Source organism: Piliocolobus tephrosceles, chromosome 21 (genome assembly GCF_002776525.5).
Source record: "Piliocolobus tephrosceles isolate RC106 chromosome 21, ASM277652v3, whole genome shotgun sequence".
NCBI lineage: Eukaryota > Metazoa > Chordata > Mammalia > Primates > Cercopithecidae > Piliocolobus > Piliocolobus tephrosceles.
Window position 1 is genome coordinate 14,048,048 of NC_045454.1, and position 60,754 is coordinate 14,108,801.

Here is a 60,754-nt window from a genome sequence, read left to right on the forward strand (position 1 = left end):
GGGAGGAGGGGCTGAGGGTCAGGACTCCTGGGTCTGAGGGAGGAGGGACTGGGGGTCTGGACTCCTGGGTCTCAGGGAGGAGGGGCTGAGGGTCAAGACTCCTAGGTCTGAGGGAGGAGGGACTGGGGGTCAGGACTCCTGGATCTGAGGGAGGAGGGACTGGGGGTCAGGACTCCTGGATCTGAGGGAGGAAGGCTTGGGGGCCTAGACTCTTGGGTCTGAGAGAGGATGGGCTTTGGCTGGGACTCCTGGGTGCTCCCAGGAGAGACTTAGTTGTTGGGGACCTCTGCAAAAGGAAGGGAATATTTGTTTCAGTGTGTCAGTCTTTGAAGATGTTGCCATTAGACGGCCGGAGGTCCAGGACCCCTGGAGGCCAGAGGGTGGCTGATCAGACACTCAAGTCCCCCAAGAGCCAATAAGGGGAGAAGTAGCCCCAGGTTTGGTGAAGGGAGGGTGGAGGAAAGACAAAGTTCTTCCAGTAGGCGGCAGCTCTTTGGTCCTTATCTAACCTCTAATGTTTACCCAGTGCCTTAGATGCGAAGGACGGAAAAAACTGCCTGGGGGTGGGGATGGGAAATGGGAAACGAAACGAACTTCTCCCCGACCTGCCTCCCCCATCCCACCCCCAACCCAGTCTCCGTTGTTAACAAGCGCGATTTCTCCCCAAATCTGCATATGCTAATTAGTCCGGGAAATAGTGGCAAGGTAGGCTCACAGTGGCCTGGACTCTTAGGTACCAGGGAAGGAGGGGGCTGGGTCCTGGATTCCTGAGTCTTAAGGAGAAGGGGTGTTTGAATGTCTTTGGGGAAGAGGGGCTGAGGCTGAAGATCGTGGTGAGTAGGGAGGAAAGGGGAAAGCGGGGTCAGGACAGGTCTCAGCAGGCTGCCGTCACATTCCAGCCCTGGTCAGGCCAGTGATGGGCCACATGAAGGACAAGGGTTGGAATAAGTGGCTTGAGGGGAGAACAGACTTACTCAACAGGAAAGGAGGGGCTGGAGACCTCTCTGGCGGAAGGGTTGTGGAACTGGGCTGGTAGAGCCAGGAGCGGACACTGATTTGAAGTTTGGGTAGATTCCTGAGGGTCTGATGTTCCGACTCGGATCTGGAGGGGGTGGTGGGCAGCTCTGAAGTGACCAGGAGTCACATGGAGGGTCAGACAGGCAGCTTCCTCTGGCCGGCGGCGGGCACTGAGGGGGTGGGGCCGCCGAAGTCCATGCCAACAGGAAGCATGGCTGGGGCCTGCCCGCCGCTCCCACGCCGAAGCACCGCACCCAGCAGCCAAGGTGGGAACACAGTGGCCCTGGCAGATGGGAAGAGTCGGGGTCCATCCTACCCCACTTCCCCCCTCTGCTTTCTCACCCCTCATTTCTTCCTTCCCTCCACCATGGCCAGGTCACCGCCTCTATCAGTAGGACCTTGGGGCAGCTGTTCCAACCCTCCGGACCTCAATTTCCCCATCTGTAAATTAGGGTGAGGGTTAAAACACATGACCCTAAGGGTCACCCTTCACCCTTTTTAATTTATTTTTTGTAGAGATGGGATCTTGCTTTGTTGCCCAGGCTGGTCTTGAACTCCTGGACTCAAGCAATCCCCCTCCCTCAAAGTGCTGGGATTACAGGCCTGAGCCATAGCTCCTCAGTCCCCTTTTGAGGTCTCTCTTAATAACATCCATGGCCCCTCACCACCTCCATCTCAATCTAATGAGCTCATTTCTGCAAAGGACCCAGACACCTGCTCCCCAAGGGGAGGGGCTGGCAGAGAGGCAGGTGCCAAACCCTAGGGAGTCCAAGGGAACCAGATAGAGATATCCAAAAGCACCAGGTGGGGAGGAGGAGGAAGGATGGCGAGAGGTACAGCGAGAGAGACACAGAGATACATGGAGAGAAAGAGATAAGAGAGATGGAGACAAAGATGCAGAAAGATAGAGCGGTGCAGCTAAACAGAAAGACAAATAGGGTTAACAAGCTACTGAGAAATCCACCAATAAGAGATACACACATGGTGTTAGAAAAGACAATAGAAACAGAGACCCTCAAAACACATAGAGAGACAGAAACAACCATCCCTGGAGACAGGGAAATTCAGAGAACAGAGCACAGGCCCAAGTGCAGACAGGTCTGGGATTTGGGGGAAAAGGAACTGGAAAAGTAGAATTGCAGTGTGAGGAGGGGGCTTGTTGTCTAGCGGTGTGGGGGGTTGAGACAGACTGAAGGAGGCAGGGAACCAGGGAGCCATAGAAGCTGGGGGAGGGCTGGTGACAACAGCACTATTGTTCTGGTAGGGGGTTGGGGAGCAGGCCCCTGGGGCAGGAAACTGGCCCTCTTCCCCTGCTCAGAGGCGTGGTGCTGGCCCGGCCAGGGGAGCTGGCAGCCCTCTTAGGAGAAACAGGTGCAATGGTTTGTAAGGATGCCCACATGGACCCCTCCCCCTGCAAATACCCGCCAGGCAGGGACCAACCCCTCTTAGGAAATCCAACAGTCCCAGTCCCCTCTAAATCCCTCTCTCCAGAATTCTAGATTCCTCCAAGGTTGTGCCACACAAAGAGAGGAAAAAAAAAAAAAAAAAAGCAACAACTGCTCCGTGGTTTCTGGAGGCCCTGTGCTTCCGGCCAGATCTGCCCTGGGCTTAGAGCCAGAAGAGAGGGGCGGGGGTGGGAGTGGGGAGCTGCAGGGAGGCAGAACTGAGGGGGCTGTCTCAGAGCTGAGGCTGGGGTCTCAGGGACTCAGCCCTCTGGATGAGAGCAGGGAAGGGTGTGATTCAGTCTTTGAGGACTGAATGATAGTTTCTACATTCTTCCAGATTTGGGGTTGGGGATGGTTGAAGTTGGTTTCTAGGGCAACACCAGCTGGGTAGGAAGGGAAGGGGAGGGGGCACTCTCCAGAAGCTAGATGTCTTTTTCTAGACACCACACACACACACACACACACACACACACACACACACACCCCTGCAGAACTATTTTTGATGGGAAACAGGACAGGAATAAGAAGGAATGTGAGTTTCAAGGTCCCCCTTCATGGATATGGGTCTTGGGAGAAGTGCTGAGGAAGAGGGTAGACACCAGCATCTGAACAGGGTTGTCCTGTTGGAGAGAAATAGAGCATTCCTGGGGACCAGATGACGGTGTTTTTTTGTTTATTTGCTTGCTTGCTTGCTTGTTTCAAGACGGAGACTCACTCTGTTGCCCAGGCTGGAGTGCAGTGGCGCGATCTCTCAGCTCACTGCAACTTCCACCTCCTGGGTTCAAGAGATTCTGGTTCCTCAGCCTCCCAAGTAGCTGGGATTACACATCTAGCTAATTTTTGTATTTTTAGTAGAGACTGGGTTTCACCTTGTTGGCCAGGGGGTCTCAAACTCCCGACCTCTGGTGATCCGCCTGCCTTGGCCTCCCAGAGTGTTGGGATTATAGGTGTGAGCCACCACCCTGGGCCCAGATGATGGTTTTGAGACTTCCCCAGAACCAATACATCAAGAGAGACTGGTTTGTGGGGGAAGGAGGCTAGGAAAATTGGGAATCGAAAAAAAAAAAAATGGTGGTTTTGAAGGAAAGGTGGAGGGCCAGGTGGAGGGAGACCTGGGATCTCACATTCCTTTTTCTGTCCCTCCTGACAGTGGGCGCTCTACCTGTTCCTGGTTAAATGCATGATCAGCATTTCCACCTTCTTACTCCTCTGCCTCATCGTGGCCTTTCACGCCAAAGAGGTCCAGGTAGGGCAGGCCCTGCCCCTAAGCCTTGCTCCCCACAACCCCCTCAGTGCCCTGTCAGCTCATACTTTCCACCCTCCTCCTCCTCCTGATCTGAGTAATGAAGTTCCTCTGCCCCAGATGCTGCGTCCACACCCTCACCCACCCAGATGGGATGAACCACGAGCAGACAGGCAGAGCCTCCCCAGCCAGCCCTGCTCTTCCCCTGTAGCCCCTGGTCCCCCCTTGCACACTCACAGATGCTGAGAGCGAACCTGCAGCCCTGCTTCTGCTCCCAGACCTCTGTCCATTCTGCTCCCAGGCAACCTCAGCCTCCCAGATCTCTGTGCTCCAACATCGCATCCCCAATCCAGTCCCCATGCAATCTAAGGTCCCAGAGGTGCCCACTCCTTTCCTTTTTTTTTGGCCTGTTGCCCAGGCTGGAGTGGAGTGGCACGATCTCTGCTCACTGCAACCTCCACCTCCTGGGTTCAAGCAATTCTCATGCCTCAGCCTCCCAAGTAGCTGCGACTACAGGCAGATGCCACCACGCCCAGCTAATTTTTTTGTATTTTAGTAGAAATGGGGTTTCACTATGTTGCCTAGGCTGGCCTCCAACAAATGAGCTCTAGCAATCTGCCTACCTTGTCCTCCCAAAGTGCTAGGATTATGGGCTTGAGCCACTGCACCTGGCCCGGTCCTAGGGGTGCCCACTCCTAATCACCCTATCTCTGTGCCAATAACCTCCCTCTTGCCCCAGACCCAGGAATTCTCCCCATCCATACTCCACCTTGGGTCTCACTCAAACACATCCCATCCCCCACTGCCCCATTGTCCCAGATGCTGTTGCTCCATTCCCTTTCCCCTCTTCCGCCTCTCCTATCATAACTTTGCATGTAAAATGGGGATTATCAGTCATGTGTGGCAATTCTCTAAGCAGTGCCTGGCACACAAGAGGTGCTCAGTAAACGGTGCACATTATCATCTTATCATAGAGTAGTCAAATGGCCTGTAGCCCAGTGCGCCATTGCCCATGGGAGGGACCTGGACCTCAGTTTCCATATCTATAAAATGGGGGCAATAACAATATCAATCTCACTGGGCTGTGAGCATTTACTAAGTCACAACATGTAAATGGGATAGAGAGTGCCTGGCGTATCCACAGTGCCCAGTACATGCTGATTTTGCTATTGTTATTGTTTTGTTTTGTTTTTGTTTATTTTGAGATGGAATCTCACCCTGTCACCCAGGCTGGAGTGCAGTGGCGTGATCTCGGCTCACTGCAACCCCTGCCTCCCGGGTTCAAGTGATTCTCCTACCTCACACTCCCCAGAAGCTGGGACTATAGGTGTGCGCCACCATGCCCTGCTTATTTTTGTATTTTTCAGTAGAGATGGGGTTTCATCATGTTGGCCAGGCTTATCTCGAACTCCTGACCTCAAGTGTTCCATCCACCTCAGCCTCCCAAAGTGCTGAGATTACAGGCGTAAGCCATCTCGCCCAGCCCAAGGCTTTGTTATTGCTGATATTATTATTACAGTTATTATGCGTGTCAACCGAAACAGAAGTAGGAGCGAGCTCCAGGCACGTGGAATGCAAGCGCTAGGGAGGCAGGGGGGGTCTGTTTGGTTCACTGTGTATCCTTAGCACATAGAACAATGCCAGGCACACAGTCGGCGCTCAGTCAGTGTTCAAAGGCTGGAAGTGGGCTGAAACTAGTGGGGTGGACGGTGGGGAAGGAGGAGAAAGTGGAGAGATGTCTTCCACAAGTCCTGTCCCGCTCCCTCCCTATTCCTCTCCAGCCCTGCGCTATCTCCCTCCCTCCTGGCCAGGCGGGCACACCCTACTTATCTCAGGGCGCAGGCAGGCGCGGGCCGCCGCCTGACCTGCGCCTGACCCCTCCCTTCTTGGCCCCTTCCCGGCAGCTGTTCATGACCGACAACGGGCTGCGGGACTGGCGCGTGGCGCTGACCGGGCGGCAGGCGGCGCAGATCGTGCTGGAGCTGGTGGTGTGCGGGCTGCACCCGGCGCCCATGCGGGGCCCGCCGTGCGCGCAGGATTTAGGGGCGCCGCTGACCTCCCCGCAGCCCTGGCCGGGATTCCTGGGCCAAGGGGAAGCGCTGCTGTCCCTGGCCATGCTGCTGCGTCTCTACCTGGTGCCCCGCGCCGTGCTCCTGCGCAGCGGCGTCCTGCTCAACGCTTCCTACCGCAGCATCGGCGCTCTCAACCAAGTCCGCTTCCGCCACTGGTTCGTGGCCAAGCTTTACATGAACACGCACCCCGGCCGCCTGCTGCTCGGCCTCACGCTTGGCCTCTGGCTGACCACCGCCTGGGTGCTGTCCGTGGCCGAGAGGTGAGGGTGTTGGAGGCATAAATGTGCAGGGGAGGGAACCCCGGACAGCCGCATTGGCCGTCTTGTGCCGCGGTGCAGGTTTGAGGCCCCCTAGAACCAAGCAGAGGACAAAGTTCACACTTTGACCCCTTCTCCTCTTGCTGGCTGCAATTTGCCGACACTCCCATCAACTGGGGTGAGAGGAACCAACAGACAAGCCCCCAGCCAATCCTCCATGTGCAGCCTTCAGTCTCCCCAAACGCACACACAGACCCTAAAAAGCCCTTCCCTTCCGGCTCCTGGACTTTTACTGCCTCAGGTTTCCAGGCCATCTGTTCGGTCTCCAAACCTGTCTCTGGGACCTGCCTAAAGGGTTGCCTCTGCCTTGGAGGAAGGGGACATATTTTCCAAATTAGCACAGAATGCACTGTAGGTGGGTGCTTTCTGTGACCCTAAGAAGGGGATGATTTGGAGCTTCTCTGGAAAATAATTCCATGCAGGGAATTGGAACTAGATGCTGGTTGCCCCCTGGATACTGTGTAACCCAGTGCCGCGCCTCAATTTCTATCCCTCACAGAGAAAGAGGTTGGGAGTGATCTCAGCCAGTGGTTCTCAAAGTGTAGTTTCAGGACCAGCAGCATTATCTGGGAACTTGCAAATGAAAACTCTCAGGTCCCTTCCAGACCTACTGAATCCTGGAGGGTAGGGCCAGCAATCCGCTTTAGTAAGCCCTCCAGGTGATTATATGGCCCAACCAAGGTTGAGAACCTCTGGTCTAGTGTATGTGGCAAAGATCCTTGAGGGCAGGAGGAGAATGAGAAGATCTGGCTTTAGATCTCTCCTCTCTGAGCCTCAGTTTCCTCATCTGAAAAATGGGTGTCACATTCCACCATCGTAGTCTCCCTGGCAGTTCTTTTTTTTTGAGATGCAGTCTCAGTTATCCAGGCGCCCGCCACCATGCCCGGCTAATTTTTTGTAGTTTTAGTAGAGACAGGATTTCACTGTGTTAGCCAAGATGGTCTTGATCTCCTGACCTCATGATCTGCCCGCCTCAGCCTCCGAAAGTGCTGGGATTACAGGCGTGAGCCACTGCACCCGGCCCTCTGTCATGATTTTAAACTCCTTCACCTCCCAGGATCTTAGTTTTTCCAACTGGGAAATTGGTCAGAATCAGGATTAATGAATGATCCCCCCACCATGTTTCTCATCTGAATGATGGGAGAATGGGGAGGCAGTCAAAGTTCCAAATTCCAAGGCAGAAGTCCTGAAACTAGAATGTACTTGGGAATGAGGGGAGTGGGGTTTGTAAACAGTGCAGATTCCGCCTTTGCTCCTAGAAACTCTAACCTGGTGGGTCTGGGGTGTCTGGGGCCCTCATGAATGAAGTTTTCCCTGCTTATCTTGCAGCAAGGGGCCTGTGGACAGTTAGACAAATCTCAATGCTTCAACCCCTTCCATGGCTGGACTTAAATGTCTCCTTCTGGCTGGGCACGGTGGCTCAAGCCTGTAGTCCCAGCACTTTGGGAGGCCGAGACGGGCGGCTCACGAGGTCAGGAGATCGAGACTATCCTGGCTAACATGGTGAAACCCCGTCTGTACTAAAAAATATAAAAAACTAGCCGGTCGTGGTGGCGGGCGCCTGCAGTCCCAGCTACTTGGGAGGCTGAGGCAGGAGAATGCTGTAAACCTGGGAAGCGGAGCTTGCAGTGGGCTGAGCTCTGACCACTGCACTCCAGCCTGGGCGACACAGCGAGACTCCGTCTCAAAAAAAACCAAAAATCTCCTTCTGTGAAGTGAGGGGAAAGGAAGGCAGAGTCCCACCAAGCCTTTTTAGAGTCCTTTTTGATCCTGATAGGGCCACTTCTGGGCCACACAGCATCTTTGTGGAAATTAGAAAAATATACCCCTTCCTCTGGTGGATGCAGCCACCAGTCAGGGTCTGACTGGGTTTCGGCCCCTCTCAACTCTCCACCCTCAACCACATGCTCTGAATGCCACAGCAGCCCAGGTAGCCTAGCTGAGACCATACCTGCATTGGCATTGTCCAGATCCAGTCTCAGATCCCAGAGTGGCTAAGCAACTTGCCCAGGTCACACAGCAGAGAGGAGGCCATGCAGGCTTTCCAAAGCTCAGAACTTAATGGCTTTTTGTCCAGGTGATTCTTAGGACTATGGGTGTATACTGGGAGGGGAGGGGAGGGGAGTTGGGGGAAGCGGAGGGGAGGGTATAGAGGGAAGGGGACGGAATATCATGGAAATCTCCATGGTGGGGTTTTAGAACTAACCCACCCTTCCCCATAGGCAGGCTGTGAATGCCACCGGGCACCTTTCAGACACACTTTGGCTGATCCCCATCACATTCCTGACCATCGGCTATGGTGACGTGGTGCCAGGCACCATGTGGGGCAAGATCGTCTGCCTGTGCACTGGAGTCATGGTGAGTACAGCCCCCTTGGGGACCTGATCCCTATCCCAAACTGGTCATCCTCTGGCCCCAGGAAGCCATGGAGGCAACACAGGCTCTCAGGGACAGCTCCTGAGAAACTTGAGTGTCTGGGGCGCCCGCAGCCCCATTCTCCCTTCAAGACCAAGATACTCACCGGTAATCCCAGTATTTTGGGAGGCCAAATATAATGGGAGGGTCACTTGAGCCTGAGTTGAACGCTCCAGTGAGCTCTGATCACACCACCGCACTCCAGCCTGGGTGACGGAGTGAGACCCTATGTCTTAAAAAAATAAAATAAAAAAATCAGACCTAGGAATCCAGTCCCTAAGGCCTCGCTCACTCTAGAACCTAGGGCCCCAGCCCTTATCCTCCTCAGGGATCCAGGCTCCTGACTTCCCAGCCCCATTTTCTTTCAGAACCCAGAAATTATCTCCCAGCCTCCACCAAGGGTGTAGAGTCCAGTTATCAAGTGCATTCCTGTGGGGCCAGGCTACCTGGGTCCAAATCCTGCGGCTGCCACTTCCTGGGCTGGGGAGCTCAGGCGAGCCACATGATCTCTCTGGGCCTCACTTTCCTCCTCTATAAAATGGGGATGCTGATGCGAGCATGCTCCTCATGGGCTTGCTGAGATGATTAAATGGGTTCAACTATGGAAAGCGCTTCCAACAGTACCCAGCCCACAGGAGGTGCTCGGTAAGCAGGTCTGGGGGCGCCCAGGCATCCAGCCACCTCCCGACCAGCTCCTGTGCCCTCGAGGATGAGGCAGAGTCTCTGCAGTCCGAGTCAACCTTTTCGTGAACCCTGACATCCACCTCCTTCCCTCCATAGACCCAGTCACTCAGGTCCTCCCACCCAGCCCTGGCCCCATCTAGAGACAAGCACCTAATGCCTTGGCTTTCACCTCCCTACAAGATCGGGTTTCCTTCACCCTCGGGGATCTAAGCCACCAGCACTCAGCCCACATGTGGACCCGGGAAAGACATATTCATCCCCCCAATCCCTGGGTGCACAGGTGAAGGATGTGGTGACCTTCACTCCCCCAGTGGTGAGTCTTTAGAGCAAGGGAAGAGGGGCAGAGAGTCAGTTAGGGAACTGCAGTGCCGCTCAGGACATCCTCCTTCACTTGACAAAAGGAGAAACCGAAACCTAGAGAGGTAGGGCGATGCGCACTTGAGCTTACAGCCTGCTCCTGGCAGAAAGGTTCCATGGCACAGTTGAGCCGTAATAGCTTACTTTGTTTTTGAGACGGAGTCTCGCTCTGTCACCCTGGCTGGAGTGCAGTGGCGCCATCTCGGCTCACTCTCAGCTCGGCCTCCCAGGTTCATGCCATTCTCCTGCCTCAGCCTCCTGAGTAGCTGGGATTACAGGCGCCCGCCACCACACCCGGCTAATTTTTTGTATTTTTAGTAGAGACGGGGTTTCACCATGTTAGCCAGGATGGTCTCAATCTCTTGACCTTGTGATCCGCCCGCCTGGGCCTCCCAAAGTGCTGGGATTACAGGCATGAGCCACCACGCCCGGCCCATAATAGCTTACTTTTACTGAACACATACTCTGTGCCAGTCTCTGCCCTAAACACTTGCCAGGGGTAACTCATGAAATCCACCGAGTAACCCTGTTGAGGCCATGCCCATTTCACAGAGGAGACACTGAAATACTGAGAGATTAAATAATTGGCTCAGAACTGGGATTGGAACCCAGGCAGTCCCCTGGAGCCAGTATTTGTGACTGGAAGTTGTTCTGGGTGATCAAAAGCTGAAACTACAGGGTGGGGGATGCTTCCTAGGATGATTCATTCTAACTAGGGGACAGGTGAGCAGGTGCCACAAGCAGCCAGGAATCGGCAAGGCCATGAAGGGCCAGGAGCATTGGGAGAAGGAAGGGAGGAGAATGAGTGTTTGGAGGAAGGTGCTCAGGGAGGGCAGGCAGAATGGAGCCAGGGCTGAGTTGTCTGGGTGAGAGGCGTAGACCTTGGAAGGCCTTGGTAGCCAGGCTGAGAAATTCAGGGCAGTGGAAGCCTAGGAGATTAGAGGGGGCCAAAGGGGTTAGGGGAGGATGAGTGGGAGGCTGGAGATGGTCCAGGAGAGAGAGGACAGGGCTGGAGTTAGGAAGAGGCTGTGGAGGTGGGAGAAGGAGGGACACCCTCCACAATACAGTGGCCGACCATGTCAGCAGTGAGGACCCAGAGGCCTGCCCCTGGCTCAGAACCCAGCCTTCCTCTCGCTCTTCCAATCATACCCCTAATGCAAGAGGCCATCCCGCGAGGGTGAATACGACACATTAAAGTTGGGCTCGTACGTAGGCGATTTATGATTCTAGCTCCCCCATTCTGAGCTGGGACCTTGGCTTTCCTCTCTGAGCCTGTTCGCTTGTCTGTCAACTGGGGATATTGTGCTTGCCTTCTGTGGCTGCTGGGAGGGTTCAAGGAGGGAGTCGGTGGCACAGCCTCATGCCACAGTACCTGTTGTGCCCACAGGGGGTCTGCTGCACAGCCCTGCTGGTGGCCGTGGTGGCCCGGAAGCTGGAGTTTAACAAGGCAGAAAAGCACGTGCACAATTTCATGATGGATATCCAGTATACCAAAGAGGTGAGGATGGGCTTATGGCCCCCATGGCACACCCCTCTTTCAAGAGGCAGGAGTCCAAGTCCCCCCGCTTCCCCTAGGACCCAAGAGTCCCAGCCCGAGCCCTGCCTTCCCAGAACCGTAAGGGTCTATCTCCATGGACACTGTGCCACCCACCCCCAGATGAAGGAGTCCGCTGCCCGAGTGCTACAAGAAGCCTGGATGTTCTACAAACATACTCGCAGGAAGGAGTCTCGAGCTGCCCGCAGGCATCAGCGCAGGCTGCTGGCTGCCATCAACGCGTGAGGGCGCTTTGTATGCACACGTGTCCATGTGCACCCATGTCCAAGTCACCTCTCTGCACGGCTTGTGTGTGTGCGTGTCCATGCCCGTCCAGGTCAGGACACCCAGGTGTGGTCTCACTCAACAGCTTGTCTGCCTGGATCTGACCATGCATGACTCTATGTGTCTGTGCTGGTTTGTCTTTGCATATCTTGGCGTGTCTGTGGACCTGGGTACCTGGGTTTCTACTGGGGATGGGGGCCCATCGGGATGTGCGGTGCAGTCATCCCCTCCCACTCTTTCAGCTCTTTGACAACGTTTTGTCTTTGTTTTGTTTCTTCATGTGCCGCTCTTCCCTTCATTCCACCCCTGAGCTACAGCCACGTTCAGGGACCAGGCTTGTAAAACTGACTCCCCACTTCTTCCCACAGGTTCCGCCAGGTGCGGCTAAAACACCGGAAGCTCCGGGAACAAGTGAACTCCATGGTGGACATCTCCAAGGTACTAGGATCCCATGGGAGGAGGTCTCGAAGAAGGGGGAGGTTAGGGCCACAGGGAGGGAAATCTGGCTCTGGAACAGGGAACTTTGGCAGGAGCCTGGCACACACAGGCTGTCAGTAAAGGTCTGTGGTTGAATGAAAGAAGGAAGGAAGGAAGGAATGATGCAACACAGAGCTTCTTACATTCATGCAAGGAACAGATCCCTTACAAACTGAAAAAAAAAAAAAAAAAAAAATTGCACAAAGAACCCCAGTGTTTGGTTTCAAATTATTTTTGTTGTTAAGTTACTTACATGTGGACGGATATAAAATTCCTTCCAACTACAACTCATACAATAAAACCAAAGCAAATTTACAAACCAAACCCATAGATGGCAAAACCAATACAGTTAAAATGAACAACACCGACAAGGACACAGGTGACACTGTTTCCGTAAAACTCAATCTCTGCTGCTCTTGTGGAGGGGTGCTCGGGGCCACAGGGACTTCCATGCAAGTTTGCCTGGCCAAGGTGTGACTCAGTTACCCGCCCCCTTCTGCTGAGACCACTTGATTTTGCCGGTGCTCAGGGACAGTGATGTCACAACACCCCCTTGGCCTGGCTCACAGCATCTTCTGCTTATCCGGTGGCGTTTGCTTTTTCTCGTTAGCCCATGACAGTTCAAACAGTGGCCCCTGGCACCAATGCCATGGTAAGCACGGTCACAGATGCAGGCCCCAAAACTGCATGGCAGGTCTCAGTGAGGAGGCGGTGTCCCAGATCTGCAGGAATTGGCAGGCGGTAATTTCTGAAGGTTATCAAGCCAAAAACACAGAATTCAAGAATTTCCACAGAAAATCCACAAACCCTCAGGGATCAAGCTGTGAGTCCTAGCCAGAGAGTGTAGTAAAAGACTATGTGGATTTGGAAGTCAGGCATCATCCATGCTACAAATATTTAATGAGCACCTACTATGTTCTAGGTCTTATTTCAGGAGTTGCTTTGGGCATGTCATTTAACGGTTCCATGCTTGTTTCCTCAGCTATAAGATGGGAACAGGATTCCCACTCCCTGTGGCTTTTAGGAGGATTTTAAACCATACAGGGAAACACCTGGGCAGGTAGCTGGGAAGTGGTACATGGTAACAGTTATTATTGAGGATAATCCTCAGAGGACCACAAGGATATAGTCAATATTGGTTCCACTGCCTTACGCTATGGAGCAGGCAGGGGTCGACCCCACCCCTCTGACACCTCTGATCCTCTCCTCCCGCCCAGATGCACATGATCCTGTATGACCTGCAGCAGAATCTGAGCAGCTCACACCGGGCCCTAGAGAAGCAGATTGACACGCTGGCGGGGAAGCTGGACGCCCTGACCGAGCTGCTTAGCACTGCCCTGGGGCCGAGGCAGCTTCCAGAACCCAGCCAGCAGTCCATGTAGCTGGTGAGGGGCTGGGACTTGGGCAGGAAGCCATCCTGGAGGAAGGGTTCCTGTGGCCAGCACCCTCTGTGGCCAAGGGGGCGGGGGATGGCTGGGAGACACGGCCACCTTTTCCCGTCAGCTCTGGCACTGTCTGGAGGAAAGGACTCGGTTCGGGGCTGGATTGGCAGTGAAGGAAGATGGTGTTCCCTCCCCTTCACTGACCCTTGATGCCCTTCTCCCTCTTTGCTTATCTCTCTCTCTCTCTCTCTCTCTCTCTCTCTCTCTCTGCCCTGGGCATATTCTCTGGCTCTGTCTATCCAATGTCTCTGTCTAAATGCCCTCCTGCACCCTGGCCTCGGGGCCTGGGAACACCCACCCCCTGCCTCCCGCCTCTGCCCAGCAGGTTCTGTCTGCACCTCCGTGTGTCCCACTCTCTCTCCCTCCCCCTCTTCCTGACCTGCCTCTCCATCAGTCTCTCCGTCTCTCCAGGACCCACGGAGGAACCAGGCTACTTTCCCCAGGACTGAGGTGATGCACATCGTCTCTGCCACTCCTGCCTCGGCTCTGAACAAAGCACCTCAAGTGCACGGACCAAAGGGGGCCCTGGCTTGGAGTGGGTTGGCTTGCTGACGGCTGCTGGAGAGGACGCTGGCTAAAGTGGGAAGGCCTTGGCCCACCTGAGGCCCCAGGTGGGAACATGGTCACCCCCACTCTGCATACCCTCATCAAAAACACTCTCACTATGCTGCTATGGACGACCTCCAGCTCTCAGTTACAAGTGGAGGCGCCTGGAGGCCGGACTCCTGGGTCCCTGGGGAAGAGGGTACTAGGGGCCCGGATCCAGGATTCTCGGAGGCTTCAGTTACCGCTGGCCGAGCTGAAGAACTGGGTATGAGGCTGGGGCGGGTAGGAGGTGGCGCCCCCTGGCGGGACAACAAAGAGGACACCATTTTTCCAGAGCTGCAGAGAGCACTTGGTGGGGAGGAAGAAGTGTAACTCACCAGCCTCTGCTCTGATCTTTGTAATAAATGTTAAAGCCAGAAGTTGCCATTTCTCTCTAAACATATCTGCACTCCTAACTGGCAGACCATCCAGTGGAAGACTGCTGCCCTGTTTGAGCCTGTCTCAGAGGCCTCCTCCTCTAAATGCCCTCTCAGGTCTGTAGGCTGGGCAGTCCTCAGCACACCCCTGCCTAGATCTGAGGCAAAGAGCAATGGCTTTGAGCTCAGATCAGGTTCCAAATCCTGGTTCTGCCATCCACTGGCTCTGTGACCTCGGGTAAGTGGCTTCACCTCTGAACAGTTTACCTCACCTGTAAAATGGGACTGTCTCCCCATGGGACTGCTGTGAAGATTAAAACATGGAGTAGCCCAGAGGCATTTAGTAGGAACCAAATATGTGAGAAAGAATCTTTTTTTTTTGAGATGGAGTCTCGCTCTGTCACCCAGGCTGGAGTGCAGTGGCACAATCTCGGTTCACTTCAACCTCCGCCTCCTGAGTTCAAGCGATTCTCCTGCCTTACCCCTAAGTAGCTGGGATTACAGGCACCTGCCACCACGCCTGGCTAATTTTTGTATTTTTAGTAGAGATGGGGTTTCACTATGTTGCAGAGGCTCCTGGGCTTGAACTCCTGGGCTCAAGCAATCTGCCCACCTCGGCCTCCGAAAATGCTGGGATTATAAGCATGAGCCACTGACCCCGGGCAAGAATCATTTTTATTATTGTTTTTGATTTTCACACACAATGCGTGGCTGCCCTTTTTCTGATTTTTTGTTGTTTTTCTCCCTCTATTCATGCCTTACCAGAATCTAGATGACAACTCACCCATCAAGAGACTAACAGAAGCCCCAAACTTCCCCAAACCACCCACATACCCATTTCACATCCGCTGAAGAGAGGATGTGAAATGGAAGGGGGCAAAGGAGGGGGCTGGCACTTCCAGAGGCCCTACTGTGTGCCCTGCTCTGTGTGTAAGTCACCATAACCATTCTGACCCTCCTTAGGGTCCATTCTGACCCACCATAATCTATTCTGACCCACTGCATAGATACAGAACCTGAGGTTTCAAGAGGAGCCAGGCCTCCCCTCAGGCCCCCAGCCGGAAGCTAGGAATCCGGGCTGCAGAGCCCAGATTTACACCCATCCCGCCCCACTGCCAAGGTGAGTCAGAGGCAGAGTGGCCTTGGGCCACAAACCCAGGACTGACTTCCCGCCGCAACTTCATTCCAGCTTGAGGGGCTGATTCATTCTTGCTTCCCTCCTCTTGAGGGGAAGATCAGGCTGCGAGTCATCCTTTTCTGCTGAGCTATCTTTGGATTTCCCTTAAAGTCCACAGCCAGCCTCGCCCCTTCATCCCTGAGAGCTAAATTGGAGCCTCCGCCATGAACTGCCCTTCCTCTGGAGGCCAGCCCGCCTGGGGAGTAAAGGCAGGGACTCGAGAAAGGAACTGGATGAGACCTCCAGATATTGCTGACACCCTTCCCCTGCAAGAAGCCCTCCTGGCAGTGTTGCCAAAGCCCCTGCCAACTCATTCTTCTGGGACCTCTCTTTCCTTGCCTCCACTCCCTTTTAGCTGGCAAACTCCTTCCTATGCCTCCTTTAGGCCTCAGCTAATATGTCCCCTCCTCAGGAGGCCTGGTCTGACACTCCTATAGCCTCATAAACCTATCCCTATCACAATAATAACACTGGGTCTGGCCAGGCACGGTGGCTCATGCCTTTAATTACAGCACTTTGGTAGGCTGAGGTGGGTAGATCACCTGAGGCCAGGAGTTGGAGACCAGCCTGGCCAAAATGGTGCAACCCTGTCTATACTGAAAATACAAAAATTAGCTGGGCGTGGTGGTGCGTGACTGTAATCCCAGCTACTCGGGAGTCTGAGGCAGGAGAATTCACTTGAACCCAGGAGGCGGTGTTTGCTGTGAGCCGCGCTCGTGCCGCTGCACTCCAGTCTGGGTAACAGAGCAAGACTCCATCTCAAACAACAACAAGAACAACAACAAATTAGCCAGGTGTGGGGGCACACACCTGTGGTCCCAGCTACTTGGGAGGGTAAGTTGGGAGGATCACTTGAGGAGGCTGGGAAGTCGAGGCTGCAGTGAGCTGTGATCGTGCCACTGCACTCCAGTCTGGGTGACAAAGTGAGACCCTGTCTCAAGTAATAATAATAATAGTAATAATAATAATAATGGGTCAAGCACCACGCTAAGCCCTTTTAATAAGTGATCTCACAAAAGGAGGAAGGTAGGCACTGTTGGTCCCATTTTGCAGATGAGGTAACTGCCCAAAGCCACAGCAAAGCAGTTTGGAGCCAGGATATGACCCAGGCAGCCTGGCCCCAGAGCCCCAGCACTTAGCCACCTGGCCCATTCAGACACTCAGGAGATCACCACATTCTGTTTTCATTTTTGTTCACGATGTCTTCAACACCAAGGGCCTGGCGTAGACAGGGCCTCAGTGAATGTCATTAAACGAACCCTCTGAATGCCTGGGATGGCCTGAAGTCATCCTATATTGGTTTCAGCTGAGGCAAGGTCAGAACCAGTGAGAAGGAGTTTTTGACTAAGAACCCAGGAGAACATACACGAGATCCTGTGTTCTGAATTATCTCGGATCTGCCCTGGGCCACCTGCCCTCATTCTCCACTGTGGGGATCAGGCCTGGATGCCCCCACCTGTAGCAGGTTTTGCCCCCCCCCCCCCCCCCCAAATCAACACTTCCTGAAGGCCCTGAGCCAGGAGCTGGGCTGCAAACATGAATCAGAGGGCTCTGTCCTCCAGAGGCTCAGTCTCATGGTGATTTTGGCTCCTTCCCTCTCCTATTTCTGTTCTGCCTGCACTCCTGTGAGGACTGGGTGGGGGAAAGGAGGTCCAGAGAGGGGCAAGGGCTTTCCCAGGGTCATACAGCCAGCCAATGAAGGCTTAGGAAGGCCTTTCCCCTTCATAAATCCCCCAACTGCCCCTGAGGACCTTTCTAACACCCACACCCTTCCCATTCCTCCCACTGCCCTCCTGTCAAAGTCTAGCTCTGAGTCCAGCTGCTTTTTTTGTTTTTAAGAGACAGAGTCTTGCTCTGTCACCCAGGCTGGAGTACAGTGGTACAACTGTAGCTCACTGCAGCCTCGAATTCCTGCACTCAAGTGATCCTCCCGCCTCAGCCTCCCAAGCAGCTGGGACTACAGGTATGTGCCACCATGCTTGGCCTTCTTTTTTTCTTTAACTGACATACATTTTAACATACAGTAAAGTACGGAAGTTGTAAATGTAATCTCAATATGTTTTTTTTAAATACATTCACCTGAGTAGCCATCACTCAGATCAAGCTAGAAGTGTCTAGCCCCCTAAAGCTCTCATTTCCCTCCCAGCCAACAGCCGCCTTCATCCCAGGAACCACCATCCTGACCTATCTTGATTCCTTTCATTCCACTTTGAACTTTGGAAGGAACCCTGCTGCACGCCCTGGTGTGTATCTGTGTCTTGGGCTCTGCAGGATGGTGGTGAGATTCAGCCACGCTGCTCATCTTTTTCATGACACAGTAGTATTCCATTGTGTCAGTATGCCCACGAGCCTCACCCGGGGGGCTCTGCAAGCTCAACTCTGCAAGACTCTCTGGTCTTCTGGTCTCTTCTCTTCTGGTCTCTTCTGGCCTTCTCTTCCCTGCCCTGCCTGCTCAGGCCACTAGGCTCCTCTTCCTTCCCAAACTGCCTGCTGCTCTTCCCCTCCTTCTTGCCCCATCTACTTAGAATAAAAATAAGTATCACTAACATGTTTTCAGTTCCTTTTGTAGAGATGGGGGTCTCATTATGTTGCCCAGGGTGGTCTTGCACTCCTGGGCTCAAGTGATCTTCCCGCCTCGGCCTCCCAAAGTGCTGGGATTACAGGCAGGAGCCACCACGCCCAGCCCAGTTATTTATTACGGTCCATAAAGGAAGCTGTATCATCATCATCAACACCAGACTGGCAGTCCAAAGGCATGCTTTAAGCTTTTATGTTGTGTGGAATAGCTGCTAACATATACAAACCAGGAGAGTGCTTTTTATAATTTGGAGGGGGTGTCAAATGATAAAACTTTCCTTTATTTTTCCAGGATGAGCTGGCCCTTCTTCAAGTCAAGTCCAACCCCCTCTCCACTTGTACCCTGTCCACACCTCCTCAAAAAACTCAGCTCCAAAGTCTCCTTGTCTCTTTTCCCTCTATCATTCCCATCTGCACATAAACATGCTATAATTTCTCCCATCTTATAAACATCCCACTGGAACTTTCAGAAGCATTTTAGATTCTCCATTTTCCTTAAAGTTCTCTGTTCACCAAACTGCAAAATATCTGTCACTCTGTCACCCAGGCTGGAGTGCAGTGGCGTGATCTCGGCTCACTGCAACCTCTGCCTCTCAGCTTCAGGCAATTCTCATGCCTCGGCCTCCCGAGTGTAGCTGGGATTACAGGTGTGCACCTCCACCACGCCCAGCTAATTTTTTGTATTTTTAGTAGAGATGGGGTTCCATTATGTTGGCCAGGATGGTCTCGAACTCCTAGCCGCACGTGCTCTGCCTGCCTCTGCCTCCCAAAGTGCTGGGATTACAGATGTGAGCCACTAAGCCGGGCCATAAAGTTGCTTCTTATACAACAAACTCCTGCTACATAGAATGACATAAAAGAATTTCCCAGACATAAAGAGCTAAAGATGCCAGACACACAGAAGACATGCTGTTAGATTTCATTCGCATGAAGTTCAAAAACAGACACAAAGAATCTCTGTGCCTGTTTTTGAAAGGCATTAGATGGGTGGTTGCTTCTGGAGCGGGGGAATTGACAGGGAAAGAGCACAAGAAAGATGTCTGGGTGCTGGCAATGTTCTCTGATTAGCAGTTACATGGATGCATACATTTGTCAAAATTCATTGCCCGGTACACTTAAGATCTGTGCCCTTTATATACTTTACCACACTTAAGTTATAGTTCACACACACAAAAAGAGATAAAGAAAAATAAGTACTTATATGTTTTTCCTTATAGATACTGAGAAGGTTCCATAACATAGTTAGCTGGGGGATCAAAAGCCATGTCTTTTCCATGGTGGACCCCACATCCGCTTCCAGCTGCTGCCCCGTGTCTCTGCTCCTTAGTCCATTATCTTCTCTTTGGAACCCTTTGCTCCCATGGCGCCAGGTCATCCCTTCTCCTGACACTCCTGGCTCCATCTCGGCCCCTCTCCAGGATCCTGGCTCCTACATGAGGGAGGCTCAGGCCTAGTCCCTGCTGTCTTCAACCTCTCAGCCTAGATGATCTCAGCAAATCACAGCTTCAAATATCATCTATACATAGGCAGCTCCAAAATTCAGCATACTTGTATAGTTATTAACACAATGACAGGTTATCTGTGATTTTCTTAAAACAAAACTCCAGGGGGGTGGCGGGAAGTGTGCTTATATGTGGGAGGGAAAAATAGAAGCCATAAGACAAGAAAAATGCAGATGACTGTCAATATTGGGCAATGGGTACGTGGGAGTCTCTTTGTGTGTGTTTTTAAAATTCTGTAGTGACTGTAATCCCAGCCTTTGGGAGGCTGAGGGGGGTGGATTGCTTGAGCCCAGGAGTTCGAGGCCAGCCTAGGCAGCATAGCGAACCCTCGTCTCTAAAAAATTAGCCAGGTATGCTAGAGCACGTGTGGTCCCAGCTGCTTGAGAGGCTGAGGCAGGAGGATTGCTTGAGCTTGGGAGGTGGAGGTTGCAGGGAGCCAAGACCGTGCCACCGCATTCCAGCCTGGGTGACAGAACAAGACTTTGTCTCAAAATAAATTAATTAATTAAACTAAATTCTGTAATGAAAAGTCAGAAAAAATCTTTATCTCCAAATCCCGTCTTTTTCCTCTAACTCTGACCACTTATTTGATGACCAACGTGCATCTCAAAGTTAAGAATTTCAAAGCTTGCTGATTTCCCATCAAAAGTACTCTTCCTCATCCCAGTAAAAAGCCTCAGTCTTAGGCCGGGCGTGGTGGCTCACGTCTGTAATCCCAGCACTTTGGGAGGCCAACGTGGGTGGATCACGAGGTGAGGAGATCGAGACCATCCTGGCTAACATGGTGAAACCCCAACTCTACTAAAAATACAAAAAAATTAGCCAGGCATGGTGGTGGGTACCTGTAGTCCCAGCTACTCGGGAGGCTGAGGCAGGAGAATAGCATGAACTTGGGAGGTGGAGTTTGCAGTGAGCCGAGACCACACCACTGCACTCAAGCCTGGGCGACAGAGTCCCGTCTCAAAAAAAAAAAAAAAAAAAAAAATAGCCTCAGTTGACCAGGCCCAAAACCTCTAAAACTTTTTTTAATACTGCAAATAATATGATGTTTTAATATACGTACACATTGTGGAATGGCTAAATCAAGCTAATTTACACATGCATTATTTCATGTACTTATTTTTTTGTGGTGTGAGAACACTTAAAATACATTCTTTTAGTAAGTTTCAAGTATATAACACATTGTTATGAATTAGAGTCACCCTGTTGTACAACATATCTCTAGGATGACTTTTAAGTCATCCCTGATTCATGCTTCCTCTCACACCCCACTTTTAATTCCTTGGCGCTACCTTCAAAACATATCCCAGTTCCTGACCCTTCTCAACTCGTCTATCAGCACCACCCTCTTCCTGAACCACTATCCTCCGTCACCCAGGCAAGGACACCAGCTCTCTCATCTCCTGCTTCCGCCCCTGCAGGCCATTCTCCTCACAGCAACCAGCACTGTTTTCATTGAACATTTTTGTGCAAAGCTAATAATTATGTGGTTAAAAAAAACAACAATGCTTTTTAAACCCCATAGCCCTGACCCACATCTGTCTATAACCCTTATCCCTACAGGCAATCACCTTTAATTTTTGTTGTTCACTGGAGAAGTCTTTGTAAACATTCATTGGAGCAAGCCAGTGCTTGTTTGCAGCCCTTCAATGGCTTTGTTACATTTGGAAGTAAATTCCAAATGCTTACCATGGCCTGTAAGACTTTATGTAAACTGGTCCTACCTAGAGCTCCATCTCTAAACAATCCTGCCCTTCTTTCCCTCCCTTGCTCTGTTTCAGTCACTCTGGCCACCTTAACCATCCTTGGACAGCCAGGCCCACTCCCACCTTGGGGTCTTTTATTGGTCGTTCTTCAGCATCTTTAGATGGCTCATTTCCTGACCTTCCTTAACTGCACTCAGGCCTCTGATCAAATGTCACCCCCTCAAAGCAGCCTTCCTGGCCACTTGTTAGTCTCTAAGACCTCTATCACTCTCAATTCCTGTAAGCTGACTTTTTTTTTGAGACGGAGTCTCGCTCTGTTGCCCAGGCTGGAGTACAGTGGCATGATCTTGGCTCACTGCAAGCTCTGCCTCCCAGGTTCATGCCATTCTCCTACCTCAGCTTCCCGAGTAGCTGGGACTACAGGCGCCCGCCACCACCCCCGGCTAATTTTTTGTATTTTTAGTAGAGATGGCTTTTCACCATGTTAGCCAGGATGGTCTCGATCTCCTGACCTCATGATCCGCCCACCTCGGCCTCCCAAAGTGCTGGGATTACAGGCGTGAGCCACCATGCCTGGCACGTGACTTTATTTTTAATTGAAAAATAAAAATTGTATACATTTATGGTGTACATGTTTTGTATATGTATACATTGTACAATGGCTAAATCAAGCTAATTAATGTATGCATTATTTCACATATTTATCATTTTTGTGGTGAGGACATTGAAAATTTATCCTCTTAGCAATTTTCAAGTATACATTGTTACCAACTATACTTACCATGTTGTGGACGGGACTTCTTGAATTTATTCCTCCTGTCTAAATGAAATTTTGTATCCTTTGCAATGTCTTTACAATTCTCACCCCCAATTTCCTTTTCTTCCAAGCATCCTTTATCTGATGTCATCTGCCCCACAGAATATCTGCTCCCAAAGGGTAGGTGCTCTTCCTATTCACTACAGGATCTCCAGCCTACAGCTGTGCCTGTAAGATGACTAGAGTTCCATAATTCATTCAACATATAACTGAAAGAAATGAACAGAGAAGTGAAAAAGAGATGAACAGGGCCAGGCGTAGTGGCTCACACCTGTAGTCCCAGCACTTTGGAAAGCTGAGGTAGAAGGATTGCTTGAGCCCAGCCTAGGCAACATGGAAACTCCGTCTCTACAAGAAATACAAAAATTAGCCGGGCATGTTGGTGTACGCCTGTAGTCCCCGCTACTCGGGAGGCTGAGATGGGAGAATTGCTTGAGCCTGGGAAGCTGAGGCTGCAGTGAGCTGTGATCATGCCACTGTACTCCAGCCTGGGTGACAGAGGGAGACCCTGTCTCAAAAACAAAAAATAAAGATGTGAACAGATCATTTGGCAATGGCTCTCAAAATTCCCAATGCACATACCCTTTGACCCAGCAATTCTAGCTGCACTTCAAATGAGATAGTCTACTGACAATACAAACATATATATGCAGTCACGTGTATAAGGATATTAACTGTAGCATAATCTCAGCACTTTGGGAGGCTGAGGCAGGAGGATTGCTTGAGCCAGGAATTTGAGACAGCCCGGGCAACATAGTGAAAACCCGTCTCTACAAAAAATAAAAAAGTAGCTGGGTGTGGTAGGACATGCCTGTGGTCCCAGCTACTCCGCAGGCTGAGGTGGGAGGATTGCTTAAGCCCAGGAGGTTGAGGCTGCAGTGAGCCACAACTGTATCACAGGACTCCAGCCTGGGCGAGACAGCAAAACCATGTCTGAAAAAGAAAAAATTAGAAAATAAAAACATACACACAAACCCCCGCAGTAAATGTTTGTAACAGCAGAAGTTTAGCAACAGTCTAAATGCTCATCAATAGAGAAAGTGTTAAAGTATGATATATCTCCAGAACAGCACGCCACGCCACTAATACAAAAGGCAGCTCACTGGGTGCCTGACTGTACTGCTGACTCATCACCAGGCTGGCTCCCTGGTGCCAGGGAAAAAGTGTAGGCTTGCTCTAGAGTGAGACAGGCTTGGGTTTGAATCCAGGCCCTGCTGCTTCCTGGCTATGGGGACTTCGGTAAGGCCCTTCTCTTTTCCAGGCTCATTTGTCTACATCTGTTTTCTTTCTGAGATGGAGTCTCACTCTGTCACCCAGGCTAGAGCGTGGTGGTGCGATCTCAGCTCACTGCAACCTCCACCTCCCGGGTTCAAGTGATTCTCGTGCCTTAGCCTCCCAAGCAGCTGGCATTACAGGTGCATGCCACCATGCCTGGCTAATTTTTGTATTTTTAGTAGAGATGGGGTTTCGCTATGTTGGCCAGGCTGGTCTTGAACTCCTGACCTCAGGTGATCTGCCTGCATTGGCCTCCCAAAGTGCTGGGATTACAAGCATGAGTCACTGCATGGGTCAATATCTGTTAAACAAATTAGGGGAGAAGATTATAGTGATGTATATAAAGCAGAGAACACACAACCTGGCACACAGTGGGTCCAAGGTCAATGCCAAGGCCTCTTCTTTTAAGAAAATTCTACCTCTGAGAGTTGCCCTGATGTGAAACTGGTAATCGTGGGTGATCTGGGGTTGAGAAATTCAGATATGGCCTGAGCCAAAGAAGTAAAATTGGACACCAATAGACATAATACAGAGATGGCCTGTCACGTGTATCTTTGTCAAACACCCAGAATCTCTCCCCAGAGTCCATCAACAGTGGACTCAAGTCAGTCTGGGTGACTGGTGTTTCTACCTGTGGCAGCCTGGAGAGGTGGCTCCACCTGGTACTGGTACTGGGACAATGACAGTAGGGATGAGGCCTGGAGAGGAGATGGCTGCTCAGAATCTACAACTATCATCATGGTAGATCACAAAATAAGACACAGTGACAACACACAGTGCTATTAGGCAACAGGCACTGTTCTACGCACTCTCACCCATTTAATGCTGGTGGCAATGCTGTAAGGTTATACCACACCCAATTCACAAAAAGGGACGTAGAAGTAGAGAGCATTAAGTCATTTGGTCAAGGTCAGCAGCTATGTATATGAACTGAACACATGCTCTTAACTCCAATGCTTTATTATAACAGCAGCTCCAGAAGAAACCAGGAACCAGTGCTTTAGAAAAGGAAAATGGGAACCAGAGGTGGAGACTTACTTTTATTGTATACAGCCAGAGAGGCTTGAATTGTGTATGTACATGTTAATACCCGTTCAAATACAATTTTATAAAACATTTTTTAGGTCAGTCACGTTGGCTCACGCCTGTCATCCTAGCACTCTGGGAGGCTGAGGCGGACAGTCTGGAGTTCGAGACCAACCTGGCCAACATGGCAAAACCCCGTCTCTACTAAAAATACAAAAAAATTAGCCAGGCATGGTGGCAGGCGCCTGTAATCCCAGCTACTTGGGAGGCTGAGGCAGGAGAATCGCTTGAATTTCGGGAGGTGGAGGTTGCAGTGATCCGAGATCGTGCCACTGCACTCCAGCCTGGGTGACAGGGCGAGACTCCGTCTCTAAATAAACAAATAAAATAAAAATAAAGAAATTCAAATAAGAAGCTAGAACTTTCCCATTCACGCACTCTACCCACTAGAGAACCGCCGACCCTTTCGACTGCGCATGCGCTCCCAGGCCGCGCCCCTCGCCCAATGCTCCTCTTCGGCGCGCGCAAGACTCCGCCCACGGGTGTTTAAATTTTCGAACGTGGAGCAGATTCTCTCCTCCAACGCAGCCTTCGAGGGTTTTAAACATGGTTCTCTCTCAGACTATTCTGCATCTCCCAGGCCTTAAGGATAAAACTGACACAGGAGACCCTTCAGGGTCTGATCTGCCCACTCTGCTGCCTCACCTCCCACCCTGGAGTACCCTGAATCCAAGCGAGTCTGGACCTCTCCCCCCGGGGTCTTCGCCGCCTTTGCTTAGCTGTCCCCTGGAGTGCCCTCGCCTGTCTGTCCTTCAAGGTCCAACCGGACCCGCGCCCTTTCCTAAGTGATTTGAGGCCCTGGCAGTCTCTCCACAGGCTGGGGTGTCTTCCAGGACGCACGCCAAGTCTGATTCATTCATGTGTTCTTGGCACTGAGCCCAGAACAGTGAAATTCCTCCCTGTCGCCCCACCCCACCGCATCCCGCCAACATCACCGAAGAGGCACAACTCGAACCCCAGGTTCCCCTCCCGCTCCTCGGCGTATCCATTTCCCTACTCATCCCCCCACCCTCAAGCCCCAATCGCGCGCACGCGCATTGAGTCAGAGCCGCGGCGTCCTCCCACCTCCCCCTCCGGAACCCGCATGCGTGCTGAAGTCGACTGCCTCCATCCACGCATGCTCCGTCCGGCGCGCGCTTTCGGTTCTCGCGCTTCCAGCCCTCAGCGCATGCGCAGGACCAGCAGCCTGAGGGACCTGATCTCAGCTTGGCGCCGCATTACCTCCTCCTCCTCTTCCTCCTTCGGGCCAGCTTTCCTTAGGGGCCCGGACGCTGAGGCCAGTTTCGGAGTGGGGGGTGCCCACTTTCTCTCTTTCGCACGTTCCTGGCCCCCAGACGCCATTTACAGGCTGGTGGCTGGGGTCAGACTCGCCGCCCCCACGCGGCTCCCGTCACGGGAGAGCCCACGCCGCGCCCCGAGAACCAATCAGCAGCCGCCTTAGGTAAGGGGGCCGCGAGTCCGCGCGAGGCTCGCGCACCGGCAGGGGGCGGGGCGCGCCGGCAGGCCCCGCCCTCGCGTTGGCTATTAAAAGGTCGCTGGGCTGTCCGGCAGGGGTGCGGCACTGAGTAGGGGTCCGGGGCCCGTCATTTCGATACTGGGTTGGCAGGAATGGGGGCGGGGGACGGAAATAACGTGTAAATAAGAAACTAATGCTCTGCGAGATCCAAGTAGAGCCTGCAAATTGCCCGTCAAGTACTGGGGAGGCCGCCCCAATAACGCGTAACGAGAAACTTGAGTTGGGTTCCCTGAGGGAAGCTTTGTAAATCAATGCCTAAATCCGGGGTGGCCCCCCCTCTAGAACCGCGTAGAGAGAAGTTTAAATCCTAGGGAGTCCTTAGGAAAATGTGCAAATCGACTACAGTTCTGGGGTGGGGAGTGTCCCACGAAGTGGGCTTACATACTCAGGAATCGGGAGAGTCTCCCCAAATATTTGCGAATAGTCACTGAGGTTCTGGGAGATTCCCGAAGGGAGTGTGTGAAGCGATGCCTAAGCACTGAGGAGACACTCATCAAAAATATGTAAATTCGATTGTTTTCGGGAAGTCACCCTAGAAGTCCATCAGTAGACACTTAAATAGACCGGCTTTCCTAAGTTTGGGGAGAATCCCCCAAAGGAGCCCGGAAACAGCATTGGAAGTCCCCAGCTTGCATGTGGGGTGGGCCTTTTTTTTTTTTTTTTTTTTTTTTTTTTGAGACAGAGTCTCGCTCTGTCGCCCAGGCTGGAGTGCAATGGCACGATCTCGGCTCCCTGTAACCTCCACACCTGGCTTAGGTGGGCTCTTAAGTTCCAAGGAACTCCCCACATTCAGATACTGTGGAAGCTCCCAGAATAGAGGGCACAGGGAGGCCAGGCCCTGTGGCTCAGGCGGGGAATCCCATCCCTTTGGGAGGTAGAGGCCGGCGAATCACTTAAGGCCAGGAGTTCGAGACCAGCCTGGCTAACATGACGAAACTCCGTCTCTACTGAAAATGCAAAACTTAGCCGGGTCTGGTGGTACGTACGCGCCTGTAATCCCAGCTACTCGGGAGGCTGAGGCAGGAGAATTGCCTGAACCCCGGAGGCAGAGGCTGTAGTGAGCTGAGATCGCGCTGCCTGGGCAAAAGAGCAAGACTCTGTCTCAAAAAAAAAAAAAAGAAAAGCACACACATAGGAGCGCTTACTTTGCATAGGAAAGGGCATCCTCATAGGCGGGTAAACAGAAACTTTAGGGCTGGGCGGAATCCCAATTGAGACATGAAGACAGGTACTTAAGCACTGGGTAGATTTCGGAATAATGTGTAAAGACACTTAATTGCAAGGGAGGGAGGAGTCTCAGATTCTGGGGAGAATCTCCATCCGAGACTGTAAGCAGTTATTTCGGTATTGAATGAGTCATTTTCCCTAAGCATCTGTAAACAGGCCCTTGTCCTCCTCTGTCTAGGAAAGCAGTCTTCAACCTGGCTTGTGGCTGGGGGAGAGGTCATGTAGCACAGTAAGAGAGGAGCTAGACAAGCCACTTGTCTGGCTAGCAAAATTATGACTCTCTCTTGTAAACAGACCCTTCAGTTCTGGAGAGTCTCAGAGGGACCTGTTTATGTCATTATGAGGTTGGGCTGGGTAGGATTCATGGAGGGATTTAACAGATACTTCCAAGCTAAGCAAGGGTCAGCAAACTTTTTTTTTTGAGACAAGGTTCTGCTTTTTTTTTTTGTCTGAGACAGGGTCTTGCTTCGTTTCCCAGGCTAGAGTGCAGTGGTGCAGCATGATCATGGCAGCCTTGACCTCCCAGGCTCGAGCAATCCCACCACCTCAGCTTCCCAGGTAGCCAGGACTACAGGTGCATGCCACCATGCCCAGCTATTTTTTTCTTTTTAAAATGTTTTATAGAGACAGGATTTTGCTTTGTTGCCCAAGCTGGTCTCGAACTCCTGGGCTCAAGCAGTCCTCCTGTCTTGGCCTTCCAAAGGTGTGAACCACCATACTCGGCCATTCAGTAAAACTTTCTGTTAAGGCCAGAGAGTAATTATTTTAGGCCCTGCAGACTGTATTGTCTGTCTCAACTACTCAGCTTTGCCATTGCATCAAGAAGGCAGCCATAGACAATTTGTAAATTGATGGATGTGGCCATGTTCCAATAAAACTTTCTATTTACAAAAACAGAAGGCAGACCAGATTGGGCCCCTAGGCCACACACTTTGTCAGCCTGACCTCTGAGCTTCAGCAGATAGCCCCATTGAGTTCTACAAACAGTTAAGTAGCAAAGGCTACCCTAGAATGATGTGTGAACAGCTGGAAAACTCTCTAAGGACCTGTAAACAGATACTAAAACGGTGGAGAGTGGGTTGCATAGATAGCCAGACATTATATAACATGTCAAATAGAATAAACACGGGGGATACCTTGAAATGAAATTCATTGGGAGGGAAGGCAGACCGTCAGGAACGGAAGACAGACAGACACTGAAATGTAGTGGGATACCAGGTGAAAACGGGCCCTTGAGTGCTGGAGCCCCACCATGACATACACTAGTAATGGATAATCAAGAGTAGCTGTTGGACTGAGGATCACATTGCTGGTTTGTAAGCAAATGCCTTGCTGCATTTTGTTAAGGAGAATATCCTATTTTTACGTGAACTTGCCCCGGTGAGTTTATTTATGTTGGAACATTTTAATAGTCAGGAATAGTTTTGGCTGCAAGTAAGAGATAGGTATGTATCTGTTTTTCACTGCCTCTTGAAGTAGGCAATTCAGGGTTAACGTGGAACCCCCCAACCTTGTATCTTGTTTTATTGTACCTTCCATTAAGTTGCCTTACAGCCCAGGATAGCTGCTTGAGCTCCAACCTCCACACTCACATTCCTGTCACTGGGAGGAAGGGGCAAAAGGCATGTGCCACAGTCTGTGAAGGGAAGTTTCTGGAAGCTGCCAAGCCACACTTCTAGTGTCATACCATAGCCAGAAAGTACTTACTCACATGGCCACACCTAACTGCAAACAAGGATGAGAAATTTGTTCTGGATAGCCATGTACCTAGCTCAGAACTGAGGGTTTTACTTTTTTGGAAGAAGTCGAGAGTGGATGTTAGGAGCTAGCTTGCAGTTGCTACCACAGGCCCAGAGCTCTGTTGAAAGGAAGGGCCTTGGCTGGGCATGGTGGTTCACACCTGTAATTCCAGCCCTTTGGGAGGCTGAGGTGGGTGGATTGCCTGAGGTCAGGAGTTCGAGACCAGCTGGCCAACATAGTGAAACCCCATCTCTACTAAAAATACAAAAAAATTAGTCGGGTGCGGTGGCAGGCACCTGTAATCCCAGCTACTCAGGAGACTGAGGCAGGAGAATTGCTTGAATCTGTGAGGTGGAGGCTCAGTGAGCCAAGACTGCACCATTGCACACCAGCCTGGGCAACAAGAGCGAAACTCCGTCTCAAAAAAAAAGAAGAAGAAAGGAGGAGCCTTGGTTGGGCACCGTGGCTCACGTCTGTAATCCCAGCACTTTGGGAGGCCAAGGTAGGTGCATCACCTGAGGTCAGGAGTTCGAGTCCAGCCTGGCCAACATGGTGAAACTCTGTCTCTACTAAAAATACAAAAATTAGCCAGGCATGGTGGTGGGTGCCTGTAATTCCAGCTACTTGGGGAGGCTGAGACAGAAGAATCACTTGAACCCGGGAGGCAGAGGTTGCAGTAAACCAAGATCAGGCCACTGTACTCTAGCCTGAGCGACAGACTCCATCTCCGAAGAAAAGGAAGGAAGGGACTTCGTATAGTCTAGGGTATGCCAAGTAGAGTAGGAAGAGACTCTTTCATCCTGAAATCCCCTCATTCCCTCCATAGGTGACCATGTCTGAGTCTGGACACAGTCAGCCTGGACTCTATGGGCTAGAGCGGCGGCGACGGTGGAAGGAGCCTGGCTCTGGTGGCCCCCAGAATCTCTCTGGGCCTGGTGGTCGGGAGAGGGACTACATTGCACCATGGGAAAGAGAGAGACGGGTGAGTGTCTGGACCCAGGAGCAGCATTCATGTATCTATTTGGTTCCACAAATGATTATTGAGCACCTGCCATGTGCCAGGCACTAATCCAGATGCTGGGGATATATCTGTAAAGAAAACCTACCGCCCTCATGGATAAAGAAGGTGGAGAGTGATAAAGGAGACTGTTTTAGATAACATGGTCAGAAAAGGTCTCTCTGAAGAGGTGACTTTTTAGCAGAGGCTTTAAGGACATGAGGGAATAAGCCATGCCAACATCTGAGATGAAGAGCATTCTAGACAGAACAGCAAGCGCAAAGGCCCTGAGGTGGCCCATATCTGGCGTGTTCAAGGAGTAGCCAGAGGAGGCCAGGATGGCTGCAATGGGTGAGGAAGGAGGGAGAGAGGAGATGAAGTCAGTTAACTGGGGCCAGATCATGTTGGACTTGGTAGGCCTTGGAAAGAACTTTGTATTTCACTGAGTGAAATTGGCATTGGAGAGTTTGAGCTGAGAGGTTTCATAGCTCATGTTTTAAAGAGTCATGTCATAATAACAACAACTGTTTCTGTTTCTTTTTACTGAGCAGCCTACACTGGGCTTGCAGTGTGCAAAGTCCTTCACATCCTTTGGGTCTTCCTGAACCCTTACAGCTACCCCATGAAGTAGATTCTATGATAGATCTGATTTTCACTAATGAGGAAAATGAGCCCCAGAGGTGAAGGGACTTTGCCAAAATCAGAGTCAATAAACTTTGGGTCCAGGACTCAGATCCAGGTCCAGCTTAGTCTCACGTATAGCATCACTCTGCCTGCTGTAGAGAGTGCCCTCGGCTGGGAATCAGGAGGGATTGGCTTGTGCCCAGGCCCTGCCTCACTCCCCTCCTGTACTTAGGTGACTCACTGCCCGAACCTGCCCCCTGGGCTTTTTTCTCTAGGGCCTTGTCCACCTCAGACATGTCTGGTAGGGTGGAAGTAGGTAACAATTGAGGCCAGCTTCTGAGCTATCAGACTGTACAAACATGAAGAATAGTTTATTCACAGTGAGCTGGGCTCTTACTTGCTCCTTCTCTTGGGCCACAGCATAAATGAGAACGCGTAGTCTCTCTTCCTTCCACATAATGCCCTCCTGGGGAATGTTACCCCACCACACCTTCAGGTTTAATTCCTGAACAAGCCACTCCTCAATCTCATCTTTGTCTCTAAATGTGCTTCTGAGCCCTGGCAGCCTCCTGTCACACCCATGGGCTTCTCATCCTCTGTGTCCCCTGCTGACCTCAGCATCTTTCTGCCATTTTTCCTCTTCCCATTTTTTTCTCCCATATCAGTGACAGCCCATTGGGCCTCATCCTGAATGCCTCCCTCACCTCTCCCCTGCTTCCTCTGTGCTAGTCAGGCGCCAGTGCTTTACATTCTGCCACGTGGGTATATCTGTGTGTCTTCTCTCCACCCTCACAGTGCTCATCCCAGGCACAGATTGAATATCTGAAGTGCTCCAAAATTCAAAACGTTTTGAGCACCAACATGACATTTAAGGGAAATGTTTATTGGAGCCTTGCAGTGGATGGATTTGGGGTGCTCAACCAGTAAATATGCAAATATTCCAAAGTTCAAAAAATCCCAAATCCAGAGCACTTCTGGTCCCAGGCATCTCAGATAAGGGATACTCAGCCTGTATCATCTCCCCCTTCCTAGCCTCCTGGAAGTCCACAGCCTCTCCTCCTGTAGTTTTTCCCTTGAAACTTCTTTTCGAAGCACTTTCACATCATCTTTTTGTTTGTTCTTCACCATAAGCCAGGGAAGTGAGCAGGATTTAAGTAAGTGTCCTCAGTATGTTGGTGAAGAAACAGAAGCAGTGAGGGGTCAGGACTCTCCTGAGGTTCCTCAAGGAACCAGAGAAAGAACGGGACTGAGACTCAGATTTCTCCCCTCTTCAGCAGACTGAGGGTGAGTCGGGGAGGCACGAAGAGGTCAAGGCGTGGGATCAGCCTGCCAGCTTTGCTAGAGCAGCAGCGGGGCTGAGGGCAGAGGCGATCAGGATAGCAAGTGCCACCAGCAGCTCTCACATATGAGCACTTCCCATGTGTCAGGTGCCACGTTAGGCACTTGAGGAGTTCTCTCTCCTTTCATCCTCCTCATAATCCTGTGAGGAAGGAATTCCCGTACCCACTCACAGATGGGAAAATGAAGCATAAGTGAAGGTGGTGAGACTGGCTTCTTATTCAAGTTCACACAGCCAACACGAGGCAGGACCAGACCTGTCTAGCTCCTAGTTCCTTTCCACCTGGGCTTGTTGCCTCGCAGAGGCAGCTGAGCAGAATGCTTGAGGATTTGGTTTTGCAGCCAGGCTGCCTGGGCTTTGTGACTTTGGGCAATCTGCTTAACCTTTCTGGGCTTCGTTTTCTTCATCTGTAAAGTGGGGGTAATAATAGTAACTATCTCACAGGGCTGTTGGTAGGATCAAGGTGGTTAATGTATTTCAGCATTTAGAATAGGTCATGGCACATAAAGATCTGAAATGTCCAGGAGAGCCAGTGAGCCATTCCTGAGTAACTGCCCTCCCTCACCACAGGATGCCAGCGAAGAGACAAGCACTTCCGTCATGCAGAAAACCCCCATCATCCTCTCAAAACCTCCAGCAGAGCGGGTGAGCAGAGAAGGAGGGAGGAGGGGAGCCATTAGGGAAGGGATTGCCCCCATTGACGGAAACTTTTTTACCTCTGTAGTCAAAGCAGCCACCACCTCCAACAGCCCCTGCTGCCCCGCCTGCTCCAGCCCCTCTGGAGAAGCCCATCGTCCTCATGAAGCCACGGGAGGAGGGGAAGGGGCCTGTGGCCGTGACAGGTGCCTCTACCCCTGAGGGCACCGCCCCACCACCCCCTGCAGCCCCTGCGCCACCCAAGGGGGAGAAGGAGGGGCAGAGACCCACACAGCCTGTGTACCAGATCCAGAACCGGGGCATGGGGACTGCCGCCCCAGCAGCCATGGACCGTGAGTTGGGGCTGGGCAGGACCGGGTTGGGAACTGGCATCTCCTCACAGACCCTCACTGCATTCTCTGTCTCCTGCTTTCTCCAATCTCCAGCTGTGGTGGGCCAGGCCAAACTGCTGCCCCCAGAGCGCATGAAGCACAGCATCAAGTTGGTGGATGACCAGATGAATTGGTGTGATAGTGCCATTGAGGTACTGACGGGCCCCTCCCTGCCTGAGCTTCCACACGTCCTGCATCCTCTGATCCTCCACCCCTTCCTCCACCTCTGGGTAGGCAACACCAGACTGGAGAGCTTTCAGGCAACTTACAGCAGTGAGACGGGGTAGAATCAGAACATTCTCACCTCACCAGAACTGAATTTTTCAGCTAGCTCAGCTGTGCTTGCTAGTTGGTAAAATACCGAACTACTTTGGTACTGATTAGTAAAGAGGTACTGTCCCTACCACCCCAGGACCCCTGGGATCTCCTGTGCCATCCGCAGCAGGGGAATCTCTTTGATCCTGCCCCAGTACCCTTCTTATTTGGTTGCAACCCTTGCTGTGGCTCATGCCTGTAATCCCAGCCCTTTGGGAGGCCAAGGTGGGAGAATGGCCTGAGCCTAGGAGTTCAAGACCAGCCTGGGCAATATAGGAATACTCCATTTCTACCAAAAATATAAAAATTAGCCAGGCATGGTGGCAGGCATCCAGGCCACTCAGGAGGCTGAGGTAAGAGGATCACTTGAGTCCAGGAGGTCAAGGCTGCAGAGAGCTGTGATCATGAAATTGCACTTCAACCTTGACAACAGGAGTGAGACTCTGTTTAAAAAAAAAAAAGTAAATAAAAGAACAAGAAACCCATGCTGTCTCAGTTTTACCGTTTTGAATGTCACCCCCCCGAAGTGCCCCCCATCCATCCCAGCACCCCCTGCTCAAGTTCAGACCTCACATTCTTAGATCATCATACATACCTCCAGTCTCCCAGACTTTGTATCCCCTCTTCTGCTTTTTCTCCCCTAGACCTGTCACACACCTGCTCAGATTCTCCCAGAGGTGTCACCTCTGCTACCCAGCAGCCTGGACTTATTAGCAGAGCCTCAAGTCCATTTATTGCCTTGCCCCTGCCACTTCTATGTCCACTCTCACATTGGAATTAACTGGGGAGCTTTCAAAAAACAAAAAGCAAAACAAAGAGCCAAGCCCTACCCTTCAGCGCTATTAAGGAAAACTTTCTGGAGTGATGAAGATCATATATATTTGAACTATCCGTGCGGCATGGTAGCCACTATTTCCAGATGTGGCTTTAGAGCACTTGAAATGTAGCTAGTACAACCAAACAATTTTTAATGTTGTTTAATCTTATTTAAATAGCCATGTATGATGAATGCCTACTGATTGAACAGGGCATCCCTAGATATTCAGCTTTAATGTGTTAAAGCACATTAAATTCTGATTGGGCCCAGGGTTTGCTTTATTTATTTAGGAGACGGTCTCGCTCTGTTGCCTAGGCGGGAGTGCAGTGGCACCATCTCGGCTCGCTGCAACCTCCACCTCCCAGGTTCAAGCAGTTCTCCAGCCTCAGCCTCCCAGGTAGCTGGGACCACAAGTGTGCGACACCACACACACATAGTTGTTTTTTTTTTTTGTTTTTTTGAGACAGAATTTCACTCTTGTTGCCCAGGCTGCAGTGCAGTGGTACGATCTCAGCTCACTGCATCCTGTGCCTCCCGGGTTCAAGCAATTCTCCTGCCTCAGCCTCCCAAGTAGCTGGAATTACAGGCATGTACCATCACATCCAACTAGTTTTGTATTTTTAGTAGAGATGGGTGTTCTCCATATTGGTCAGGATGGTCTCGAACTCACAACCTCAGGTGATCCGCCTGCCTTGGCCTCCCAAAGTCCTGGGATTACAGGTGTGAGCCACTGCACCCAGCCAGTTTTTGTATTTTTGGTAGAGACGGGGTTTCACCATGTCGGCCAGGCTGGTCTTGAACTCCTGGCCTCAAGCAATCCTCCTGCCTTGGCCTCCTAAAGTGCTGGGATTATAGGCATGGGCCACCACACCTGGCCTGTAGGATTCGCTTTTGAAAAACAAAACAATTTTAAGGTAATTCTAAGGAGCAGCAGCCACAGTTCAGGAGGTAGCTTTTTCCTTGAGGAGTGTCTCTTACACCCCCTGGTGGTGAAAGTCAGCAGCTGGTGGCCCAGGGTTGGTCTCAGTAATTTCCAGAGGGGCTCTTAAATCCCACAGACAACAGCATATGAATGTAAAACAAAACAAAAAAACACACAGACGAGAGCCTGGGTGGCTCCTGTTTGCACACCACTCCCTTTCATGTGCTTTCCCAGGTTTCCCAGGAATCTGTGCCAGTAGCCCTCAGTCGCCGAGTCCTATCTTCTCCAACCTGCCCTTCTGCTCCTGTGACTCACTTTCACTTCTCCAAGATCAGATTTCCCTTTTTCCCACTGTGTCCAGCCACGCTGACTTCCTTTTAGCTTCTTGACCATGCTAGACTCTTTTCTACTTCAGAGTTCTCACAGACACTGTTCTTGGTGTCTAGAACATTTGACATAATGCTACCATGACACGGAACAGACTCCCTATGTCTAGTTGAAGGGGTTGCGACCATAGGAGTTTCTCTTCCTATGTGATAAGGCAGATGGGGGAGCCACAAGGGTCTCTGGAGTCCCCCCTCTGATTCCAGCTCCAGCAACTGACAGACTTGTCAGAGTCTTATTTCTGTATTTTCCCACAGTACCTGTTGGATCAGACTGATGTGTTGGTGGTTGGTGTCCTGGGGCTCCAAGGGACAGGCAAGTCCATGGTGATGTCGTTGTTGTCAGCCAACACTCCAGAGGAGGACCAGAGGTGAGGGGCTATCAGTAGGGTACAGGAGGGAGGTGGGCACCCACCAGGGGTAGGGGCAAGGTGGGCTCGGGTGTTGTAAGTGGTGTTACCAAAGGACTTTGGAAAGTTGCTTTTCTTCCCTAGGCCTCAGTGTCTTCATGAGATGAGGATGATAATGGGCTGGACTAAATCTATGTAGCTCCAAGGCATCCAATCCTGTTCCTCCCTCCCGCCCTCCCTCCCTTCTTACCTGGCCCCAGAAAATGGTACAGGCCATAGACAGGAAGTGGGATGATGTAGTTGTTAAAGTTTTGGATTTGGGCCCACCTCAGGCTCAGCCCTGCTCCATAACTGGTTAACCTTGGGCAGGTCACTTCATTTCCAGTATCCCTTGTCCAAGTAGATTTTTGGAGGATAAAGTAAGATCAAGAAGGCAAAAGTTAATGAATACCTGGCACAGAGCAAGTACTCACAGGATGGTAGCTGATACGAGCTGAGAAATAGGGTGGGGAAAGAGATCTGGAGACAGAGAGTGATTTCTGTACCAGCCTCAGTCCTACTGCGTCACCGTGGCAAAATGGCTCTGCTTCTCTAGGCTGGGGAGGATCACACATGAGGATTCTCTGGCCTGAACAACATTCTTGAGTGAGGATGGAATGTGATTATGAAGATAAAGCATAAGGGCACAGGAGCAGGTACTGGGGAAGGGAGAGCTTAAGAACCAGGTCCCAAAACTGGGGGCAGAGAAGGAAAAGGAAAAAGGTAGGAATTTGGGAATGGGGGAGACAAACATCTCATTAAGGAAGAATCAAAATGGGGAATGAGAATGGATGGTAGCCACTGGGGTGATAAAGAACAGAGACACATTGAAGTTACCTAAAAATACAGGGATCTGTTTTTTGTAAAGCAGGCGATACTACCCTGGCCTCCATGGATGAGCGTTGAGTCCATTAACCCCTTAACAGGATATGCAGAATTTCATTTATTTATTTTTGAGACATGGTCCTGTTCTTTCACCCAGGCTCAAGTGCAATGGCATGATCATAGCTCACTGCATCCTCTACCTCCCAGGCTCAAGTGATCTTCCCACCTCAGCCTCCCAAGTAGCTGGGACTACAGAGGCATGCCACCACACCAGCTAGGTTTTAACTTTTTTGGTAGAGATGGCATCTTCCTGTGTTGCCCAGACTGGTCTCAAACTCTTGGAGTCAAGCAGTCCTCTCGCTTTGTCCTCTCAAAGTGCTGGGGTTACAGGTGTGAGCCACCACCCCTAGCCATATGCAGAATTTTACACACATTTGCAGTCAGGCTTTTCTTCTAGGGAAAAGGTCCCTAGTTTGCACCAGATCTCAGAGTGGGCTGATGGAGGTCTAGAAAAGGTGAAGACCACTGTTGTGTGAATACACATCCCATAGAGCTGGAGCTGTGAGTTTCCTCTGCCTCTCTCCTTGCTGTTCTCTGCTCACTCATGACTCAGTTTGGCTCCACTTTGGAACAGCTCGAGGTCTTAGATAACATTCTTTCCGTTTCAGCTTTTCACCCCAACTAGCAGATTTTCCCCATGGCTCTCAGTTCAGATTCCTGAGGTAGAGAGAATCCTGTCGCCCAGCTTGTCTTTTTGAGCCACGTCAGCCTGTGGTGTGGTAGACTTTAGTATCAACTCTTTTCATCGGGTCTAGGTTTGGCCTCCTAATTCTCTCTCTCTCTCTCTCTTCTTTTTTTTTGAAGACAGTCTCGCTCTGTCGCCCAGGGTGGAGCACAGTGGCACAATTTCGTCTTAACACAATCTCCATCTCCTGGGTTCAACCGATTCTTGTGCCTCAGCCTCCTGAGTAGCTGCGACTACCATGCCCGGCTAATTTTTATGTTCTTAATAGAGATGGGGTTTTGCCATGTTTACCAGGCTGGTCTCGAACTCCTGACAGGTGATCTGCCCACCTCGGCCTCCCAAAGTGTTGGGATTACAGGTGTGAGCCACCGCGCCTGGCCTTCCTCCTAATTCTCTTTCTAATTCATCTGTTTCTTCCCTCCTTCACTCCCACCTCCTTAGTCCAAGCCATTAATATCTTACATGGAGGATGCCAAGAGTTTTCTATCTGGTCTGCGTGATTTAACTCAGTTTGACAAGTACTGTATTAATTGCTTACTCTGTGCCAGGCACTGTTCCAGGTGCTGGGGATACAACGGTATACAAAACTGGAAAAAATCTGCCCTCATGGGGCTTATGTTTTAATAGGGGAGATAGTAAACAAAATAAACACACCATTTGGCACATTAGAATGTAACAGAATGGGAAAGGGTTATAGGGAGGTGATGTTGGGCCTAGGTTACAGGTTTTAAAAATTATTACTATTTTTTAAGAGATGAGGGTCTTGCTCTGTCACCCAGGCTGGAGTGTAGTGGCGTGATCATGGCTTCACTGCAGCCTTGAACTCCTGGGCCCAAGCAATCCTCCCACCTCGACCATATGAGTAGCTGGGACCACAGGTATGCACCACCATGCCCAACTAATTTTTTAATTTTTTGTAGAGACAGGATCTCACTGTGTTGCCCAGACTGGGCTCACGTGATCCTTTCACGTCAGCCTTCTGAGTAGCTGGGACTACATTTGTGTACCACCATGCCTGGCTAATTTATATATTTTTTATTTTTGAGACAAGTGTTGCTCTGTCACCCAGGCTGGAGTGCAGTGGCTCAATCTCGGCCCACTAAAACCTCCATCTCCCAGGTTCAAGCAGTTCTCCTGCCTCAGCCTCCCGCGTAGCTGGGATTACAGGCATGCACTACCGCATCCAGCTAATTTTTGTGTTTTTAATAGAGACAGAGTTTCACCATGTTGGCCAGGCTGGTCTTGAACTCCTGACCTCAAGTGATCCTCCTGCCTTGGCCTCCCAAAGCGCTGGGATTGCAGACATGAGCCACCACGCCATTAATAATTTTTTTTATTTTTTGTAGAGATGAGGTGTTGCTGTGTTGCCCAGACTAGTTTGTAGTTTTAAATACGATGGTGAGGGAAGGCCTTCCTAAGGGGAACGTTTGAGAAGAAGCATGCTTGGAGGAACATTCCAATGAGGGGGACTGGCACAATCAATGCCTCTAAAGTGGGAGCTTGCCCAGAGTGTGTGCAGAAGAGCATGGCAGCCTTGGAAGGGGAGGGGTAGGAGATAAGGCCAGAGAGGCAGAGGGAGGCACTATGGCACTGGGCCTTGTAAGCCTGTCTCCACTTTTTCCACCCTACGGTCCTCGCCACATAGCAGCAAGGGGGACCTTTCCAACCACAATTGGATCCTGTCACTGCTCTACTTAGATCTCTCCAGCAGCTTCTCCAGGCTCATAGGCCAAAGCCTTACCACGCCCCACAAGGGTCTGTAGCCTCTTGCTCCCTCCCCTCCCACACACACCATCTTTCTGCTCTTGCCATGCTGGTCTTTGAGTGCTGGTACAACAAACCACCTACCTTCTGCCGACACAGCCTTCCTCTGCGTCCATCCCCCACCCAGCGCCAATTAACTCCCTCTTTCTCTCTCAGCCTCAGCATTGTCATTTCCCTCTCCAGGGCAGCCCTTCCTGGCTCCAGCAACTAAGTGATCTGCACTTGGAGCACTGCACGCCTCTTCTTTCTAACACCCACAGTTACTGATTTCTGGTAATTTGTAAACTAGACCAGAAGCTCCACTGAAGCCAACTTAGTCGTTTTTGTTCACTGCTATATTCTGGTATCTGGCAAATAAGAGGTTTTCCGTAAAGTGTTTGTAAAGTGGAAGGATGCCTGCTGTGTGTCAGACAACAGATTATGTATCTTGGGGGGAGATAGAAATTACCCTTTGAGAGGTAGGTACTATTACCCTGATTTTACAGATTTCAAAAGATAAAATCGCTTTGCCCAAGTGACAGAGTCACCAAGTTGAACTTAGTGGTTTAGGGCAAGGCCCAGCTCTGCCTCTGCCTTTTTTTTTTTTTTTTTTTTTTGAGACGGAGTCTTGCTCTGTCGCCCAGGCTGGAGTGCAGTGGCGCGATCTCGGCTCGCTGCAAGTTCCACCTCCCGGGTTCACGCCATTCTTCTGCCTCAGCCTCCCGAGTAGCTGGGACTACAGATGCCTGCCACCATGCCCGGCTAATTTTTTGTGTTTTTAGTAGAGACAGGGTTTCACCATGTTAGCCAAGTATGGTCTCAATCTCCTAACCTTGTGATCTGCCCGCCTTGGCCTCCCAAAGTGCCGGGATTACAGGTGTGAGCCACCGCGCCCGGCCCCAGCTCTTCCTTCTTTGCCCTCATATTCCCAGCACCCAGCACACGTAGAAGTGAGGGAGACTCACCTGACGGGGAAGATGCTGGGAGCAAGACCAGAACTCCCTCACTGTAGGAGTGGAGGACACTCAATGCTCTCTCTCCAGTGCCTGGGATCTAGCAGGTTTATTTGGTAATTAATAGCTGAAAGTATATATCACTATGTATCAGGCACCATTCTAAGGGCTTTACACATACCGACCTCACAGTAATACACAGAGTTTTGATCATGTGGTTATCCCCATTTACAGATGAGGAAACGAATGGAAAAAGGTTAAGGAATGTACCTAAAGCCACATAGCCAGGAAGAGGGAGAGCTGGGATCTGAATCCTGGCAGACTGGCAGAGTCTCTGCCCTTCAACACCTCAGTGTACTGGCTTCATCAGTTGAACTAATGGATCTCATTATGGGTAGGAGTGAAGTGTGCTTCAAAACATGCACTGCCCCTGCCTCCCACCCCCTGACATGGGTGGAAAGCTTAGGGAACAGGCAGATGGAAAGCTTAGGGAACAGGCAGGGTACCACGGCTCACATGCTCAGCTCACAGGGTTACACTTCGGATGCCTCCAAGGCTGAGAACCAGAGCTCTCACGTACCCCTGCCTGCTCCTCTCCACAGGGCTTATGTTTTCCGGGCCCAGAGCGCTGAAATGAAGGAACGAGGGGGCAACCAGACCAGTGGCATCGACTTCTTTATTACCCAAGAACGGATTGTTTTCCTGGACACCCAGGTGCCAGCCCCACCTGCCTTTGCCCCACCCTGCCACATCCTGCATTGAGCCTCTTCCTGGAATGTGATTAAGCCAGAACCCTGTGTGGATTCCGTGTGCTTCCAGTCAAGCCATGGACATGCTGGGTGCCCTGGGGCAAGTTGTGTCTTTTCTTGGCCCTTAGTCTGTTGTCAGTTTTGCCCCCATCTCATTCGCCTTCTACACAGTAGCATAAAGGATCTTCTAGTGTAGTGCTGAAAAGTGTGGGCCCTGGAGAATATATGTTCTGATCCTGCCTGTTAATTCTTACCAGCTGGGTGACTTTAAGTTTTAAACTCCCTTAAACCACAGCTCTAGGCCGGGCGCGGTAGCTCAAACCTGTAATCCCAGCACTTTGGGAGGCCGAGACGGGCGGATCACGAGGTCAGGAGATCGAGACCATCCTGGCTAACCTGGTGAAACCCCGTCTCTACTAAAAAAATACAAAAAACTAGCTGGGCGAGGTGGCGGGCGCCTGTAGTCCCAGCTACTCGGGAGGCTGAGGCAGGAGAATGGCATGAACCCGGGAGGCGGAGCTTGCAGTGAGCTGAGATCGGCCACTGCACTCCAGCCTGGGCGACACAGCGAGACTCCGTCTCAAAAAAAAAAAAAAAAAACCCAGCTCTTTATAAGTAGGGATGATAACTGTACTCAGCCTCTTAGGAGTTTCAAGGATTCAGTGGAACAGTCCAGGCAAAGGGCTTGGCCGGGACCTGGCACAAGATTAGTGCTCAGGCTCGTCACTGTCATTAGAACTGACTGGTCATGCGTTTACCTGGCAGTTTTCCTCAGCTTCTCCTCTGTTCTCAGGCAGAGTCCAGATTCCTTAAGCTGGCATTCGGAGGGTATGGCTTGACTCCCTCAGACTGCCTGTCCTCGCCTCTGGAGGAGCCCCCAAACCCCAAGCACACACACACTGATCTCTCTCTTCTCTGAACTTTGCATATCCTGTTTTTACCTGAAACTACCAACGAATTGTGTGACCTTGTCAAGCTATTTATTTTCATTCCTCAGTTCTCTTAAGTGGGAAAAACAATATTGCCTACCTCATAGGAGGTTTGTGAGGTTTCAGTGCATTGATGCAAGTAAAGTCACAATGACAGCACCCAACAGGAGTTAGGTGCTAAACACTCTTAGTGATTAATACCAGTATCAGTATAATAATCTCTCACCTTGCGTTTTTGCCTGGCTGATGCCTCCTTCTTCCTCAAGATTCCACTGGGGTGTGGCCTCCTCTCAGAAGCCCTCCCCTTCCACTGTTGCCCATATGCACCTCCCACCACAGCATGTGATTTGCCACTGTGTCTATTCCCAGTCCCTGCCTGCCTGAAGCTCTTCAGAGCAGAGCCCTGGCTCTGAGGGTGAGAGCTGGGGCACAGGGCCTAGCCCTTAGTTGGCACTCATAGTTGGTGGAACAGAGTTCTGAAGATCACTGTGGCATTGATGACACAGAGTGGAAAATCTACAAATGTGATGTGAGCCTTGTGTGCAGGGGCCATGGAGACCTAGAGACAAACCAAACCAGCTGTGGTCTGAGTCAAGAGACCTGTGAAGAGGAGGACAGAAGTTAACAAAACAAGACAGAATAGAGCACTGCTCAGTGTTTGATGTTCGAGAAAGCGAGCAGTTGTGAAAGCCCCTTTCTAAAAGAATTTCACTGCAGCAAGAAGCCAGTAGCCTATCAGGCCAATTTAATTTAGCTCTTAAAGTTTTTTGATTGAATGTTCCTTTAAGAAAAAAAAGTCTGGTGAGCTCACCACTGATTCTTGTACGTACTGATGCAGTGTTTAAAATTCTCACCAGTTTTCACACTAATCATTTTTTTTCACCTAAGTAATTATCTTAGCGAAGTTTTGAAAGGGTCTGAAACAACTGACAACAAAATGAGTCTTTAAGGGACATGACTCATTTGAGTAAACATTAAAAATTCATTAGCAGAAAGCGATTTCTTTTTGGGCATGAAATGCTTGAGAGCAGCAGTGATTTGTAAAGGAGTTGGAAACGTGTATCAGCTTTGAGTTTTTTCTTTAACTTCCCCTTACTGTTCTAATGAGAAATTGCCTGCCTTTGTTTCTGACCTTGTTTTGTCCTGAGATAGGCGATGTATTTGCCTTGAGCGTGTGAAACTTGGGTGTCTGTGAGCAGCCCTTTCCCTGACATTCTGTTCTCTTCCTTGCTGCAGCCCATCCTGAGCCCTTCTATCCTAGACCATCTCATCAATAATGACCGCAAACTGCCTCCAGAGTACAACCTTCCCCACACTTACGTTGAGATGCAGGTGAGGGAGCCAAGCCAGGCCCAGGACTGAGGTTTTACATCCCAACCCCCATCCTCCCAGGATCTGAAGAGCTGGGTATGGGCGGTCCACTTAGTTTCTGCTTCATAAGAGCCCTGGCTGCCCCAAGGGCTGTAGGAAGAGGACTGCACTGAGAGTCAGAACCGGCTCAACTCCTGGCTCTGCCTCTCAGGCAAGTCATTTCCCACCCCAACCCCTTTGAAGCCTCAGCATCTGCCTGTGTAAAATGGGGGTGATAATTCCCACCTTTCCTGAGTTAGGGATGGCCTGTGAGAGAAGTGCCATCACAGTGCTGGGCACACAGTAGCTGCTTGAAGGCTCCTTGCCCTGCTGCCTCCTGAGCTGAGTCCTGGGATCAGGGACTTCTGATTAGTCCAAACAAAAGAGGTCCTCACCTCCCTTCCTTCCTGCCCGCCCTCAGTCACTCCAGATTGCTGCCTTCCTTTTCACGGTCTGCCACGTGGTGATTGTCGTCCAGGACTGGTTCACAGACCTCAGTCTCTACAGGTGAGGAGCTGAGGGGTTGGGGGGTGGAGAGGAGGAACAAGGCAGGAGACAAAGGCCCGGAGACTGAGGCACTGCCTCAAGGGACAGCAGCCAGAAGGATCCTTTTAAAATTTAAGTTGGAGCAAATCACCGCCATCTAACCTCAAAGCACTGTGCGCATACACACACCCCTTCACTGACGTTACATATCTACCAGAATAAATCCAAAGTCTGCCTGTGCGTGGCTTACAAAGTCCTGCGCCCTCTGGTCACCTTGCTGACTTCTCTCACTGCCTCCCCTCACTCCCTTTATTTTTATTTATTTATTTATTTGTTTACTTATTTATTGAGACGGAGTCTCGCTCTGTCACCCAGGCTGGAGTGCAGTGGCGTGATCTTGGCTCACTGCAACGTCTGTCTCCTGGGTTCAAACTATTCTCCTGCCTCAGCCTCTCGAGTAGCTGGAATTACAGGCACCCACCACCACGCCCAGCTAATTTTTGCAGCCTAGCCGTGTTGGCTAGGCTGGTTTTGAACTCCTGACCTCAGGTAATCTGCCCTCCTCGGCCTCCCAAAGTGCTAGGATTACAGGCGTGAGCCACCGCTTATTAAAGCCACAGGGCTTTGTGGCTATTCTTCCTGCAGCCCAGGACCTCTGCATTCCGCCTCCCTCAGTGGGAAATACCCTTCTCGCAGATCTCAGACTCTCCCTCGTGCCATTCGAGTCAACTTCAGGCCTTCCCTGACCATCTCACACAGCACCCCCTGTTACTCTCCCTGCCTTCTGTGTTTTCCTTCATTGCATTTACCTCTCCTTAATAGGATACTGTAGCTTTCATCGTGATCTTTCTTCCCCATTCGAATGTAAGCCCCAGGAGGGCAAGGTCCCCAGCATCTCACACAGTGCCTGGCACACAGTATTTACCACAAATTTGCTGAATAAGTAGCATGAGGAGCTGACTTGTCTGGTCTATGGAGTTTTGCTGTTCATGTCCTTCGGGTTTGTGTGCCATCCTGTTGGTATTCAGGCAGGCAGAAAAAGAAAGGGAGGCAGGACCTGGCAGGAGTCTTGACTGAAGCAACCACAGGTTCCAGAAATGCCCCCAGAAGAGACTGGCTGAGAACCTATGGCCACAAAGGCTCTTCCTGGCTTCAGGCCCCAGGAGACCACTGGGAGGTGTTGGGGGGAGCAACTTTGGGCACAGGGACCAGGCACAAGGAAGGGACAGGAGCTTACAGGGAGGGGAGAGATAAAATTAGGAAGCAGATTCCTTCGGAGCTAGGCAGTGCCTTCGAATCCTAGCTTACTGGGCATGTGTCTCTTCCCTCCTCAGTTCCTCATCAGCAGAATTATGTTGTGCAGATTCAGTGAGTTAAGGAATTTAAAGCATTCAGCACAGTCCTTGTTACATAGTAAGTGGTTGATAAAGAGAACTTAGTGTTTGTATTAGTAACCCTGGTGACAGGGATGAGCTGAGAGCCTGGCCAACAGCAAAAAACGCTTGCTAGGGAGTTGGTTGTTTTGACTGGATCTAATGCGGTCAAGCTGTGATTTCATTCTGAAACACCCATTCCTACCACCATCTGGGATTCATTCACATCTAGATGTGCCAGGCACTGTTCTGGGCACTAGGGACACAGGTGTGAGCAAAACAGATAAAAGAGAGAAAACTCCTTGGGAAGCTTACGTTCTGGCAGAGGTATTGGCTCAGGCTGGCACATGGCAGAGCCTTGTTTTTAAGCTCTTGTCTACAGGTGGGCTTCTCAGAGTAGGGGAGCCCCTTGAGATTGTAGATGTGTTTGTGTGTGAGGAGAATGTCCCCGTATTTTAGCAGATCCCAATATCCTTTACCTTAGAAAACAGGTTTGTGTACTCTTACCTATTTGAGACAATTATTTTAAAATAACAAACTGCAAATTTATATCCACTCAAAAACCTACACACATTTTTTTTTTTTTTTTTTTTTGAGATGGAGTCTCGCTCTGTCACCCAGGCTGGAGTACAGTGGCACAATCTCGGCTTACTGCAACCTCTGCCTCCCAGGTTCAAGCACTTCTGCCTCAGCCTCCCAAATAGCTGGGACTATGGGTGTGTGTCACCATGCCTGGCTAATTTTTGTATTTTTAGTAGAGACACGGTTTCACGATGTTGGCCAGGCTGGTCTCGAACTCCTGACTTCAGGTGGTCTGCCCGCCTCAGCCCCCCAAAGTGCTGAGATGACAGGTGTGAGCCACCATGCCCAGCCACACAGATATTTATAGCAGCTGTATCCATAATTGCCAAAACTTGGAAACAACCAAGATGTCTTTCAGTAAATTGAATGGATAAATAATCAGTGGCACATCTAGACAATGGAATACTGTTCAGCACTAAAAAGAAATGAGCTATCTAACTATGAAAAGACATAGAGGATCATTAGATGCAGACTAAGTGAAACCAATCTGAAAACGCTGTATACTTGTAATTCCAGCTATACAGTCTGGATAAGGCAGAACTATGGAGACAGTGAAAAGATCAGGGATTGGAGGGAGGGAGGGATGAATCGGGAGAGTATAAAGGATTTTTAGGGCAGTGAAACTACTCTTTGTGATGCTGTAATGGCAGACACACACCATTAGACATTTGTCCAGACCAGTAGAATATACAGCACCAAGAGTGATCCCTGATGGAAACACGGATTTTGGGTGATAATGATGTGTCAGTGCAGCTTTGTGAGTCTTGACAAATGACCATTCAGGATGAGATGTTGATAGTCGGGGAGGCTGTGCATGTGCAGGGGGTGTGTGGGAATTCTACCTGCTTTCTGCTCAGTTTTGCTGTGAACCTAAAACTGCTCTAAAAAATCATCTTTAAAAAAAAAAAAATAGGGTAAACTCATAAAGAATACAGTTGATGTAAGTCCATGGATTGGTATCCGAGAGGATTATCTCTGAATTCTCTGAAATTGTGAGAAACATAGTGTGTTTATGGTATTTTTCTGAGCATGGCTGTAGCTTTCATCAGAATCTCAAAGGAAGCCCCTGTCCCAGGCTGTGGGACCTGGGGTGCAAGTGCAAGAGCAACAGCCACTCACCCCAAACCCCAAGGTTCCTGCAGACAGCAGAGATGGTGAAGCCCTCCACCCCATCCCCCAGCCACGAGTCCAGCAGCTCATCAGGCTCCGATGAAGGCACCGAGTACTACCCCCACCTGGGTGAGAGGCTTTCTGGGGGCTGGAGGGGTGGGCAGGAGGAAAAATGAGGGGCTGAAGGTCAGGAGCATGCTGGAGAAGTAGGGAGAGACAGAGAAGGAGTGGGGTTCTGGGTGGAGCACTTTTGAGAGTTGTGAGGAGTGAAGTCAAAAAGGATTAGCTGCTCCTTGCTCCCAAGTTCCCACTGCCCTGGTCCACCCTGACAGTTGAGGGCATGACCCCCTGAGCCTGTATCTGGCTCTGTGATGGGAATGGGACAGGCCCCAGGTCTGCCTATTTCTGGGTCCCTGGAATCTCCCAGCTCAGGAAATGAGTATTAGATTGGGTTCATCTGAGTGGCCCCATCCATCTGTTCTCCCTCCTCCAGCCTTTGCACATGCCGTTCCTTTGCCTGTTTCATGCTTTCTCCGCTCCACTCTTCTGCAAAGACCCAGCTCATTTTATGATCCCTCGCTAGGGCCTCAAAGAGACTAGGGGCAGAAACCAGATCTGACTCACCTCTGGGTCCCTAGCATTGCCCTACACAGAGCCTGGTGCTGAAGTGAAGTAAAGTTACATAAATATTTACACAGTGATCTGAACTCAGGGGTAATAGCAGGTCTTTGGGGTGAGAAAGGGGAGTCCATGAAGCCAAGCCATGTCTGCCTCACAGAGCCCGTCTCTTCCCACCCTCAGTCTTCTTGCAGAACAAAGCTCGCCGAGAGGACTTCTGTCCTCGGAAGCTGCGGCAGATGCATCTGATGATCGACCAGCTCATGGCCCACTCCCACCTGCGTTACAAGGGTGAGGGTTCCCAGATCACCCCCCAAGCTAGTCAGCAGCCTCCTGATTCCTGATCCAGCCCCGTGGGTCAGTCTCTACCCCCAGACTAGTCTCCTGATCCTGCCTTGACTGTCAATGATTCCCACCCCCCGAAACCCACAACATGGTACCTGAAGGCTGAAGCATTTTCTCCTCCAGGGACTCTGTCCATGTTACAATGCAATGTCTTCCCGGGGCTTCCACCTGACTTCCTGGACTCTGAGGTCAACTTATTCCTGGTACCCTTCATGGACAGTGAAGCAGAGAGTGAAAACCCACCAAGAGCAGGTACAGTTACCCTCAACGGGTTCATGGAGAGACAAGTTCTATCCTAATCGGAGAGAGACCCAGCACCCCCTGGTCTAGGAGGCAACATGGGTTGCCCTGGTTTGGGAGCAGTGTGGAGCCTACCTGGTCTGAGAGAAGACCCTGGTTCGTTCCCGGGGTGCGTGGACCCTTTATGAGGAGTGTGTTTCCGAGTCATGAAAGTACAGGAAGAGCTCTGCCGGGGCTCAACTCTCAGGTGCTCGTTGAAGCCCAGGATGCTGTTACCTGGGAGAAAGACCCTGGCAGTCTATCCCTCTTATCCTCCCTGCCCCAACTTTCCAGGGCCTAGTTCCAGCCCACTCTTCTCCCTGCTGCCTGGGTATCGCGGCCACCCCAGTTTCCAGTCCTTGGTAAGCAAGCTCCGGAGCCAAGTGATGTCCATGGCCCGGCCACAGCTGTCACACACAATCCTCACCGAGAAGAACTGGTAAGAGCTCTTTGCAGAGGGGGTCAATTTGAGGCACCCCACCCTGGTGTAGAGAGAAGGGGGCATCTCTTAGATCGGCATGACCTCATGAAGCCCCTCCTCTCCAGATCTCAGGTTCCTTTTCTGGAACAGTGATGATTGCTACTGTCTTGTAAGCATCTCACCCACGCAGCAACATGCTGTTTTGTGTGACTTTGAATCCTCCTCATCAGCCAGCATCATGTAGGTCCTTGTCACCAGTTTTCCTGGTGGGGAAATTTAGGCTCAGAGAAAAGTGTTACATAGCAAGGCCACACATCTGTGGCTAGGAGTCATTTGATTGCTAGGAGTAGGACCAGTGACCGGATTTAGCTTAAGGAAGATTTATTCCAGGGACCTGATCACAGAAAACAGGGCCCTTCAGGAGATGGGAACCAGAAAGCCATCAGGGTCTCATTGTCCACGCTTCTGCATTTGCCTTGGTTCCTGCCTGTGGCTTTCTCGCCCTGCTTTCACTTGGCCCTGCCCTACCTCTGTGGCCCCTACTTTACATGACTTCTTTGTCCAGAGCCCCTCAGCATATGAGTCCAGATCTCCCTCATCTTACTTCAAAGAGAAAAATTGGAAAGCTAAATAGCTTGACTGGGTGCAGCCTCTCTACCTTGGCTCCCACATCTGCAGTGGGCTGTGCCTGGAAGGGGTCAGGAGTGCAGACAAAGCAGCAGGAAAGCCCCTCAGGGCTTGTGGGGCAGAGATGGGGCAGAGCTTTGCGTCCCAGCTCTGCTCCTGCCGTTGGTCTAAACCAGGACCCAGAGGGGAGGGGGGAAGATTGTGGGTTGTGCAGCTGCTGTCAGGTGTTTTCCGTGTCGTAAGACTCTGGAGGGAGGTGGAAACTGAACCCTTACCCACAAAGCCAGCACTGTGTGGAGGGGAGAGGTCTAGGTGGTAGAGACTTGAGGTCTTAGTCCAAGCCCTGGAACCTTCAGCTTCGCTTAACCTGGGTGAGCTAAGAAAAGTGGGGCCACCTCCCATCACTGGCAGGATCCTCCCTGTATCCCTGTTGAGGAGATTGGGCTCCAAGAGGTTCAGAGTCACATCTCAGGTCAGAAAAGGGGTCTCAGTTTCCCCACCTGTCCAGGGTTGGTGCTGGGCTCTGGGAGCCCTGGCCAGGCAGCCCCGACTGTTGACCTCCTCTCACAGGTTCCACTATGCTGCCCGGATCTGGGATGGGGTGAAAAAGTCCTCTGCTTTGGCAGAGTACAGCCGCCTGCTGGCCTGAGGCCAAGGAGACGAATGTCACGCAGGGGACCTCCTGGGTCCCCAGTGGACGGCGAGGGAGCACAAACGTCCGTCCCCCACCGGGGTGGAGAGCAGCAACAGGCCTGATGGATGAGGGATCGTGGCTTCCCGGCCCAGAGACATGAGGTGTCCAGGGCCAGGTTCCCCACCCTCAGTTGGGGGCTGTTCAGGGGGTGACTGTGAGCGATTTCCCCCGCCCCAACCTGAGATGGGGCGGCCCATCCTACGTCCTCCACAGGGACAAGCAGTGGGAGGAGTCTGAATGGGCACCAGGAAGCCCTGGCTCCATCTTGACCTCCTTTTTCAGGGACAGGAGCAACAGCTCCCTCTTCCCTGACTCTAAGCCCTTCCCTGTAAGGTGAGGCAGGGTCTGGAGGGCTCTTTATTGGAGCAGATCTGGTGGTTCAAATAAACACAGTCGTGCCAGCTGTTCTTGTGTTCCACTTACTCCTCTACCCGACATGCAGCTCTGGGAAGCAGGACAAATTGGACGCCCAGCCCTTGTGGACAGATCATCCCCTGACTACCCGTTGGACCCCGAACAAGCTTTCCTCAGGGCCACATTCACTGTGGGTCAGAGAGTTGTGGGGAACAGATGGAGACCAGTCCCTGCTAAGAAGGAAGTCCCTAGAAGGGGTTATTCTGTTTCTGGGGGTGGCATCAAGCCTCCCCTGTGTATGTTTTGGATGAGAGAATACACTGTGCAGCTGAGTGCAGCAACTACCCTGGTGTCTTCTGTTCTCACTTAAAGACAGTTGCCTGCCTTTGGGTTAAATGCCCAGTTGAATACAATGCCTGGCCGGGCACGGTGGCTCATTCCTGTAATCCTAGCACTTTGGGAGGCCAAGGCAGGCAGATCACTTGAGGTCAGGAGTTTGAGACCAGCCTGGCCAACATGGTGAAACCCCGTCTCTACTAAAAATACAAAAAAAATTAGCTGGGCGTGGTGGTGCACGCCTGTAATCCTAGCTACTTGAGGACTGCTTGAGGCCGGGAGGCAGAGGTTGCACTGAGCCAAGATCACGCCACTGCACACTCCAGGTTGGGCAACAGAGCGAGACTCCATCTCAAAACAAAAAAAAAAAATACAATGCCTATTTTTGGTTTAAAAAACAGAACTTGTCCTTAAATGTAGTAAGTACTTACCCTTAATCCAAATACTATGCCTCACCCATACAGACTGTGCCTTCTGTTGGTTAAATACAGTGACTTTCTTCTCATAAGCCTCTTTTTGCTTAGAAACAGCAACCGCTACCTTTAATGTAAACCCAGAACCTACCCTCAGTTAAATCCGCTTTCCGATTTGGTACGGTACCAGCCCTCATCTGCTCAGTGAAATACAGTGCATGATCTGAGTTTGAGGTTTCCCAAAGTATGTCCAATTTGGTCTCGCCACCCCAAATCAATCCACCGTTCAGTAAAGCAGTCAGCTCCAGTCCAGCTGGCTGAGTCTGTTCAGCCACTGCCCTCCACCCCGCCCCTCCGCCCACCTGTGGCACATCTTTGTCTCCCTGGTTTCCTCCTGCTTTCGACTATCCCATGCAGCCCTGGTGTTTCATACCATAGGGATCCGGGGCCTTTTGAGAAACAACTGAAGTGGCGAAGGGCAGGGGGGTCAGTGAGGAAAGCGCTCAGCAGGACCAGAGAAGGTCAGGCCAGAAGTGGACACAATGCCAGTCTCTACAGAGGGCTGAGGCCTGGGAGGTAGGAGGCCCAGCACAGGCTCTGGCATGGCCACTTCCTGACTGACCATAGTAGGCAAGGAGCCTCCCCTCCCCTGGCCATTATTTCAACATTAAGGTCATTCTCAAGGCCCTTCACAGCTGTGACATTCACTGCCCTCTTACCGAAATGCTTCTAAATCCTTTGCCCCACTGTCGTGATCTATACAGAACCCTGCTGACCATCCTCTCCAGCTAGATAACTGAACTCTTCCCTGCCTCGTCAAAACTTCTGCCCCATGTCTCATCCCCACCCCTACTTCCCCGGGGGGTCTGCCTGCTGGTTGATTTGGGGGTTTGCCAGAGTAGGAAAGGTGGTGGGGGCAACAGCCAGAGAAGGATGGGAGACCCAAGGCAAGACAGCACCAGACAGCACGCGACTCAGTCCAGGAGAGCTGGAGCTTCAGTTTCTTTGTCCCAGCCCCTTTCAGCACACGGCTGGGGACAGGCAGAACTGTGTCCTCCCAGCCCTAACCTGCCACCTCCTGCTGGCCCAGCTCAGGGCTGAGATTGTTGATTGGATTCACCTGTGATCTTGTGGCCAGTGTTGCCAAGGAAGGTCTGAATCAGCACACTTGGTTTCCCTGGCTGCCAAATCCAGGCCGTGTGAAGCATGCGGTGGATGGTGGTGAAGGAGGTGCTGCAGGTGACCAGGGTGCCCAGGATGGGTGAAAGGAGGCACCTCTGGAAACCCGGCCTAGCGTTTCCACCACCAGCACTGTGGTGATCTGGTGACCTTGGTCCGAAGGCCCTGTCCCACCTCCAGTGTTTTGTGCAGGGGCTGGCCCGTTGAGGCAGTTTGACAGAGGAGTCACACTGGCAGTAGCCTTCTGAACAGTGGGCAGGTATGTACAGGTCACCCGCCACCGCCTTTACACCCAGCAGAGGACTCAGGCTGATGCTGTCAGCAGGCCACTGTGGATACCAGCTAGATAGGCTGCTGCAGGGAGGTCTTTTGCTCTAGGATGAGCTGTAAGATAGGCCTGGCCACCAGGAATGCTTGCTGCTTGTGGCTCTCCAGTCCCTTCACCATCATTCCCAGCAGGTGGAACTCACCCTTTTCAATTCAGACACAGGAATACATGGGTATCCTTCTCACCCTCCACTGCAGGAAACGAGCACCGCTCAATCAGCTTCTACACGGGAGCGGGCCATGTTGTGCTGGCAGCTGCCTGGGCTCAAGCGCCTGTCACGAGCACAGCACTTGCCTTAAGAATGTCAGCCCTGCAGCCAGGCTACCTATGTTCACATCCCGGCTTTGCCATCTACCACCTGTGGGGCATTGGACAAGTTGCCAAAGCTTGCTGGGCATCTGTTTTGTCTGCAAAATAGGGTGATGAGGGTGATGATTGTACCCACCTCCTAGAGGTGTTGTGGTGATTAAGTTCACGATAATTGTGTCTGTTTTAGTTGGTTCTTGCCTTGATGTAAAGAAATACCTGAGACTGGGTAATTTATAAAGAAAAGGGGTTTAATTGGCTCCCAGTTCTGCAGGCTGTACCAGAAGCATGGTGCTGGCATCTGCTTGGCTTCTCAGGAGGCCTCAGGAAATTTATAATCATGGCGGAAGGTGAAGTGGGAGCAGGTACTTCACATGCCCAGAGCAGGGACGAGAGAGGGGAGGTGGCATACACTTCGAAACGACCAGATCTCACAGAACGAATTCACTATTGTGAGGACAGTACCAAGGGGTTGGTGCTAAATCATTCATGAGAAACCACCCCCACGATCCAGTCCCTCCCAGTAGGCTCCACCTCCAACAGTGGGGACTACAGTTTGACATGAGATTTGGTGGGGACACAGATCCAAACTGTATCAGTGCCTGACCTGTGCTGAGCCTCAATAAATGTTAGATGCCACCACCATCCACGGGTGCCAGGTCTGCATTGGCCACATAGCATTTTGCAGGCCTCTAACTTTGCAGATACGTGAGCCAATACATCCTCTTTTTTCTCCTTAATGCATGTGATTGGTCTCTGTCACCAGTGACTGAGAAGTGCCGACTCTTAGGGAATGGCAACTGAAAAGCATTATTTCATGGTGGAGTCTAGTTCTGTCATGTGATGGTACCTGGGGTGACACCTTTTCCCACTCTGGGCCTCTGCTGGAAGGTGAAAGGGAAGAGGTAGGCAGTCTCTCCAGGGTCCAAGCCCTCCTTCTCTGCCACCAGTCCCCCAGAGCCTGTGCCTGACCCTCCAGCTACTGTCGACAGCCATCCAGGATCTGGCTGAGCCCACTCTCCTCAGAGAAGGTGCTGGGGTGGCAGCTGCGGGGGTGGCAAACTCCATCTTGGAACAAAGGAAGGAGAAACGCCCTGCCGCAGGATCTCGCCAGCCAGCTGGACATGGTTGGTGGTCAAATGCTCTGATGCAATGATAATGAGGTTGTAACGGTCCAGCAGCACCTGCTGGAGGTACTTGTTAGCCTGGAAAGTGGGCGTGCCTGTGCCTGGAGGGTCTGCTGATGACCGTGGGTGCAGGTAGGCTGTAGGGTCCCCAGCCATTTCTATCACACCCATGCAGGCTGAGTTGGGGTCTTCATTTCGTAGCCTCTTATGGTGCTGATAGGTCAACTTGCCTGAGCCTGTGGCCCTGGGAGTGCCAATGTGCACCCTGACATTCTCCAATGAACAAAATGTGGCCTGCAACTTGGCAGCAACTGCTGGCAGATTCCACACCTTGCAGGCCTCTGTCAGAGCCCTCGCCACCTCTCACAATAGCATCAGTCTCTTGAACTAGCTGAGGGCTGGCTGGGCTGTACTTGCCATGGGTTGCCTGACCCCTAGTTCTCCAGCTTCAGAACTTGGTGACCCTCAGCAGAACAGGTGAGGGAGTATTTTCACTCTGAGTTACCCATTGTCCAATCCCTCTGCATGCCTGTCATAAATGTGTTAACAATATACTTGCTGCCTTGGCATCCACTTTTAGGCCTGACACACATTGTTTGAAACCCAGTGAAAACCTCGTCACCTTAGCTCAGTTAAAACTTCCCCTTGCCCTTATGGCTCGCAGTTTAGCCCACCTGTTCTTCATCTCACCAACCCAAAACCCAACAACATCCTACAGTGGCTGACCATGGCCCTATGGGATGGTCAGTCAACATCAGAGCCATGTAAATAAGTTCCCACTTGAAGCGTGTTTCCTTTAAAATAGCCATCCACAACCACCATTGGAAAGTCTAAGGGAATACAGGCATAGGCCCACAGGTTCTTTTATTTTATTTTATTTTATTTTATTTTTATTTTATTTTTTTAATTTGAGACAGAGTCTGGCTCTGTTGCCCAGGCTGGAGTGCCTGCAACTCCATTGCAATGGTGCAATCTCGGCTCACTGCAACCTCCGGCCTCCCGTGTTCAAGTGATTCTCCTGCCTCAGCCTCCCGAGTAGCTGGGATCACAGGTGCCTGCCACCACCCCTGGCTAATTTTTTTGTATTTTTAGTGGAGATGGGGTTTCACTATATGTTGGCATGCTGGTCTCGAACTCCTGACCTCAGGTGATCTGCCCACCTCAGCCTCCCAAAGTGCTGGGATTACAGGTGTGAGCCACCGCACACGGCTCTCCATGACTGTTTGACACTATCTTTTGATTCCCTAAAAAAAGTTTAAAGAATTTCCACTAGATAATGCTGAACTAGCTGAACTATGGATATAGATGGATCATATCTGAAAGATGACAATAGTAAAAACTGTGCAAGATAGGTAGGTAGTTACCACTTCCTTCGAAGTTGCTGAAGCCGCCCGCTTATCTGTGGCTACCTTTTTTTTTTTTTTCTTTTGAGATGGAGTCTTGCTCTGTCGCCCAAGCTGGAGTACAGTGGCACAATCTCAGCTCACTGCAACCTCTGCCCACTGGATTCAAGCAATTTTTCTGTCTCAGCCTCCTGAGTAGCTGGGATTACAGGCACCCACCACCATGCCTGGCCAATTTTTTTTGTATTTTTAGTAGAGACAGGGTTTCGTCATGTTGGCCAGTCTGGTCCTGACCTCCTGACCTCAAGTGATCTGCCTACCTCGGCCTCCCAAAGTGCTGAGATTACAGGTGTGAGCTGCTGCGCCTAGCCCCTGCGGCTACTTCTGCCCAACAAACTAAACTCACTGCCCTTACCTGGGCTGGCCTCGTGAAAGGGCAATCTGTTACTCTATGCAGATAGTACATATGCCTTTGGGGTTGCTCCTGATTTTGGACTGCTATGGAAATGAAGGGGTTTCCTCACTTCCACTGGAGATCAAATTAAAAATGGATCCTATGTACAGGACTTACTGGATGCCATCCAGCTGCCAGCTGCCTTGGCTATTATGGAAACTTCCGGACATTCAAGCTGAGCCTCTGCGGAAGCTAGAGGAAACAGCTTTGGCTGATATGCCACAAAGGATGCTGCTATTAAAGGTTCGGTTCCTCAAATCTCGTTGCCCAGCTAAAAGAGCCACCAAAAGATGATCTAAAAACGATTACCAAAGATGCACAAAATTGGGCACCAGAAACCAAAAAACAAAATTGGAAAGATCATGCTGCTAGTTCAATGATTTGGAAAAAGAAAAAAAAAAAGCTATAGTTTAGGCCTGATAACTAGTTCTCTCCAACTCAATATTGTTAACTATAGTACATAATTTGACTCACTGGGGAATTTACAAATTATTTTATGAAACAACATTAGGGGGAGTGACATTAAAAGAAACTGTACTGGCCGGGTGCGGTGACTCTCGGGCTTGTAATCCCAGAACTCTGGGAGGCCGAGGCAGGCCAATTGCTTGAGTCCAGGAGTTCAAGACCAGCCTGGGCAACACAGCGAAACCCTGTCTCCACTAAAAATATCAAAATTAAGAAGTTTCAACTGCTGGGGAGGCTGAGGTGGGAGAGTCACCTGAGCTCAGGAGATCAAGGCTGCAGTGAGCGGAGATCGTGCCACTGCACTCCAGTCTGGGTGACAGAGTGAGACCCTCTCTCAAAAAACAAGCAAACAAACAAAAAACAATAACACAGCAAAAACAAACAAACAAAAAGCCTATATGACTTGTGCTGCCTGCCGTAAGTTTAACTCAGGAAAATGTGTATATCCTGATCCTAGACATTTTTATCTACGTAATAGGCCCTTCAAGGGTTGGCAAATGGATTTTATCCAACTACCCACTTCCATGTGTATGTGGGCGTGTGTATATATATACTATATATGTACTATATATAGTACGTGTATATACTATATACGTACTATATATAGTATGTGTATATATACTATATATGTACTATATATAGTATGTGTATATATACTGTATATGCACTATATATGTGTATATATACTATATATGTACTACATATGTATATACACTACTATATAGTATATATACCATATATGTACTATATATGTATATATAACTATATGTGTATATATACTATATGTAGTACTATATGTACTATACTGTATATATACCATATATGTACTGTATATATGTGTATATATACTATATATGTATATGTACTAGTAATGGTTTGCACATTCTCCTATTAGGTAGAGGCTTTCCTGGTAGACAAGCCACTGCTTCAGCTGTGGCCAAAATTCTTCTGGAAAAAAAAAAGGATTCTCACCTAGGGAACTCCCCTTGAAGTACGTCGTGATCAGGAGCCCATTCTACTGGCCATATAATAAAACAAGTACATTCAGTTTGGCCAATTTTTCAGCATTTCCACTGTCTACAATCCCCAGTCTTCTGGCTCAGTGGAACAAACAAGTGGAACTATAAAAACCCAATTGGATGGCCGGGTGCGGTAGCTCACCCCTGTAACCCCAGCACTTTGGAAGGCCGAGGCAGGCAGATCACACCCCAGCACTTTGGAAGGCCAAGGCAGGCAGATCACTTGAGATCAGGAGTTCAAGACCAGCCTGGCCAACATGGTGAAACCCCATCCCTATTAAAAATACAAAAATTAGCTGGGTGTGGTGGTACACGCCTGTAATCCCAGCTACTCGGGAGGCTGATGCAGGAGAATTGCTTGAACCCAGGGGACAGATGTTGCAGTGAGCTGAGATCAAGCCACTGCACTCCAGCCTAGGCGACAGAGTGAGACTCCATTTCAAAACAAAAACAAAAAACCCAGCTGGCAGAATTTATCTACATCTTCCTTGACCTAAGTTCCTCCTTTGGTATTATTAAATCTAAGGGCCACTCTCTGGGGCTCATAAACTTTCACCTTTTGAAATAGTCACAGGCCATCCTATGCACTTGGGCTCCTCTGCTTTTGACCCTTAATTGATGAAAGGAGACATACCCATCTGGGTGCGGTGGCTCACGCTAACACTTTGGGAGGCTGAGGCAAGGGGATTGCTTGAGTCCAGGAGTTCGCGACCAGCTTGGGTGACATGGCAAAACCCTGTCTCTACAAAAACTCAAAAATTAGCTGGGCGTAGTTGTGTGCAATGTAGTCCCAGCTACTTGGGACGCTGAGACTGGAGGATCACTTCAACCCAGGAGGCAGAGGTTGCAGTGAGCTGAGATCCCGCTACTGTACTTCCAGCCCGGACACCAGAGGGAGACACTGTCTCAAAACAAAAACAAAAACGAAACAGACATACTCCAACATTAATACAGCCTGAATAAAGTAAAGGCATTAAAGCAATGGATAGAAATCATACTTTGATAGAACAATCTTTCCACAGCACAATCATAGGAGACTAAGACCTACAGCGCCATGGTCTGCAGCCCGGTGACTTTGTCTATCAGAAAAGACACCTGCGCAAGAGTCCTATCCAGCCTTACCAGAAAGGTCCATATTAAGTCCTTCTCACCCATCCCTGTGCTGCCAAACTAAAGGGCATTGACTTCCGCATTCACATCTTTCGTATTTATTTATTTTTGAGATAGAGTTTCGCTCTTGTTGCCCAGGCTGGAGTGCAGTGGTGCGATCTCGGCTCGCTGTCACTTCCACCCCTTGGGTTCAAGCGATTCTCCTGCCTCAGCCTCCCGAGTAGCTGGGATCACAGGTGCCCGCCACTGCTCCTGGCTAATTTTTGTGTTTTTAGTGGAGATGGGGTTTTACCATGTTGGCCAGGCTGGTCTTGAACTCCTGACCTCAAGTAATCCACCCACCTTGGCCTCCCAAAGTGCTGGGATTAAAGACATGAGCCACCCACCACGCCCAGCCTATTTTTTTCTTTTTTTGAGATAGGATCTGATTCTGTCACCCAGGCTGGAGTGCAGTGGCACGATCATGGCTCACTGCAGCCTTGACCTCCCAGGCTCAAGTGATCCTCCCACCTCAGCCTCCTGAGTAGCTAGGCCTACAGGCATGTGCCACCATACCTGGCGAACTTTTTGTAGACAGAGTCTCACCATGTTGCCTAGGCTGGTCTTCAACTCCTGGGCTCAAGTAATCCTGCTGCCTTGGACTCCCAAAGTACTGGGATTACAGGTATGAGCCCTGCGCCCAGCCACAAAGTGAAACTTTGAGACTTACATGTTCAGATTTACTGTTTCACCCTAACAGTGACTACAGTCTACAGAAAAGACTTTGAAATTAGATTTTAAAATTGCAAAAGAACGGAATTTAACTAAATGAAAAAATACGCTGGGCATGGTGGTTCATACCTGTAATCCCAGCACTTTGGGAGGCCGAGGTGGGAGGATCACTTGAGGCCAGGTGTTCAAGACCAACCTGACCAACATAGTGAAACCCCATTTCTACTAAAAGTACAGAAAAATTAGTTGGGCGTGGTGGCTCATGCCTGTAATCCCAGCAACTCAGGAGGCTGAGGTTGGAGAATCCCTTGAACCCCAGAGGTGGAGGTTGCAGTGAGCTGATACCATATGACTGTATTCCAGCCTGATGACAAAGCAAGACCTTGTCTCACACACACAAAAAAAAAAAGCAAAAATAACTTAGGCTGCTAATCCTTTAATTGTTGATTGTCTCCAGCAATGCCATAATTAGATAATAGAAGCTGGAGCAAATACTGGTTGACACCTCCCTACAACAGCCTTGGGCAAGTTTTTTTGTTTGTTTGTTTGTTTCAGAGAGAGTCTTGCTCTGTCGCCCAGGCTGGAGTGCAGTGGCATAGTCTTGGCTCACTGCAACATCTGCCTCCCCAGTTCAAGCGATTCTCCTGCCTCAGCCTCCCAAGTAGCTGGGATTACAGTTGCCTGCCACCACGCCTGGCTAATTTTTGTATTTTTAGTTGAGATGGGGTTTCACCATGTTGGTCAGGCTGGTCTCGAACTCCTGACCTCAGGTGATCCACCAGTCTCAGCCTCCCAAAGTGCTGGGATTACAGGCATGAGCCACCACACCTGACCAAGCAAGTTAATCATTCTCTCATTGCCAAATGTAAACAGTAAGAGAAGCTTCTTTTCCAGGCTGTTATGAGCCAGGAGTACCTAGCAGTGATGAATAAATGTTAGCTAATATAAAGTACTTAGCCTGGCATGTGGTTACACTCTCAGTATTATTACTGGTGATGCCTCAGACACTCTGGGCATTGTTATGACTTTTACTGTTATGGTTACTTTTTAATTTGGTCTTGAGCAGGGAAAAGTTGGGTTTGAGTGTGTCAAAGTGAAAAATAAAAATGTAGACATGAATCTCTAAACTTAGCAGTTTGTTTTTTTTTTTTTTTTCCTTTGAGGCAGAGTCTTGTCACCGAGGCTGGAGTGCAGGGTCACAATCTCAGCTCACTGTAACCTCCGCCTCTGGATCTCAAGCGATTTTCCTGCCTCAGCCTCCCGAGTAGCTGGGACTACAGGCAGGCACCACCACACCAGCTAATTTTTGTATCTTTAATAGAGATGGGGTTTCACCATATTGGGCAGGCTGGTCAGAAACCTCAACACATAGTTGCCCTCACATTAAGACCCAGGGCCGGCCGGGCACGGTGGCTCAAGCCTGTAATCCCAGCACTTTGGGAGGCCGAGACGGGCGGATCACGAGGTCAGCAGATCAAGACCATCCTGGCTAACCCGGTGAAACCCCGTCTCTATTAAAAATACAAAACACTAGCCGGGCGAGGTGGCGGGCGCCTATAGTCCAGCTACTGGGGAGGCTGAGGCAGGTGAATGGCGTAAACCCGGGAGGTGGAGCTTGCAGTGAGCCGAGATCTGGCCACTGCACTCCAGCCTGGGCGACAGTGCCAGACTCCGTCTCAAAAAAAAAAAAAAAAAAAAACCCAGGGCCTTTCAGCAGGTCCCAGTATTCACACATGCACGCCCCAATCCAATCCCACAGAGACAGGTGACCCCAAACTCAGCAAATGTGTCACAATCTTAGACTCACAGCATCAAAATCAAGAAGTCAAGGCTGGGCCGGGCGCGGTGGCTCAAGCCTGTAATCCCAGCACTTTGGGAGGCCGAGACGGGTGGATCACGAGGTCAGGAGATCGAGACCATCCTGGCTAACATGGTGAAACCCCGTCTCTACTAAAAATACAAAAACTAGCTGGGCGAGGTGGCGGGCGCCTGTAGTCTCAGCTACTCGGGAGGCTGAGGCAGGAGAATGGCTAAACCCGGGAGGCGGAGCTTGCAGTGAGCTGAGATCCGGCCACTGCACTCCAGTCCGGGCG

At 50.7% G+C, this 60,754-nt stretch overlaps 2 protein-coding genes across 10 annotated transcripts in view; both read left to right on the forward strand.

Moving 5' to 3' along the window:
* KCNN4 (potassium calcium-activated channel subfamily N member 4) overlaps positions 1-14,253 on the forward strand; it is a 16,895-nt gene extending 2,642 nt beyond the window's left edge. For 3 of the 8 annotated variants that reach the window (XM_023190491.3, XM_026448282.2, XM_026448283.2), the window contains 8 exons: positions 3,613-3,708; positions 5,610-6,037; positions 8,317-8,452; positions 10,938-11,048; positions 11,208-11,326; positions 11,738-11,807; positions 13,064-13,231; positions 13,700-14,253. In XM_023190491.3, the coding sequence (XP_023046259.1) occupies positions 3,613-3,708; positions 5,610-6,037; positions 8,317-8,452; positions 10,938-11,048; positions 11,208-11,326; positions 11,738-11,807; positions 13,064-13,228 (1,125 nt within the window). In that variant the 3' untranslated portion in view covers positions 13,229-13,231; positions 13,700-14,253. Of the gene's footprint in view, positions 1-3,612; positions 3,709-5,609; positions 6,038-8,316; positions 8,453-10,937; positions 11,049-11,125; positions 11,340-11,737; positions 11,808-13,063; positions 13,232-13,699 lie in introns of those variants that run through there. The other 5 variants (XR_002726031.2, XR_002726030.3, XM_023190493.2 and 2 more) reach the window with 5 other exon arrangements.
* An 11,201-nt stretch (positions 14,254-25,454) lies between these two features.
* Positions 25,455-49,919, forward strand: SMG9 (SMG9 nonsense mediated mRNA decay factor). 2 transcript variants are annotated; one of them, XM_023190507.1, is made up of 14 exons: positions 25,455-25,831; positions 29,700-29,855; positions 32,404-32,478; positions 32,558-32,822; positions 32,916-33,013; positions 35,557-35,669; positions 40,556-40,667; positions 42,868-42,963; positions 43,403-43,488; positions 46,555-46,661; positions 47,334-47,441; positions 47,619-47,747; positions 48,069-48,213; positions 49,393-49,919. In XM_023190507.1, the coding sequence occupies exons 2-14, from the start codon at positions 29,706-29,708 to the stop codon at positions 49,469-49,471; spliced, it is 1,563 nt and encodes a 520-aa protein (XP_023046275.1). In that variant the 5' UTR covers positions 25,455-25,831; positions 29,700-29,705; the 3' UTR covers positions 49,472-49,919. The 2 variants fall into 2 exon arrangements, with proteins under 2 accessions (XP_023046275.1, XP_023046276.1); XM_023190508.1 differs by having other exon boundaries at positions 32,567-32,822.
* Positions 49,920-60,754: the final 10,835 nt, after the last annotated feature.

Coding starts and splice junctions, on each gene's coding strand:
- SMG9 (XM_023190507.1), top strand. CDS start 29,706: ATGTCTGAGTCTGGACACAGTCAGCCTGGACTCTATGGGCTAGAGCGG. Junction 35,670..40,555: donor ACTCCAGAGGAGGACCAGAG/GTGAGGGGCTAT, acceptor TCCTCTCCACAG/GGCTTATGTTTTCCGGGCCC. Junction 48,214..49,392: donor ATCCTCACCGAGAAGAACTG/GTAAGAGCTCTT, acceptor CTCCTCTCACAG/GTTCCACTATGCTGCCCGGA.